This window comes from Myxocyprinus asiaticus, chromosome 36 (assembly GCF_019703515.2).
Source record: "Myxocyprinus asiaticus isolate MX2 ecotype Aquarium Trade chromosome 36, UBuf_Myxa_2, whole genome shotgun sequence".
Taxonomy (NCBI): Eukaryota; Metazoa; Chordata; class Actinopteri; order Cypriniformes; family Catostomidae; genus Myxocyprinus; species Myxocyprinus asiaticus.
Window position 1 is genome coordinate 39,142,021 of NC_059379.1, and position 72,089 is coordinate 39,214,109.

At 39.1% G+C, this 72,089-nt stretch overlaps 3 protein-coding genes across 13 annotated transcripts in view; 2 read left to right on the forward strand and 1 right to left on the reverse strand.

Moving 5' to 3' along the window:
• Positions 1–4,846: 4,846 nt before the first annotated feature.
• LOC127427113 (membrane-associated tyrosine- and threonine-specific cdc2-inhibitory kinase-like) lies at positions 4,847–32,886 on the reverse strand. 5 transcript variants are annotated; one of them, XM_051674490.1, is made up of 9 exons: positions 32,735–32,886; positions 30,379–30,873; positions 28,792–29,029; positions 24,330–24,627; positions 24,133–24,239; positions 20,095–20,267; positions 6,271–6,479; positions 6,159–6,186; positions 4,847–6,089 (listed from the first exon to the last, which is right to left on the reverse strand). In XM_051674490.1, exons 2-9 carry the CDS (start codon positions 30,748–30,750, stop codon positions 5,934–5,936), a joined length of 1,581 nt encoding a protein of 526 aa, XP_051530450.1. In that variant the 5' UTR covers positions 30,751–30,873; positions 32,735–32,886; the 3' UTR covers positions 4,847–5,933. The 5 variants fall into 5 exon arrangements, 3 of the variants coding, with proteins under 3 accessions (XP_051530450.1, XP_051530449.1, XP_051530452.1); XR_007894901.1 differs by adding an exon at positions 10,529–10,796 and having other exon boundaries at positions 6,044–6,186; XR_007894902.1 differs by lacking the exons at positions 4,847–6,089; positions 6,159–6,186 and adding exons at positions 8,014–8,467; positions 10,529–10,796 and having other exon boundaries at positions 6,345–6,479.
• Positions 32,878–45,769, forward strand: LOC127427155 (elongin-B-like). Of its 2 annotated transcripts, XM_051674589.1 has the most exons (5): positions 32,884–32,937; positions 40,792–40,832; positions 40,977–41,111; positions 41,279–41,387; positions 45,081–45,769. In XM_051674589.1, the coding sequence occupies exons 3-5, from the start codon at positions 40,989–40,991 to the stop codon at positions 45,191–45,193; spliced, it is 345 nt and encodes a 114-aa protein (XP_051530549.1). In that variant the 5' UTR covers positions 32,884–32,937; positions 40,792–40,832; positions 40,977–40,988; the 3' UTR covers positions 45,194–45,769. The 2 variants fall into 2 exon arrangements, with proteins under 2 accessions (XP_051530548.1, XP_051530549.1); XM_051674588.1 differs by lacking the exon at positions 40,792–40,832 and having other exon boundaries at positions 32,878–32,937.
• A 4,068-nt stretch (positions 45,770–49,837) lies between these two features.
• The window catches only part of LOC127427119 (transforming growth factor beta-1-induced transcript 1 protein-like), a 54,259-nt gene continuing 32,007 nt past the window's right edge, over positions 49,838–72,089 (forward strand). For 5 of the 6 annotated variants that reach the window (XR_007894903.1, XM_051674507.1, XM_051674504.1 and 2 more), the window contains exons 1-10: positions 49,838–50,027; positions 56,978–57,028; positions 62,687–62,841; positions 62,959–63,020; positions 65,046–65,182; positions 67,657–67,729; positions 67,942–68,026; positions 68,404–68,586; positions 69,446–69,619; positions 69,998–70,079. Coding sequence is in view for 5 of the 6 variants with exons in the window: in XM_051674507.1 (XP_051530467.1) it covers positions 50,015–50,027; positions 56,978–57,028; positions 62,687–62,841; positions 62,959–63,020; positions 65,046–65,182; positions 67,657–67,729; positions 67,942–68,026; positions 68,404–68,586; positions 69,446–69,619; positions 69,998–70,079 (1,015 nt within the window). In the remaining variant the exon portion in view is untranslated. The remainder of the gene's footprint in view (positions 50,028–56,977; positions 57,029–62,686; positions 62,842–62,958; positions 63,021–65,045; positions 65,183–67,656; positions 67,730–67,941; positions 68,027–68,403; positions 68,587–69,445; positions 69,620–69,997; positions 70,080–72,089) is intronic. The other variant, XM_051674505.1, reaches the window with a different exon arrangement.

A 72,089-nucleotide genomic window follows, 5' to 3' on the forward strand; every position in this document is an offset into this window, starting at 1 on the left:
ACACGAGTAAGAGTAAGAAAATATCCAATAAAAAGAATACTCAAGTAGTGAGTAACTAGTTACTTTCATGTTTAACATAATGGATGTTTACTCTCCTATATTCCAGTACATGATACACATTTATCATGCATTACAGAATGATTAATAATTCTATTAATATTATTGTTAAGAATTTAAATTGTCATCATTCACCACCATGTTGTTCCAAACCCATATGACTTCTTTCTTCCATGCATCAAATTAAAGGGATAGATCACCAAAAAATCATCCCAGATGTGTATGACTTACTTTCTTCTGCAGAACACAAATGAAGATTTTTAGAAAAATATCTCAGCTCTGCTGGTCCATACAATGCAAGTGAATGGTGACCAGAACTTTGAAGCTCCAAAAAGCACATAGAGGCAGCATATAAGTAATTCATACAACTCCAGTAATTTTCAGAAGCAATATGATAGGTGTGGGTGAGAAACAGATAATATCTATAACTTTATAATATATAAAGTCCATTTTATTACTATTAAATATCCTCTCTGCCCAGTATGTGGCGATATGCACAAAAAATTGAATCACTAAAAACACAAGAAGAATGTGAAAGTGGAGAATTATTAGTAAAAAAGGATTTAAATATTGATCTGTTTCTCTCGCACATTTATCATATCCCTTCTGAAGACATAGATTGAACCAGTGTCATTTGAATTCCCTTAATGCTGCCTTATGTGCTTTCTGAGCTTCAAACTTTTGGTCACCATTCAATTGCATTCAAAATCTTTGTGTTCAGCAGAAGAAGAAAAAAATACACATCTGGGATGGCATGAGGGTGAGTAAATGATGAGAGAATTTTAAATTTTGGAACAATTATTTCTGTAAGATGCTAACCTTAATCATCATTTACTTTCACTGCATGTTTTCTTTCCCCTCCATATTTTGAAAGGGAATGGTGACTGAGACTGTCACTCCCTAACATTCTGTCTAACATCTTTTGGGTTCCACAGAATACAGAAAGTTTCACGGGGTTGGAAGAACATGAGGGTGGGGGAATGATGATATTGATTAAAGACTGAACTATCACTTTAAGGATGCTTCACGAATTTGGAAGAATCTGTCAGTTAGAAGAGAAGTTTGGAAACCTTTTTCTAGTAATTATTATGGTGAAAAACGTGAATAATGTCACACAGTCCCAAGTTATATATAATGTTTAATTATACACTGAAGCAAGATCATGATTTATTCATGTCTTCTGTCGGTATCTCACAGCTTTTTACATCCTGCATGAATTTAGTTTAGTGACGGTCCAGCATTGTCAGCGTCGAAATAATTTAGATAATTAGTTCTGTACACTAAGGGTAAATTACACTTTATCTCTGTGTTTGAAAGCTTGTTGTCCATAAGACAAAGCCGCCGGCATCTGTCAAATGCTGTTCACGTGCCAACTTTGCACGTGCAGAAATGCTCACAATCGTGATAGGCAAGGCAAAACATCTGCACTTAACATGGATGTTTACAAGGATTTATACAGTAGGCACTGATATGTTGCAGTGCTGATATAAAATATAAACTTGGAAACTGAGGTCGTAAGAGCCCACAGTTACAGATTCACGCTGAAAATAAATGAGTATCACCATGATACAGACAAGCCCACATTGTCACAATCTCTAAAACTTACCTCACCGTGTTTTCTTACGTTGGAGCTGCAATTTTAATCTTGAAATATATCCTTGCCTTTGTGAAAATTAAGGCATTGAATGGAGTGAAGAAATTTTGTCTTGCACGCTTGCTGCTGTCGTGTTGAATGTGACTCGAGTGAACTTCCACTGTGGTAAGAGTCCCATTCAAAAATCTAAATAAATTATGCATTAATTAACACTTACAGTATTAAATTAAAATCAGTAATGTAACGACAGGAACGCTATCCATTGTAATGAAGTAAAAGTTAACAAATTTCATCAGAAATTTACTTAAGTATGAGTGAAAAGTACCCACCATAAAACATACTCATAAAAGTACCTTTTCCCCAAAAAGTGACTCAAGTAAATGTAACGGAGTAAATGTAGCACGTTACTACCCACCTCTGTGAGACAGTCTCAGTGGTATGTTGCTGTGGGTATGGAACTGGAGATGCTGTGCTAGAGGAGGTGGGAGAATACAGTAAGCATGTAGACTTTGAATGGCTTGGATGGATTGGAGAGAAGCCAGGGTTGCAAAACCCTACCTCTGTGTTATAGACAGTGTCTCTGATATCTGGCTTGTTGACATGTCTCACTAATGTGTATTCAGCAGCCTGTCTTTCACCATGTTGCTCTGTGTCATGTAACTGTAGCAAAGTGGGAGAACTGCTGGGAGAGCTAGTAGGTGTATGGGCAGAGTGCAGTGGAGTTACAGGTGGTGCAGCACTCTTTATACTCTCATTGTCCTCATCTCCCTCTTCTTCCATCAGAAATGATTTAATATGTTCTATGAGCTCCTGGTGGTGACGCTTGTGTTTCTCAAACTGATTTAATTTGCTATGGAGTTTGACCATTTCAGCGGGTTCTCCCTCTCAGACATAGACTGATTAATCTTTGTATCAGAAGACAGTGTGAATCTGTGAACTCGCATGAATAAAGTTAACTGCGTTACTCATAAGTTCTGTTGCGTAACTTACATTGTGAATACGGCATTAACGTTGCAGCGCGTTGTGCGCTATTCACAAACGGGCAACATCTCCAGACGGAGAACTGTTATAATAAGTCCACAATGTAAAGAATGCACAACAGGCATCACAAACATGGATCAAATTCATTTAGCAATGACACAGTCTTCTGGGCTTTCTTTTTCCTTTAAACTTTAATAGACTCAAAATAACTAATAAGGGCTGTTTGTTCTTAATATTCTTTTTTGGGGGATATTACACAAACACAGAACATAGCACTGCATTGGGGAAAATACAGAGCAGGATGGAAAAAAAAAAAATGACGTTTTTCTTTCATCTTAAATAAAACACATACATTGGATTTATAAACAAAAGTACCAATTAAAGGAATATTCTGGGTTCAATACAAGTTTAATTCAATTAACAGCATTTGTGGCATAATGTTGATTACCATAAAATTAATTTGGACTCATTCATAATTTTGTTAACATTACATCGTCATGGTAACAAAGTTGTAAAATTGGCTATAATTTTACCCAGAAAAGATTAGTGAGCGATTTTATCATACTAAAATCATGTTAATATTCATATTATGTCTTGTGACTACTTTTACTAAGTTTTTAATGTTCAAAAATTGGCCCATTCACTTCCATTGTAAGTGCCTCACTGTAACCCAGATTTTTGCTTTTTATTTAAGAAAAGGAGGGGTAAGTCAAAATGAATTTTATGGTAATCAACATTGTCACAAATGCTGTCGATTTGCTTAACTTCAATTGAACCTTCTGTATGGAACATTCTTTTAAGGCATCTTTACACTGCAGAGTAAAACCCATGGTGCGAATTACGGTGGGTCTCAGACCCCCTGAAAAGCTCATTTGCGCATTCTAGGGGGGTTTCATTTAAAATCATGTGATTTACCTGATCAAGATTTGCACCCTAGTTAAGCCGGCTTTATGCCTGCTCAGATATCAGTGTAAAGACGCAAAAGCCAGACTACATTTTGCCTGCTCTGACCCACCTCTGCAGCCCTTGGTATAAACGGCAGTTCTGATGCTGCTTTAGTTCTGTATAAATGAAATGCAGCATCAGTGCAGCCTTAAACTATTTTGTTGTCATGATAGAGAATGTATTTCATAATTTAGTTTCATATTTAAAAGTATAACTTCATATTTCCATTCGTTTTATATTTCTATTTTCATATTTAAAACATATAACTCATAACATTATTTGTGCAATTGTAATTGCTGTGTAAAAAATACACCTAAATGCCACTTTAGATGCAGCTTCTGTGCCAACTTTGCAGTGTAAAGATGGCTTTAGACAATTTGTTGGATAGATATCGTAAAATGTACAGTACTTCTCTTATCTTGTTGGAAATGCAATATTGTTCAGATAGTTACCATTTCAGTGAACATTTTCAAAAAAAAAATAATTCCAATAAAATTTGCATTTAGAGGATGTATAGAGCATGTTATGCATTAATGGCCTTGTTTATTATAGTACACAAACTAAATCCAGTAAAAGTTTGGGTATAATTCTTTCACCAAAACAAAGGTGTGCATTGAATGTAAAGATAAAAGAGGTTGACAACACATTAAAGGGATAGTTCTCCCAAAAATGAAAATTCTCTCATCATTTACTCACCCTCATGCCATCCCACATGTGTATGACTTTCTTTCTTCTGCAGAACACAAAGACTTTCAGAAGAATTTCTCAGCTCTTTTGGTCCATACAATGCAAGTGAATGGGTGCCAAAAATGTTAAGTTCCAAAAATGACATAAAGGTAGCATAAAAGTAATCCATTAGACTCCAGTGATTAAATCCATGTCTTCAGAAGTTAGGTGATAGGTGTGGGTGAGAAACAGATCAATATTTTAGTCCTTTTTTTTTTTTTTTAACTATAAATTGTCCTCCCTGCTCAGTCAATCTCTACTTTAACTTTCATTTTCACATTCTTCTTGTGTTTTTGGTGATTCACATTCTTCATGCATACACCCCCTACTGGGCAGGGAGAAGAATTTCTAGCAAAAAAGGACTTAAATATGTATCTGTTTCTCACCCTCACATATCATATCACATCAGAAGACATGGATTAAACCACTGGAGTTTTATGGATTACTTTTATGCTGCCTTTGTGATTTTTGGAGTGAAAAAATGTTGGCACTCATTCACTTGTATTGTACGGACCTACAGAGTTGAAATATTCTTTAAAAAATTTAATTTCTGTTCTACAGAAGAGAGAGTCATACACATCTGGGATAGCATGAGGGTGAGTAAATAATGTATAATAATAATAATTTAGAATTACGAATTATACATGTAATAATTTTTATTTCTGAACATTTATTCATGCTTAAAACTTGAACTGTAATGAAATTGCACCGTTAAAACAGAAAATTTGGCATCATCTTATTAATTACATACAGTATTTGTATATTATATCAAAGTAGGTATCTACTTTTTATGAGAACCCGGTGGTTGATCAAAAGGTTGTTTATCAAAATATCTAAAACACATGCCCCACCCAACCTTTGCCCTTTATTTGTTAAGTTAAAATGGCTCATAAAATGCCAAGTAAAGATTAGCAAAACCAGCTCAATCATTTAAGAAGCATTATTAGACATCACTCTATTATGAAACATTACATTTACTGTATGAGCAAAACATAATTTTAATAAAATAACTATTGAAAGTCAAAATGGGCAAGAATGATATTAAATAAATGTTTATAAATTCTGATGTTTATTTTTATTTTTTTGGTTTTAGAAAATTTGGTAGTTGCTTAATCCTTGCAAAGTCATTGGAGTTCTTTCCCTTAATGTAGTGCACTGTTCAAAATATGTCTAGATCATGCATGCTTAAAATGCGACCATAAAATAACATTTTCAAATATGTAATAATTAATTATGAACAGAAAGTCTGGAAAATCTCATTTTCCACATATCCTTTTAATTGAAGATCAAGTGACTGAAGCACTTGGTTCATTGCAGATAAAAGTACCAACATGCCGCTAAATACTTGAACAATTTACAGAGTATCGGGATATATTTTTACCTTAATAATATACATCAATCTCAAGTCTTCCGAGTAATTTTGTAAAAGCAGGCTGTGACATTCCAGAGGCAAACACTGCATCACTCTAGTGATACATTAAAAAAAGAAACCCAAAATAAGGTGTAAATACATTCAATGTCTTTAAATGTTTCCCCACATAAATGGTAAATATCCACAAAACAGGCACCAAATCAAAGCAAACTAAAACTGATATTAGATTTTTACTCTATATACAGCTAACAGCGTGCACTAGGGCTCACCGTCAAGTGTGGTCTCATCAAAAAGACTAAGCAAGTTCTTCGGCTCAAATGTGCTTCTATTGGCTACTTCGGTGCGGATCCAGCCGGAGCTTCGGCTGTGTGGCGAATCTGTGATGAGACTGTGATGAGAGCTGTGGTTTATGGGGCTCAGGCTGTTGCTAGAGTGGATGCTGGAGGGAGTGTGTGTGGGTGTGTGTGGCAGTGGAGTAGAGGTGCTGCTCACAGATAACCTTGCTTGGACTCTAGACAGATTGAGAAAAACATAAATCAAAAACATCAAATGCATCTAGATCTGTACAATCTCTGAAGAAAATGTGGTGTTGTACCTGTGTGAGAAAGTGGGAGAGTGTTGGTGGTCTTCTGTTATGAACACACACTGATGAGTGGGACTGTCAGAGTCAGAGTGAATGTTGCTCACGTCAACGTCTCTCTCCCATCTCTCTCTGGGAGGAGTGCGAGGAGGAGAGGAGGAGCAGAGAGGAGTAAACGGCACATTGAGGGAGGACAGAAATCTCCAACCGGCCGTCAGGAGGGACTGTGTGAGGAGAAACAGAACAGAAAACAATAGCAGACTGTTCGAAGATAGCAGAAAGGAACAGAACAATCCTCAAAGCACTGTTTACATGTAGCAAATGCCAACACCCACACGAATGACATCAGTAACACAACCAAAAGTTCAAAAGTAGTCCTACTTCAAAAGGATGATTCTGTAAATTTTTTGTACAGAATTAAAACAAGCACTTACTCAAAAATATAAGCATCCCATTTCTGACTTCCATTGTAAGTGCATTAGCCAAAACATTTTTTGTTTGGTTAATGATATTTTATTAGCCGTCGACTCCGGTCTCTCTGCTATTTTAATTATGTTAGACCTTAGTGCTGCCTTCGACACTATTGACCATGCTATCCTTTTGGATCGGTTGAAGTGTGAGGTTGGCATTCAGGGGACTGCGCTAAAATGGTTTATGTATTATTTAGCAGATAGAACATTTTCTGTCAAAATTGGAAATTCAGCATCATCTTCAGCTCCATTAAAATATGATCTTCCTCAAGGCTCTGTACTGGGCCCCATATTATTCTCATTATATGTGCACCCTCTAGGATCTATCTGCCGCCAACATGGAATTTCTTATCACTTGTATGCCAACGACACACAGCTTTACTTCCCACTAAAAACGGGAGACAGGCAATCGCTAACGTTGCTCATGAATTGTTTGAAGGATGTTAAGTGTTGGACATCTAATAAGTTTCTTCGGTTAAATGACAATAAATCAATAAATCTAAAGAGGCATTAGCCCATACACTTGCACAACTAGCGATTAGTGTAAAGGACAATGTGAGCAATCTTGGTGTAATACTAGATTCAGCTCTTACTTTAAATAAGCAGATAAATTCTATAGTTAAAAGCAGCTACTATCATCTTAGTTATTTCAAAAATAAAGCCTTTTCTTGGATTTAAAGATCTTGAGGTGATAATTCATGCTTTTATGTTATCCCGCCTTGACTACTGTAATTCCCTCTACTCGGAAATTGGTCATAAGCAGTTATCCCGTCTACAACTTGTGCAGAATGCGGCAGCCAGGTTACTGAATGGCACCAGGAAAAGGGAACATATTACTCCCATCTCGTCTTCCCTTCACTGGTTGCCAGTTAAGTACAGAGTCGACTTTAAAATGTTATTGTTTGTTTTTAAAGCACTACATGGCCAGTCTCCACAGTAAATCAATGACCTTCTTAGGCCCTATAAATCATCTAGGCTTGTAAGGACAGTCAATAAGGAGGACACGGGAGGCAGGTTGCTCCACTCACAGGAAAGGCTTTTAATGACCACACTGATCTCTTCAGCTTCACAATAATAATCTCTTCAGCTTCACAATAATAAATTCTTAGCTTCACAATAATAGTTTCTTCAGCGTCACAATAATAATCAGCTTCACAATAATAACTTTCGGGACCCAGGCTCTCTCTCGTCTGCTGGCAGTGTGGCTCTTTTATGCCGCTCTCCCCGTGCTCACTGTAATTAGAGACAGGTGTTAGACATAATTTAGCTCAGGTGCAAGCACCCTTACCGCTTTCTCTCTCTCCGGACGGACGCTTGACCACGCCCCCGCTGCCACATATCCCCACCACCCGACTCAGGCCAGGGGAGGCACCCGGCCTACCTACCACCCCCCCGTTTCTGGAAAGGAAATCGGCGGCAGCCATCTGCGCCCCCGGTCTGTGGACCACCTTGAATTTAAATGGCTGAAGAGCCAGATACCAACGGGTGATCCGCACGTTGGTGTCTTTCATGCGGTGGAGCAATTGGAGTGGGGCGTGTTCCGAACAGAGGGTGAAAGCCCGCCCCAACAGTAAGTATCGGAGAGTGAGGATCGCCCACTTGATGGCAAGACATTCTTTTTCTACGGTGCTGTACTTAGTTTCCCTCAATGAGAGCTTATGGCTAATGTACAGCACCGGGCGCTCCTCCCCCTCCACCACCTGCGAGAGTATGGCCCCCAGCCCTCTGTTTGAAGCGTCCGTCTGTAAAACAAAAGGGAGAGAGAAATCGGGTGAATGTAAAAGCGGCCCCCCGCAAAGTGCGGCTTTAACTTGCGTGAACGCCTGCTGCACTGCTCCGTCCACTGGACCGGGTCTGGAGCTCCCTTTTTAGTGAGATCAGTCAGCGGGCTGGTGACGTCCGAATAGTTAGGTCCGAATCTTCTATAATAGCCAGCCAGCCCCTTTTTGGTCTTGGGCCTCGGGCAGGTCGCAATCACTGCTGTCTTATCAATTTGGGGACGCACCTGCCCGTGGCCCAAGTGGAACCCCAGATACCATACCTCCACCCGCCCAATCGCGCACTTCTTTGGGTTTGCTGTGAGTCCTGCTCGGCGCAGCGACCTCAGAACCACCCTCAGATTCTGCATGTGCCGCTGCCAGTCATTGCTGTAAATGATGATGTCATCTAAATAGGCAGCGGCGTAAGCTGAATGCGGTCTGAGGATTCGGTCCATGAGATGCTGAAACGTAGCCGGGACCGAACGGAAGTGTCACAAACTGGTGTAATCCAAACGGTGTGGAGAAGGCGTTTTTTTCAAGGGAAATTGGTTGCAAATTCCCTTAGCTGAGTTCCTGTCATACAGTCGGCGCTGTCGTTCTTGAGCTTGGAGCAAATTCTCCTGTGTTAGTTGTCCCAAAGTGTGGAGTTTTGCTCTAAGATCAAGAACGTATTGAATTTCATTCTTACTATTTGAAGGTCCCTCCTCCCAGGTTTCTCTCAATACATCAAGCACACCGCGTGGGCATCGCCCATACAGCAGCTCAAATGGGGAGAAGCCAGTGGAGGCTTGCGGGACCGCTCGTACTGCGAATAACAGGGGGTCGAGCCATTTATCCCAATTTCTAGCATCGTCGTGCACGAACTTACGAATCATGTTTTTAAGGGTTTTATTAAATCGTTCCACCAGGCCATCTGTTTGTGGATGGTACACGCTGGTGCGAATCGATTTAATGCCCAATAATTTGTACAGCTCGCGTAGTGTCCGTGACATAAACATTGTGCCTTGATCGGTGAGGATTTCTTTTGGAATCCCCACCCAGGAGATTATTTTGAAGAGTGCCTCCGCAACACTGCATGCTGAGATGTTGCGAAGAGGCACTGCTTCCGGATATCGCGTTGCATAGTCCACTAGGACCAATACAAAGCGATGTCCGTGTGCTGACCACTCTAACGGCCCTGCGAGGTCCATTCCAATTCTTTAAAAGGGGACCTCGATCAACGAAAGGGGGCGCAATGGCGCTTTTGGGGTGGCCGGTGGTTAACCAGCTGACATTCGCGGCATGCCGCACACCACCTGCGGACATCGCCGCCAATGCCCGGCCAATAGAAACAGGCTATTAGACAGTTCAGTGTTTTCTTTTCTTCTAAGTGACCCGCCATGGGATTATAATGAGCCGCTTGGAATACCATTTCCTGACAGCTCCGTGGTATCAAAAGCTGGGTTGTATCTTCTTTTGTCTGAGCGTCCTGCGTCACTCTATGCAACCGCTCATTTCTAATTGCAAAATAGGGATATGAAAGGGCGATGTCTGGTTGGAGTCGATGACTCTCACTTGGTCGAAGGCGTGTTTGAGGGTTTCGTCTCGCGACTGCTCCAAAGGGAAATCTCCCTCAGGGAATTCCCTGAGAAGGGGAGGGGCTACAGCCTCTCCCCCTCTCTCATCATTATGACGTGGAACTGTCGAAGACGGCCCCGGCTCCGCCTACTCTGCCAGAGTATCGCACATTTCATCTCCTAATTTAGTGCAGGACCCATCCGCAAAAATTCCCTTCAATAAATTTCTAAAATCAGGCCAAACTGTCCCCAAAATCAGCGGATGGGTGAGGCGGGAACTAACCACGACCTCCACTCTATGCTTTTTCCCCCGGACTTTAATCGTAAGAGTCACCACAGGATTCTTGTGAATATCCCCGTGCACACACTTCACCCTCACCGTTTTAGCTGTGCCCAAAGCCTTGGGTTGAACCAAGCGTTGGTGGATAGTGGTTTGATTACAACCGGTGTCCACCAATGCTTGGTGAGTACCCCCGTTGACACTTACCGATATCCGGTACGCTCCGGCCCGGTCGGGGGCAGCCTGCGGGATGTCGGAGACCCGTACCACCGTCCCCAGCTCCATCAGAGGGCACTGATCCTGGAAGTGGCCCGGGTCTCTGCACCTCCAGCATGCTGGCCCAGGCGCTACGCCCACACTTGCGTCGGCGGGCGCCCCCACCTGAGAGGGAGAGCGGCGGGGCATCGGGGCAGGTGTCGCCTCCCACACCCGGGGAGCGGAAGTCCTCCTCGCCTGCGTGGGGCAGGAACAGGCCCTGGGGAGAGAGCAGAACGAGAGGAGAGAGGGATGAGACAGGGGAAAACACAGGGGGAGGGGAGAGAGAGTAGGAGGGCTCTTCCGCCCTCGGGATCGCCGCCATGTGGTCCTCCGCAAGCCAGACGGCTTCCTCCAGCGACGCTGGGCGGTGGCACTGGAACCACTCCGCCGTCCCTTTTGGCAGTCGATGTATTAACTGTTCCAGTACCACCTGGTCGATGATCCCGTCGACGCCGCAGTCCCTCACTAGCAGCCATCTCCGGCAGGCGTCGCGGAGCCGTTGGGCGAAGGCAAACGGGCGGTCGGACTTCTCCAGCTTCAGGCTCCGGAAGAGTTGATGATTCTCTTCCAGACTCCGACCAACCCGTTGCATGATGGCTTTTTTCAGGTCACCATAAGCCAGGAGGCTCGTCGCCAGCAGTTGTTGAGCCGCGAGCTGGGCTTCCCCGGACAACAGCGGAATAAATCGGGCCGCCCACTGGCCGAGCAGGCCAGCCCCAGATCTCGGCGGTGCGCTCAAACAGATCCAGGAACGCTTCGGGGTCGTCCGCCATCCCCATCTTCTGTAACGCAGGTGGGGGCAATGGCGTGTGGGTGTCCGGGTTCGCGGCTGGGGACGCCTCTTGGCTGAGGAGGCTCCGGATCGCATGCCGGTCCTCTGCTTGAGCCCGTAGGAGCTCCACAAACCGGCGATCTTGGTCTTGCCGGAGCTCAAGCAGGGTTTGCTGGTGGTTCTGATGTAGGCCAGCGAGGGATTGGAGGATCTCTGCCAACTGGGAGGACTCTACGGGGCGACTTCTGTCCATCTTCAACCAAGAATTTTCCTGGGTTTTGGCACCAGTGTAAGGACAGTCGATAAGGAGGACATGGGAGGCAGGTTGCTCCACTCACAGGTAAGGCTTTTAATGACCACACTGATCTCTTCAGCTTCACAATAATAAATTCTTAGCTTCACAATAATAGTCTCTTCAGCATCACAATAATAATCAGCTTTACACTAATAACTTTCGGGACCCAGGCTCTCATCTGCTGGCGGTGTGGCTCTTTTATGCCGCTCTCCACGTGCTCACTGTAATTAGAGACAGGTGTTAGACATAATTTAGCTCAGGTGCAAGCACCCTTACCGCTTTCTCTCTCTCTGGACGGATGCTTGACCATGCCCCCACTGCCACAAGGCTATTGAGATCGTGCAACCAAATGCTGTTAGCAGTTCCAAGATCTAGACAGAAATCTAAAGGTGATCGAGCCTTTTCTGTGGTTGCCCCCAAGTCCTTATTCACATCCCGTCATCCCCTTTAACTGAGATTTTTAAAACAAAGTTGAAGTTTTTTATTTTTTTTTACTAGCTTTTAAGTCTGAGTAATTTTTAAGTAAGTGAAGACATTTTCAAGTGTGTTGTAAAGGTATGTCTCTGATGTTCTGTTGTTTTCTTCCTTTTTATTGTTTGTTCCACAAAAATTGTGAAGCACTTTGGATAACTTAAACATTTAGAAAGTGCTATGTAAATAAAGATGAGTTGAGCTGGTTTTAATAAACTGAGGGACTGTAGCAAGACGAATTGACTTTTAATCATATGCAGGATATTCGAGCTAATTTAACACAATTCTTGAATTTGTTTTGTCACAACTTAATATGTAAAATGGAAGATCACTTGACGTTGCCCATTACCAGATGTGCATGTGATGTCAGGTTCCCAATATTACCACAACACATGTTAAAACTGTAAATTAATGTCTTAATATTTGCTTTTTATTGCAGTATTTGCACTGGTGGTGTTGTGTTTTGTTGGCCCTTTGGGATTTATGTCATGTGTCACCGTCATTGTGGTTTGGACTGGTTGGAAAGATTTAAAACTCTTTGGCAAGATGTCGTACTCTATTGCTGAGACTACAAGTTCATATCTTGTTACACTTACAACCAATGTTTGAAGAAGAAAAAAAAAACACGGTAGTAGTATAAATTTCCTAAAAGTTGCCTCAACGTAATTAAAATGACTTTGACAATTTTTTCTCTAGCGAAGCCACATAAGGGGATTTACTAGTACAACTACGGATAAATGTGTCCATTTGTGGTAAAGATAATTATACTGTTTTTTCCTGTCATTGTTTGTTTGCCCTAATATGGTGTTTGGTTCTTGTGTTACCGTGAGACTTCAGTCACGTGCAATCACGTGATGGACTAAGCCCCGTATGCGGAAGTAAACAAGGTTATAAAAGAAGCCAGTAAAGCGGCGAGAAGCAAGTGGTGTTTTACGTTCACGAGTGATATTGATTCTACGTACATTCGAAGGATTATTGTTTGGCGCATTCGAGTTGAAGGATAAAGGACTCTATTCATCTCTTTGTGGAGTTTTCTTTCGTATTGGATTACTTTACCTGAGAGGAACATTCAACACCGCGCTTGTTGGATTTCGCACTCCTGGGACATAAACTGTCATTTCGGTGAGACCGAAACCAACTCACCTTGTATATATTGTGCACTGGGACTTTGGAAAGCTTCACACACACACACACCCTCGCACTTTGTGTACGGTATTGGTAATTGTTGTGATCACTGTTTGTTTGATGGTATTTACATGTTTAATACACCTTGGATTTTTCATACTGCTTGTGTCTGGTCTTCTTTGTACGTTTTAACATTCATTCACAGTAGGAAATATAAGTCCCTTATTTCTCGTGTAGCTACGCTAGTGAAGCGGATCGTTACATAGTGGTGGCCCGTACGGAGACAAACCTTTCCGTTGCTGTGTTTGAATGTATTTGTTTATTTTTGTTTTGGAAGCATGGAGTTTGTAGGCACAAGACTCAGGGTGATGTTGTAAATACTGATTACTGTGTTCCTGTTACCAATAACACAGGTTGTACTAATCTGGAATTTACTGCAGGCCCGTTTGTTACAAGACGGAATTCTGCTGAAGAGATAACATCTATGATTAGTACATTGTATAACTGATGATGACACGTCTGATGATGATGAGAGTTGTATTATGAATGTGGGTGTGTTACAATCTATGCAAACTGAGGTTGAGCAAATGAAGGTGAATTTATTGGCCCTAAGTGAAAAAGTAAACTCTTTAGATGAGGGATTTAAACATTTCATGGCCAGTATAATAAACCGCGAAACTGGTTTCAGGGAGGCTGTGGATGCTAGCTTAGCGGGGTTAGAGGAGTACTTCCAAGGGTCGCTTGAGAAGTTGGAGAAGGCCGTCATTGACTGTTTTCTGCTAAGTGTGAAGGTCAAATGAGGAAACTCAGGCTCACTTGCACACCTACGTTCTCTAGACTACAGGCCTATGCCCCAGTAACATCCAACAGTCCATTAGGCCCGGGTTATAATACACTTACGCCCATATCTAGAGGAAGGATACCACCACCCATCACCCTCAGTGATACATATGACATTCCTTCCCCTGCTGGTGCCATCCCCCCACCAAATGTGATCAACTCTGCTGTTACAGCTGGAGCCTCATCATTCTGTGTTCGCCCTCCCATCCAACTAGAATTTCCCACCTTTGGCGACTCCTGTGAGACGGCTGAGGTGTTTAACTTCATCGAACAGGCTGAAAACTTCCTTGAGATCACTCCCCAGCGTAGAGCTCATCGGAACCCTGAGCACGGTGCTAAAGGGACCTGCTCTTAGCTGGTGGAAGGCAGAAAAGGCGAAGGTAAAAAACTGGGAATCTTTCAAGGAGGTGTTTATGGCTGCTTTCCTTCAGGAGGATTATCTCACTGAAGTGGAGTATAAGCTGAGGTAGCTGGTGCAGCGCCCTGGACAACGCCTGAGAGATTTAGCATATGACTACCGAGTGCTATGCCTGAAGTGGAACCCCGATATCTCCGAGGAAGGACTCTTAAGCCGCATCCTCAATAACATCAACCCAAGGGTCGCTGGCTGTCTGAGAGGGACAGTGAACACTGTGGAACAACTGGTGAAAGTTGGATCAATGGTGGAGAAAGACTGTCTGGGAGCCCAAGACTATTGGCAGAAAGTCGATGGGCAAAACAGCAAGGGGAAATCCAATAAACAACCTGCTGACCATAGTTACTCCAGGAATCTGGTGGGAGCATCTGTAGCCCAATCACACAGCGTGGCGTTGCTGCTCCTGGTGCCTGTTAAGGTGAAAGAGAAAGAGGTGAAGGCTGTCCTGGACACCGGAAGTACCTTCACCCTCATGCAGGAGAACCTGTGGAGACAGCTGGAGGAAAACCACTCACCACTCACTCACCACAATGTTTTATTATGGCCGATGGCAAGATACACCAAGCAAAAGCCGAGAAATCTATCAGCTACCGATGTCAGGGTAAAGAATGTAAGGTGGACACGTACATAATGAATGATACTCACCTGGCATTCCCCCTTATAGTGGGTTTGGACTTTCTGGTTGCTACCAGAGCCATAGCAGATGTAGGCCAGGGAAGATATAGCCTGAAAGCAGAGACAAGGTACACATACTACCCATTCCTGCAGTCTTCTATCACCCCGGGATCCACTACAATGGATACAGGTGATCACTCTCGCCAGCCGGCTACACTGAGTCTCTATTATGCCTTACCTCTGACAGGTGAACACTCACTACACCCTGCCATGACCACAGAAGCCGTACTCGTCTGGGACTCAGACAATCAAGAGGAGTTGCAGAGGCTGATTTCCGCCTGGCCACGCGCTACCTCGAATATTCAGGAGAAAACTTCTATGGAACGACATAAGATCTTATTGGTAGAGGACATGCCTTTTAAATCAATGGCCTAAAGATTGTCACCCTTGAAGAAAAGGATAATTGAAGACCAGGTAGATCGGATGATACAGGACCACATCACAGAGCTCTCGTTTTGGCCTTGGTCCACACCTGTAGTTCTTGTCCCTAAACAAGATGGCTCCTATAGGTTCTGTGTGGACTATAGGAAGCTCAACAGCAAGACCATACCAGATGCTTTCCCCATGCCCCTAATACATAACATCCTGGAATCCATGGAGGGTGCCTGCTGGTTCAGCACCCTGGATTTGCAGTCTGGTTACTGGCAGGTGGAGATGGACAAGGTGAGCCGAGAGAAAACGGCTTTTATTACCACGAAGGGCCTATACCAATTTCTGTCTATGCCGTATGGCATGCGAAATGCTGCAGCCACGTTCCAGCGGCTCATGGAGAAGGTCCTGGTGGAACAGAGAGGGAATATCTGTTTTGTGTATATTGATGATATCATCATTTATTCACCATCCCTTGAACTACACATCCAATATTTGAACAAAATAATGCAAAGACATACCCAGGCCAACCTCTCACTGAACATGAAGAAGTGTCACTTCTTCAAAAGGCAGTTGAAGTTCTAGAGCACATAGTATCCGACAGGGGGGTGCAAATAGATCCCGAGAAGACCTGTGCGGTTGCAGAGTATCCTCCACCCCAGGATCTGAAAGCACTGCAATGTTTCCTGGGGTTGACCAGCTGGTACCATAAGTTCAGACCCCATTTCGCTGACATAACTACCCCGTTAAACCAACTGAAGAAGAAAGGGGTGAAGTGGGAATGGACTACCAAGTGCCAGTCAAGTATGGATGCCATCAAAAGAGCCCTGCAAGACCCACCTGTCCTAGTAGAGCCGGATCTCAACCAGCCTTTTCAGGTGCACACCGATGCCAGTGATGTGGGCCTGGGAGCCATCATTACACAACAGTCAGCGGAAGGCGAGAGAGTTGTGGCCTATGCTTCTTGGACCCTAAGAGGAGCTGAACTCAACTATTCGACTTCTGCAAAGGAGTGTTTAGCGGTAGTCTGGGCAGTTGAAAAATGGAGACATTACCTGGAAGGAAGACAGTTTGAGGTGTTCACAGACCATGCGGGTCTGTCTTGGGCATTTAATTGCCCTATAACCTCTTCTCGTCTCACATGGTAGACTCTGAGGTTGCAGCAGTTAAACTTTCAGGTCCATCACCGGAAGGGATGTCTCAACTTGGGTCCAGATGCAGTGTCCCGGGCATACGTGCCCCCTAATACTAAGGATGAACCATGCTTAGCCGTCACACCCTCTACGCTTACAACTGACTTACCACATACCCTATATGAAGTTTCCCAAGCCCAACACAAGGACAGCACCTTCTCTGACCTGTTGGGCGGAAACAAAGTTAGGGAAGCACAAGACCAGAAGATCTCCTTTGAAGAACATCAAGGGGATATATATCACTCAGTCCCCTTGAGGGACACTGGAGAGAAGTTCCAGGTAATAGTCCCACAATCCCTAATACCTGGATTTCTAAACTATTTCCATGACAACCAGCTTGGAGGACATCTTGGGAGGCTGAAGACTTTGCTAAGGCTTTTGGAAGTCGCCTGGTGGCCCACTGTCCGGAAGGATATCTGGGCGTATGTGAAAGGCTGCGATATCTGTCAAAAATACAAACCTGATAACACTAAACTCAGTGGACAGATGCAAAGCACCCAGGTGACAGAACCAGGACATACACTGGGGATTAACCTGATGGGTCCATTCCCCCTAAGCAAGAAACAGAATGCCTACCTACTCGTCATTGTGGACTATTTCACCAAATGGGTGGAGATGTTCCCCTTGAGAGATAGTAAAACACCAAAGATCGTTAAAGTCCTCAGGGAGGAGATCTTTACCCGATGGGGCGTTCCCAAGTACCTCATATCAGATCGAGGACCACAGTTTACCTCCAGAATACTTTATGAACTCTGCAAGTCATGGGGAGCAATTCAGAAACTCACAACCTATTACCACCCACAAACTAATCTGACCGAAAGGATAAACAGGACATTTAAGACAATGGTAGCATCATATGTCGGTCAGCAACACAACACCTGGGATTTTTGGATACCGGTATGCCATCAACACAGCCCAAAAGGAGACAACTGGGAAGACACCTGCAGAGCTCATGATAGGCAGGCAGCTTCAGGGGCCACTGGAAAGGCTGATCTACAGAACACCTACTCAGACCAGTCGTTGTACAACCTGCTGGAAAGACAAACCAACTTGAAGGAGGAGGTTAAGCGTAGAGTGGATGTACAGCAGGCCAGACAGGCTAGATACTACAATTCCCAGAGGAAAGATGCGCACTTTCAACAGGGTGATCTAGTCTGGCTCAGAACTCATCCGCTCTCCTCAGCCACAAACAAATTCTCCGCTAAGCTAGCGCCCAAATGGGAGGGTCCAGCTGAAATTAAAAAGAAAACTGGGCCAACAAATTACACCGTTTGTTGGGGCAACCCAGCTAAAACTGAAATATACAATGTGGTGAACTTAAAAAGCTGGTATGGACAGTCTCCTCCTATGCCGATGGCTGGGGCGGGGGGGTGTCTATGCAGCAAAGCCACATAAGGTAATTTACTAGTATAACCACAGATAAATTTCTCCATTTGTGGTAAAAATAATTATACTGTTTTTTCCTGTCATTGTCTGTTTGCCCTAATATGGTGTTTGGTTCCTGTGTTACTTACCGCGAGACTTCAGTAACGTGCAATCACGTGACGGACTAAGCCCCGTATGCGGAAGTAAACAAGGTTATAAAAGAAGCCTGTAAAGCGGCAAGAAGCAAGTGGTGTTTACATTCACGAGTGATATTGATTCTACGTACGTTCAAAGGATTATTGTTGATTGTTATATACAGCTTCAACCGCTAGAGGGCCAAAAGTAACAGTGTTGCTTTAATCAGATATCAGTTTTGTAATGTCGGATCGCCAATAAATGGTGCCATCTGGTGGGTGTTTCAGAAATTGCATGCAAAACAGGCATTACAGCAGTGCGTGAGAGGGAACAATCCTGGTGTTCACAGGTAAAGTAACTTGTTTTGCAATGTGTTGCTTGGATTGCTAAACTTTATTCAACATAACAGCCACTGATGCTCAAGCGAGATGTGTAACATAAATGCTTGATGTGTAGTTTAAGGTTAACACTAAGAAATGGAGACGAACTCACGTAGTGAAAGACAAAGACTGCAAACTCCCAAAGACGTAACATTACTTTACATTAATCAATTCAAAGGGCCTTGGGTGAATGCGTGTTGGAAATAAAATGGTTTAATTTAATTCTCTGTTGGCTATGCCCATTAGTCTCGTAAAGTTGACGTTCACCAGGTTGATGCCTATATGGCATGTTCCGACAGAATGCCCACTGTATGTTGCCGGCTGCTTTAAACAAGATCAACTTGTTTAAAATTCCCTTAATTATTTTAACATTTTCTATTGAACTTAATTTCGCTATGAATCATCATCTTCATGATTACAGTTTTCTGGAAATGAATTTATTATCTCCACAACACCGTTCGAGTATAAGTTTTGCATAAACGCATAGAAATGAATGGGGCAAAATACTCGCATCAAAATATACGTGTCTAAAATAGCTTTGTGTTGGGTGACGATGAGCGTTGATGAGATCTGCATGTCATTTGCTGCCAGATAAGCTACAGATGCCCTACTCACGGTAAAACACAAAAAATAGTGCTCTTTCAGCAGGTATTTCATTAGGCAGCTGCTATTATCTAGACCAACAAAGACATTTTTAATAATTCTGATGCCATTAAAGATCTCGGGACACTTTCCTGAGAATATTTACTTATTCCAACAATCCATTTGCCTTTAGCCTATTAAATAACACCTAAACCTTTTAAAGTTGTAATTTAAAACGGAAGATTACATCAATGCAAAGTTGGTAGACTCCCTTGACATTTATTTATATTCTCCGTTTGAAAACATCAGATGTTTTCAATTAATTTAGCCTGTTATTATTATTGATGTTCCTGTTTATTAAAACATGGTGTTATTATAGTTGTAATAAATTTTTTTTTAAAAATTAAAAAAATTCTCTGTTGTGTCCTCTTAAATAAATTCATGTGAGAGTTTTCCTACTTGAGTGCAAGCTCTATTTTTAAGTTTTATAATATAAAGATGAAATAAAAAAAATAAAAAAATCAATTAAATTAATTAAAAATCGGTTATGCATATCAGTTATTGTACATGAAAACATAAAAATAATCTGTATCATATTGGCTATAAAAAAAATCTATATCGGTCGACCTCTAGCAAATATAATTACTGCTATCAAAACTTAGCACTTTCTCCAGTAGTAATTCCATTGCCGATATCAAGAACTAGCATTTTAAAAAGTGAAAACTGAATTACTGTTATGCTGTAAATAATTCATATCCTGCACATGATTATAAGTCAGTTCGGCTGGCTAAAGAGGGACACGTCTAAATTATTTTCAGTGGTAATTGACAGTGTTTCACAGATGAGTTCTCTCTTGGTGTGAACAGGCCTTTAGCCACAGATATAATGTCATGCTTACTTGACAGAAGCTGAATAGCGACAGGAAGGTCTCGATGATGCAGAGAGACAGCTGTCGTCTCCACTTGTGTTTGCACACTGAGGGCAGTGAGAGCAGCTGCTGTGCCGTTACTCTGTTGCACGGATCTGGGATCAGCATGAGCCGTAGTACATACTGCAACTCTGCTGACAGTGCTGAAACACACACACACACACACACACACACACACACACACACACACACACACACACACAGTGCTTGACTTTCACATAAATCAGCCAACTTTAAAGGTGACCAAAAAGTTTGTGGGTCAACAATAAATTAGACTGTCTAACATGATAAAAAGTAGAAATCTTTTAACAATTTAGTTTAACCCTTAAATGCATACCTGGGTCTTTAGTGACCCCTGACCTCATTCCACCCCGTCTACCTCATCCATCTTTGAAGTTGTGCCCACACCTCTTTAGTATTCCTCAACCTTTCTCTTATGAATTGTGAAACTAAAAAACTAAAAAAAAACTTAAAAAAAAAAAAATATATATATATATATATATATATATATATATATATATATATATATATATATATATATATATATATACACACACATACATACACACACACAGTACTGTGCAAAAGTCTTAGGCACATAAGATGTTTCACAAAAGCATTTGTCTTAAGATGGTTATTTATATCATCAGCTTTAGTGTGTCAATAGGAAATATAAATGTTAGACTCCCAAACATTACTTTTGCAAATAGAAAAGATTAGAATAGAAGAACAGGGAGCCCTGTAACAGATGTCATGGCCCCCACAAAACCCCCCACTGAACATCATGTCAGTCTGAGATTACATAAAGAGCAACTGAGACAGCCTAAATAGATAGAAGAACAGTGGTGAATTCTCCAAGAAGCTTGGAACATCCTATCTGCCAACAACCAAGAAAAACTGTGTCCAGGTGTACTTTGGAGAACTGGTGCTATTTTAAAGTCAAAGGTGGTCACACCAAATATTGATTTAGCTTTATGTTTACTGGTCTTTGAATGATGTTAACTGAAAAATGAGAACTATTTATGTCTTTATTAATATTGATTTAGCCTTTTTATGTAGAAGCCAAAATTGCAAAAAATAAAATGTTCCTAATTTTTTATTTACCAAAGGTGCATAGGGTCGTTAGTGACTCCCGATATGTAATAGTGTTGCAATATATATTTGCATTTCCATAAATCATATTTTTATGATTCTTTCATATTTATACAAGTTTACTATCACATGACATCTATTTCTTTATTACAAGACGAATGAGTACTATATTCATACAAATAACTATAATATGTCGATTTTTCTGTGTGATAATCGTGAATTATCAATATCCCATATGTGTGTAAACAAATATTACTCAAGGTGGCGCTGATGTTTCTGTGACTGACTTAATTTACATTTGACATTGCTATATGATGAAGAAGCAACATGGAAGTAAACTATAGCAAGTGTAACACGAACAGTATATGATATAATAATCAATTTTCAAGTATCATACATTTTTGAGTCATGAATATGGGAAGTTTTCTTAGGGTTTGACTTAGGGCTGGGCGATAAAACAATCCATTTTTAATGGATTCATCGATTAAAAATCCATGATATCGATGATAAGCTGAGTAATTTTCAATATTTAGCCTATGTGGGCCTGGGTAGCTCAGTGAGTATTGACGCTGACTATCACCCCTGGAGTCACGAGTGCGAATCCAGGGTGTGCTGAGTGACTCCAGCCAGGTCTCCTAAGCAACCAAATTGGCCTGGTTGCTAGGGAGGGTAGAATCACATGGGGTAACCTCCTAATGGTCGCGATTAATGGTTCTCGCTCTCAATGGAGCGTGTGGTAAGTTGTGGGTGGATCTCGGAGAGTAGCATGAGTCTCCACATGCTGTGAGTCTCCGCGGTGTCATGCACAATGAGCCACGTGATAAGATGCGCGACTTGTAATAAGACTTGTCCTCCGCCACCCGGATTGAGGTGAGTAACCGCGCCACCACGAGGACCTAGTAAGTAGTGGGAATTGGGCATTCCAGTTGGGAGAAAAGGGGATCAAAATAATAAAAATAAATACATCAATAAATTTAGCCTATGTTCTACATCTAGACGATCAGGTGAATGTCTCTAAAAACACAAGCTGTTCGGCTTTCTCTGACTGTATGAAGTTACTACCGTTAGCTGCCTTGCTAACGATTAGGCTAGCCGGTCACCGCGGTCCAGTTCCAGACCCCTGGTTGATTCCCTCCGGACCGCAACACATGATGATGGTTGCGCCCTCTCATCGTCTCCATTGAGCAGTGCGACGAAACAACAGTGCTGTGTAAACCAACTCTGATCTTTCTGCGCTGTATTCTTAAATATTTTTCTGTAGCACCGAACACACTTCATTTATGCCCTGTCCCGCTCCGTACGCGTTGCCCCTGCATGTGAGTAGACATGAGGCACCACATAAGTTAACGTGGTTCCAGAGTACCTTTAGACCATAACATTCTTTCCTTCTAAATTTAGCTTTATTAATAAGCATTTATATTAATAAGTTATGACCCTTTAATAATAAACAAATAGATTTATGTTCTAATTTTGTGAAAATTAATCAGATATCATCATCTCTGGCATGGATGACAAGGAAAGACAATAAAATAGTTGGTAGCCTAGTCTCTCACTTCAATGAAAATATAAATATGGTCCATTAACACTTACATTTTCTAAATTTTCTCTCAGGGAACACCCCTGAACTCCCATACAGTATCATTCCTCAGTCACAAGGGCTTCTATGCCCCCATACTTGGCTATCTGAATGTAAAGAAATATAAAAATATATCATCTGAATGTAAAAATATTAGAACAAATACTGGACAGCTGTCATTATGCTTCGAACGATCAGATGATCTTTTAACATTTATATTCAACTGCACTCTATTTATATTTTGATTCCTCAGACCCTACAGCTTTGGCTGTCTCTGGACCCCCGATGCAGTTTTGTAGAGACTATTTTAACTGTTTAAGATTTAATACTGTATGATTTCTTCTTTTCTTCTCTCAACTTGGAAATTCAAAAAAATGTGCATTGTGCAAATGTAAATGTATATTGTAATAAATATCGATCTTGAACGATATAAAAAAGAATATCATGATATTATTTTTGGCCATATCGCCCAGCCATAGTTTGACATGTCAATCAGATTTCACATTTTTTTTATTTTTATGTATTTGTCAAAGTTTCCTAAAGGCTGCGCTCCATGGGTCACGAGTCACGAGTGTGAGATCGCTGAAACTATGATATTTTAATAATGTCATAAACATTTAAATCTCAATAGCAAACATTCTGATAGAGTTGAAGTTCAATTAATTTCTTTCTGTGAATCAATTCTTTTCAACTATCTATTTAATTGAATTGGTTAAAAACTCAACGATTTCTTTGCATCATTACTCAAAAATGGTCAAGGAAGCCACTGTGTGGCATTTTATATGCTTTAAATGTTTTCGTAAAAATATACATCGTATAAGAATTAATTATGGTTTATTACTACTGATTACATAGCTCTCTGGTATGCTCAATTGTGATTGGTCAATTACAGCATTCTACAGTCATATGTTATTGTATAATGCTTTTAAACTGTAAAACTGGTTTCTTACAAAGCTGTGCTAGTTTCACCTCTCGTATCATTTCACGCACTCTCTTCACGCATAATAAAACAATTTCAACTCAGATCGATATTTTATGTTTACTTATTTATTAAGCAGCTGTGTAATAGGGATAATGTCGGGTCCTGATCAGCTTGTCTGGGTTTATTTTGCCATAATGATTGTATATAATAATGACTGTATATTATCTCTTACATCTTACTATGTAATAACGCATAGATGTAGTGAGAAAATAAAAGCAAGATTTTAAGTGTCATTTACTTGCTTTATAAATTTGGAATATACTTGGGAGCAGTGGTTGTTTGACTGAAATGCTGGTTCCTCTGTCCTCTTTTGAGCCTTTTTTATTAAATAACATACGCAGATGTGATAGTACTGTACCATTGGTGAATTCAGCTGGTAAGTGTCCCTGTCTGAGCTGCTGCCATCCGTCTCCTCCTTTAGGAACCTCAATGTTACAGGCCATCTCCAGAATAGACACTCCCAAACTAACAGACAACAGAACAAAGACATCTATTCGTCCGATTCAGTGTCATAACGTACATTTGACATGACAATCAAGTCTAGAATTGACTAACCTGAAGATGTCAGCGGCGGTCCCATACTGTCCTCTGAGCAGCTCCGGGGCCATGTATCTGGGGTCTCCCTCCTGTAAATCCTCCTGCTCTCTGTCCATTCCTCTCTCTATCTCTGTCCCTCGTGTTTGGGCATCTGTGGAAAGCTTAAGCAACAAGCCAAAGTCTCCAAGTTTGAGGCGTCCAGACTTGGTGAGGAAAACGTTTGCTGGTTTGATGTCCAAGTGGGCAAACCCTTGAGCGTGCAGGTGCTCGAGCGCTGCGAGCATGTCACACAGGTATGTCCAGGCACACGCCTCACCTAACACAAAACAAAACACACACTCACCTTCAGTAATGTACACCTTCAAGCTGGGATGGCATGTCTTGAGCAGATCAAAAAAGCCCACTTCTTGAACAGTGACCAATTGTAAATGTTATGATGAGATTATAATATACTCTTATTTTACACAATATTAAGTCAGTTAAATTTGTATAGAACTTTTCACTATACATAGTGCACATTCGGACACGATAAAGGCCCAGTAGGTTCTACTGGACCTATCTGATACAGCCTTTGATACAGTCAATCATCAGATCCTCCTGTCCACACTCTCTACTCTGGGCATCACAGAAACTGTGTTTGGCTGGTTCAAGTCCTATCGCTCAGGTAGGTCTTTCAAGGTAGCCTGGAGAAGTGAGGTGTCCAAGTCAGATCAGCTATATACTGGGGTACCTCAGGGCTCAGTGCTTGGATCACTTCTCTTCTCATTATAAACATCACTGGGACCCTTCATTCAAGCACATGGGTTCTCTTACCACCGCTACACTGATGACACACAGCTTTACTTGTCTTTCCAGCCTAACAACTCCATGGTGACTGCTTGAATCTCAGACTGTTTGGCAGATATCTCAGCCTGGATGAAGGATCACCACCTGCAACTCAACCTAGTGAAAACTGAGCTCCTCGTCTTTCCAGCCAATACTACTGTTGAGCACAACATCACCGTTCAGCTGGGTTTATCAACAATAACACCTTCCAAAACGGACAGAAATCACAACCATCGACAACAAACTCAATTTCACCGACCACATCTCAAAGACAGCACGATCATGTAGATTTACACTCTATAACAACAGGAAAATAAGACCCTTCCTCTCACAACTCATTGTTCAGTCTCTTGTCATATCTAGACTGGACTACAGTAATGCTCTTTTAGCCGGCCTTCCTGCATACGCAATCAGGCCTCTGCAAATGATCCAGAATGCATTAGCAGGTCTGGTCTTCAACAAACCAGAGAGCACGTTACAGCATTCCTTGTCTCTCTACATTGGCTGCCGGTTGCTGCACATATCGAGTTCAAGGCCATGATGCTGGCACACAGAACAGTCCCTGGATCCGCTCCATTTTAACTAAAATCATTTTCACCAAATCACTTTCCTGGACTTTCAGCTTAATTGTACCTCGGTGGTGGAAAGACCTTCCCAACTCCATCCGTGAAGCAGATTCCCTCTCTGTCTTCAAAATGGCTAAAGACACTTGACCATACACTTATAAAAAATTATATATATTCATTCACTTTGGATAAAAGCATCTGCCAAATGAATAAATGTAAATGTAGGTATACTTAGTTTTTGCGTGTTCCGGATCGGCTCGTGCCTGGTCAATCGCGTTGCCTCTGTGAGTATACTCTTTCGACTGTGAGCGAATACACACATGTTTGACGTATGCCCAAAACAATTTCTTTGTGATACTGTTTTAGTACAGTCAATAGCAGGTGCATACATCAGCAACGAGGACAGCAGAGTAATGCGTATGCGGGTCAGCCGCGTGGCTGAGCCGATGATGCAATTTGCATCACACATACTGTGAGTGGAGCGATACGCTACGCGGACACCCGAATTATACTTTGGCATTTAACCTTAATAAACAGATAACATTTAACACAAAATAAATCCATACGAATCCAGGGGTTTAATGAATGTCTTCTGAAGTTATATGATAGGTGTGAGTGGGTGAGAAACAGATTATTTAAGTCCTTCTTTACTATAAATCTCCACTTTCAAACAGCCCAAACACATTCTTCCTCTTTTGTTTTTGGCTAATGCATTATTTTTGCATATCGACACCTACTGGTCAGGGCTGGTTAAAGATCGAGATTCATAGTAAAAAATGACTGAAATATTGATCTTTTTCTCACCCACACCTCTCATCGCTTCAGAAGACATGGATTAAACCACTGGAGTTTTATGGATTACATGTATGCTGCCTTTATGTGCTTTTTGTAGCTTCAAAGGTCTGATCACCATTCACTTGCATTGTATGGACCTAAACAGCTGAAATATTCTTCTAAAAATCTTAATTTGTGTTCTGCAGAAGAAAGTCATACACATCTGGTATGGATGAGGGCTGAGTAAATGATGAGAGAATTTTCATTTTTGGGTGAGCTATCCCGTTAAGAATAAACTGATCGACACAGGTAGATTGCTGGCTATTACCCGATTTCCTCTGCACATTAACACCTTCACTGGCGTACTTACCAACTTATCCAGTGTGTGCACTGTTTATGTTTTGAAGTCAAATAAGCAGAGAGTAACCCGATGATTTCAAGTCTCATGAAAACACGTTTTTCTTGTATTATCAGCTTTTTTGAATAAGCTTATTTTTGGTCGTTTTCAGCATATTGGTGTGCATGTAAACACAGTTTCATGCCTTAAAGCCCCCAGTGAGCGAGCCAAAGCTGACAGTGGCGAGGACAAAAAAAACGTAAAGGTGGGAGCCATCCCCTTATAAGCATATCTATAGAAATGTACATGTCAAATATTAAGTTAGATAATATGTGTAACAGCCTACTAGTTGTATGATTTTAGAATACTGTATATATACATTATTTAACATGTTTTAATCATAAGGATATTGATTCAATTCTCTTATAACTCACATAAAAACTGAGTACATAAAGTACATATAAACTGAAAATATGCATTATACATTGACAAGGCTGTCAGTAGATTTTCAACATCACAACTTTTGTCAACTGACCCTTCGCTAAGCTCCGCCCCCCTCGGTTACGGTTGCTTGCTCTGACAAGCTCTGCAGAACTCCCCATTGGAATGAATGGGAGATTGCCATGAACGACACGTTTTTGGCTAAATATTCTCATAAACAGAATGGATAATATTTTTCCGTTGGCTGGTTTGAAGAGTGACATTGTAATGCATATTTATCTGATGTTTTTTGTAAAAGAAATTGTTAAATTACACAGTAATTTGATTAAAAACTGTGGAGACAGTGAATCATAAAGCAAACAATTATTAGTCACTTGAAAAGAGAAAAACTTCATTTAATAGCGATTACACATCTAATAACATTAGCATAAGTGAACAGAGCTGTTTATAATGTCTCACAACACACTCTCTATGATGATGTGAACTATTTACTATCGCTTTTACTATGACTTGAATCAATACATTAATGAATTAACGTTCAGTTATCAGCTTTAATTTACTCTGGAGCAAATGTAGGTGTCGTTGCAGATGTTATTTGTTCATTTGGGAACGAGGGCTGATACAGTTTAATCCATAACATGCTCTTCTCCAGATCTATTTAAAGATTATTTTAAAAAAAAGAAAGAAAAACACTGCGGGTATCCTCTCTGGGTAACTCGTGTCACTATTACAAATGACCCAACAACAACGTGTTTTAACATTTTTTTGATTATTTTGATAAAATCCTGCTTAAAAGTACTCAAACACACATTACTCCCATAGGCTGTCAAGAGAAAATAGCAAACGCATGTCAGAGTAATTGCGGTAGGCCAACAATTGCTAAGACAGAATTGGACAGAAGCACTTTTAAGGCGGGGCTTAGCGAAGGGTCAATTGACCACGCGGTTATAAGGTGGTGCTGTAAATCTTAAAATGGCCAAATAGCGGCCGATTAATCTGTTTTGCCGATGTAGAACATAGAACAGAAATTACTGAACCCCACCAGACTCAGAGCACACCTGTTCTGTGTATAACACACATAATCAGAACAACTCTGAGAGAACTGATACACCATATCATTAGCCTCATGTGCGTTTCCAGTATATGAAACACACTGCAGATCAGAGCGGCGCACACACGAGACATACAATACTCATAAACTTCTGCGGCTCTGCATTTCAGTGCGCACTCAAAAGCGAAACAGTGATTGGTCAGTGGTGAACTTTTGAAGACAGCGTGACGGGTCAGTTTAGTTGAAAATAGACTTCAAAAGAGCATGTGATTTGGTGTTTCATCCGTAGACACAGCCTATGATGAATATAAACAAGTTGCAACTTTACCAGGCTTATGTTTTCTGCTTGCTAGGTCACTAATATCGATTAATAGCTACTGTTTTGAGAATGCATTATCAAAAACAGAAATGTTCCAATCATATATTCCTGTGTTTGTGTTGCTGTGACTGACGAGAGGGTTGCTCCATGTGTAGTCTACTGTGTACCAGTGTGTGAAGGCTGTTCCTCGGCATGTAGCAGCAGACTGGTGTAGCAGAGTTCAGTCTGGATGTACAGGTGACCAGCCTCCTCCCAGGCAGCAATGAAGCCCAGCACGTGAGGGTGAGGACACAATCCTTCATGATTACGAGCTTCTTTAATGCTCCTAACTCGCTCACCTTCACCACGGAAACGCTGCACTGAACGCTTGACAGCGTACTGACAGCCGTCCACAAGACTCTCCACCTGACAGACATTTAAAAAATGATACAGAATTATTTTCATCTTAATTTGACAGAATTATAAGGGCTGTTCAGAAAATTGCTTGAACAAATGGAACATAATGCAGGTGTCTCAAGACACATTTTTAGAAGTTTTATAACCTCCTATGGTCTTGACGATCAAGTCCAATGCGGCACTTACTGGGTCAAATTGACCCGGACCATTAAATCACATTTCAACAGTCACAATTTTGCACATTTTCCCCTCCAACAATTGTTCTATAAGCACTAATATCACAAACACATTTGTTCCTGTCATGATGGAGGAATTCCACTGACTTCCTATTGTGCTACTAATATTGGTTTCGATTATTTTCAAACTGTTCTGGGCCCTGGTGTCATTTTGGTAATATTTTGACACTGCATTACAATTTGAAGATACAATTTTAAAGTTTTCTGACATATTACAGCGTTAAGTCTTTATGTGAATCGGGTCAATTTGACCCACAATCCGTGTTTGGGACTTTGTTTTTGAAGTACATGAAATTACTCATTTTTACATTATCAGGTTCAAATCACCTCTATGGAGGATGACAAACCATTTCAGGCCGAAACACTTAAGTCAATTTGATGTAAATCTGTGTTAAAGTCTAAAACGGGTCAAATTGACCCAGGGGTCCATGAAGGGGTTCACTTGACACACCGTCTTTAAAACATGGCTTAAATACATGGCTCAACGGTCAAAGATATTTGTATAGGGCATGTTTACAATGAAAAACACTAGACAAACAGTGTAGATAGATGATTACTGTATGAACGCCCCTTAGTGGATTCATTCAGGAACTTAAAATGCAGCTTAATTCTATAAGTTTAAGGGAATAGTTCACCCAAAAATAAAAATTCAAGTGATTCAAAAAGTTTTTTCCTTCAGTGTTCCACAGAAGAAAGCCAGTCTGACAAGAGGTTGAGTTTGGATGAACTATTGTTTTACCTTTTTTATTTTTTTTAATTGAAATAATACTAATTAATTTAATCATTTTTACAAATACTTGTATTTATAATAATATATTGTGTATCAGTTTGAGTTACAATGGAACACCAGCGCAGTACTGCACAGTATTCTTTATTTAATTTTAGTCAAATATAATAAGTAAACAAAAAATAAAAACTGAGTTTTGTCACAATGGAAACAGAACGTCAAGTTGAGTGCATTACACTATGGGATGCAAAATTCCAAGCAATGTGCTCTGGTTGTACACTGCGCATTTTGGCAATTTATGTAGTAGGTCATTTGGGTATATACTGTATACACACACACACATTATGTTAGCATGCTGTTTCAAACACAACCTTCTGGCATCTGCCGTGTCTCACCTTGAACACTTCACCAAAGGAGCCTCGTCCAATCAGGCCCAGGTTGGTGAAGCACTGGCTAAAAAATGACTGCGGCTGACATGGGTCATACACAAAGCGGGGAGGGGGTGACTCTATAAGAGAGCGTGACAGGGGCGTCCAAGGGGTGGGGCGGTGGGCAAACACCCGACTGACTGGGGGGCATCCTTTAGATGGGGGCCGCGGCGGTAAAGAGCAAGAGAGCGGCCGTGGTGGGGACAGGGAGGATGATGATGTGGCGGAAGAGAAGGGCAGTCTGCGTTTCTTCAGGGAGAAGGACTGCTGGGCATCATAGAAGTGGGTGGGAAGGGGAAGGGGGGTGCTGACCACTGACGTCTGATGAGAAACCGACATAGGAAAGACAGTCGGTTCTTCTAACGGAAATGTTGATTCCACACACCTCCAGGCGATATTTTAGATTAATCAGTTGTGCGTGTTGGCTGAACATCCAGAGGCTCCACATCAATATCCACAAATCTAAAAAAATAACATGAGATATGTTACACTTATCCACAGTTTTCCTGAGCAACCACTGGGCGGCACCATGATGACCCAAATTGCCCGTTTTGTTTATTGTCTCGTGATGCAATGTAAAACTAACTAAAACGAATGATCCAGATGGAGAACAACTACCATTTAAGTGTTATTTGGAATAAAAATTAATTTCGGGCTCAACTTGTGCAGTTGTTAGCTGTCTAAACAACTCAAAGTAGTAAATGATATCAATGTAACCAGCCTCAGACCATCGCTTCATGTCATCTACTCACTCAGATGAGGCACTGTCAAAAAAGTGAAGTATCGGCACTATACAGTCACATGTTTTTGAAAATCCTTACAAATGTAATACTTTAAACATCACATTACCCACTAAGAATATACATCATGGAACACTTCCGGGTTCAGGAAAAAGGTGGATAATATAAAATATATAAAACACAGATATAACAACCTTAAAGGAATAGTTCACCCAAAACTGAAATTTCTCTCATCATTTACTCACCTTCATGCCTTTTTTTCTTCAGCAGAACACAAACAAAGATTTTTAGAAGAATATCTCACCTCTGTAGGTCCATACAATGCAAGTGAATGGTGATCAGACCTTTGAAGCTCCAAAGAAGCACATAAAGGCAGCATAAAACAATCCATACGACTCCAGTGGTTAAATCCATGTCTTCAGAAGTAATATTATAAGTGTGGGTGAGAAACAAATCGATATTTAAGCCCTATTTTATTATACATTCTCCTACCTGCACAGTAGGTGGCGATATGTATGAAGAGTGATGGTAAAAAAAAAAAAAGGACTTAAATATTGATCTGTTTCTCACCCACACCTATCATATCGCTTCTGAATATACAGATTTTTAAGATAAAGGAGTCGTCGTATGGATTACTTTTATACTACATTTATGTGCTTTTTGAGCTTCAAAGCTTCAGTCAACATTCACTTGCATTGTATGGACCTACAGAGATTAAATATTCTTCTAAAATAATGTATCTGTGTTCTCCAGAAGAAAGTCATACACATCTGGGATGTCATGAGGGTGAGTAAATGATGAGAGAATTTTCATTTTTGGGTGAACTACCCCTTTAAGACAAAGCAATTACTGTGTGCATTTTGACTATGCATATCTATCCATATACAGAGTGTGGAAGTACCATTGTACATGCCATCAGTGATTACACTCTGATATATAACATGATACTCAATGGTACCGAAACATACTTTGGGTACATGTTCAGAAATATGGGATTACTGTGTTAACTTCTCTAAAATATTGTATTATAACTGACCATTCCACACACACGTACACACTCACACAAACACCTCACACACACACACACACTCACAAACTAATCTACATACACACACACTCTCTCTCTTTCAAACACACTCACAAACACAACACATATACTACCATGGTACTTGACAAAAGATTTCGACCATGATGGTATTTTCAAGGTAAACGTAAAAAAACATGGTAAAACATGCTTGTATTAATTCGTGTAGCGCTACTCCTGTAGAAGTTTTGGTAAACTATAAAACATAGATTGCCAGTTCATTCAGGAGAATATTTCACATTTTCAAAATCTGAACATTTATACATTGTGGACAATCTTTATTTCTTCACTGACAAATAATAACTCACTTGACAGCAGCCCTATATGTGCTCTCAGATAATAAATATTCATTTGTCAAGATGTTATGAGGAAAAATGAGGAAATGCTGTTAATTTAGCACGAGAAAACATGAACAAATCTGACACTTCTTCAACGAGCTCTTCCGCCACAAACATTCAAATAACTCACACTGCGGTCAATTATATTGTTTTATACCTACATTATATTCCGCTCCTGGTCGTTGAGATATCGCTGTATATTCATCATTCATTATTTTATTTTGTTTATTCACGATATCTCGCGCCTCATCCTTTCAAATGTTTCCCACACGCGCCAGAAACACATGATGACGTAGCACACCGCGCTGTGGATTGTGGGACAGTGGAGCGGTGAATGGTGGATGACCACACAACCGCTGAAATGGTGAGAAAAGCGATTCCTTACTTTTAAGTAAGCCGTATATCCGTTACATATATGTGGGTAACGGTCCTACTTCATTTAAAATTTGTTTATCATTTATCGTTATTTATGTGCTTCTGGAATAAGTGTGTAGTTTACGCTAAACGCTTATTTCAGGAGTTCATGAGTGTCGTTGCGACTGATTCAGTGTCGCGTCGATCTTTAGTCTGTGTTTGAATGACGAGTGTCCCGCATCACTATTGACCACTTCTACATACAGTATAACTCCATGAACACTACTAGCCAACACTAGCAAGCTCCTCTAAAAGTAGCATTTTAATTTCTTTGCAAGTACTATGGTACATTAATATGGTAATTGTGCAGTGCCATGGTAGATATTAAATAACTATACCATCAATGTACTTACTAGTGTTGACGTAGTACTTGTAACTGTAAGAGGCGGTAGTCTTGACACAACTGTCGAAGACATTAGTTATCAAATAATCTTTTTTGTCACTGCACATTATATAGCGAGGTAAAGTTAGCTGGAAGTTCGATATTCGTTGAATATTCGCTGATGGTGTGTAAGGGACTGTCTGAAAACTCCACCCACTGCGCTAAAACGTCACAGGCGTCTGAGAATTCATTCAATTGACTATAGTTCTGTCGTGAAAAACACTGCTATTGGAGCTTACTGACTTACTACAGGTGAAATTATTACAGTATGTCCTATCATATGAGTACAATAATCAATTATTTTAGAAAAAAATAATAATATAATAATTGATTGCTGTATTCATTGATCAGGCATACAGTAATAATTTCACCTGTAGTAAGTCAGTCTGTCCAGTAGCAGCTTACTACAACCTTTTGAACGTGAAAATAACATTTTGTAGAAATTATATGAATTTTTACTTAAAATAATTAATTACTGTACTCCTATGATCAGGCATACTCGAATAATTTCCAGTGGTCGACCGATATATCACAGAGACGATAAATCGGCCGAAATTTTAACTTCTTTTTAAATTATCGGCATCGGCCGATAAATTTTCCCGTTTGGCCAATTTGTTTCTTGAGGGCTCTGAGAATCGCCTGCTTGCATGTGAAGCATCTGAGACTTGTAAACGACTACTCACGGTTCATTTTGTTGTTACGTGCCATCGTGTTACTACAATAATAGACCGGTGTGCAACACAGTGTCATTTAAACGGTCTGCATATCAGAGCCGCAGCAGACGCGTTTGAGCTCATAATGTAAAAGTGCTCACCTGTTTCATTCTCCCTCTCTCCTAAACAGTTCCCCGTAAATTTTAACTGTCTTGTCTAATGATACAAAGGCAAATATCAATAAAACTACATATCATATACCATCGGAAAATGTGCACATATCTCGTTTAAACAGATGTAATTCACGAACCTCATGAAAAACCAGCGTTTTCTTCCCATACAACGCTCATCTAATATCTTCCTCTGAAGCGTGTATTCTATCAGCCAGAATCAAAAACGTAAGGATCAGAAGTTCCTCTCACTCACAAATCATGATAGTCAGTCTGTGACAATCCAAGCAGGCGATCCGGGCTGTTTAAACTGTCTCGAGGCTCACTCTGGATCCGCACGAGCGTGTGAGTGCAACTTCAAGGCTGCGTCCGAAATCAGGAAAATGCTACCTCCAGAGGCTGTATACAGAGGTTGGATGAAAATAAGGTGCTTTTCAAACTGTTCAGAGATCAGTTTCCTTAAGAGTTTAATTCATTCAAAATAGCTGTCAGTAAGCCATTAACTGATTAGGCAGCAAGGTAGCAAGTTAGCTGCCTACGTTTTTGGATGCAGCCCAAGGTAAAAGCGCTTCACATGTGCTATAAGCAGGGTTGGGGAGAGTAACAGAATACATATAATGGGACTACGTATTTAAAATACAAAATATAAGTAACTGTATTCCACTACAGTTACAATTGAAATCATTGATAATTAGAATACAGATACATTCAAAAAGTATTTTGATTACTGAAGAGATTACTTTGCATTTTATTGTCATTTGTTTCATTTAATATTTAGTCCTTTCAGATGTAAAACATTTATACATATAAATGATGTGATCCAAAGTGCATTTGAACAGCGGTGAAACACTTTCTTATGATGTGTTACATTCATACGAGCAGACAGAGAAGCAAATTTGAAGTAAGTTTGGAGCACAAGAAATAGAAATAAACCTTGTGTAAATTGTCAGCTTTACGCTAAGCTAAAATGCTATTTCTAGACATTTTACATGCACATGTTACCAGGCACGATTATATTTTTTTTTTATCAAGAAAATTCACGTTGGATCATAATTTCTTTTTTTCTAGTAAGACCTTTGATATTAGGGCAAAAATCATATTCTTGATGATAATTATTTTTTATTGTTTTCCTGTAAAAATATCTAAAAATCCTTAAAACAAGATCAATTAGATTTATCTTGTTTTAGAAACAACACTGCATAAGATATTTAGGTTTTTCAGATAATGTATTTTTAACATGTGTATTTTGTCTTACTATACTGGCAGAGTTTTTATAATCAAAACAAGTGAAAAAATCTACCAGTACTGAAGAAGTAATCCAAAGTATTTAGAATACGTTACTGACCTTGAGTAATCTAACGGAATACGTTACAAATGACATTTTACAGCATGTATTCTGTCATCTGTAGTGGAATACATTTCAAAAGTAACCCTCCCAACCCTGGCTATAAGTAAATGTCTTATTCACTGTGCACTGTATGTACAATTGATTTGATTCAGTATTTTTTGAGTAAATGCGATTGCTAATGTGGACATGTCATCCATGCTTGCTGGACTACTGTGTGTACTGTTATTTCCTTCTTCCTATTACAATTTCTTCATGTGCTAATAAATTACAAAAATTTGATGACTAAACAGAAATCTGAAGAAACTGCTATCTACCATTTAAAATACAATATTACTTTTTAGTTTTGTGTGAAATTGAGTAAATATAGTGCTAAATAAGAGTTTTAGCAATTTTATGTTTGTTATTTACTATATTAATTTGTGTGATATATCGGCATTGTATCGGCCACCCTGCTCTCTGGATATAGGCATCAGCCATTAAAAAACGCATATCGGTCGACCACTGTAATAATTTCACCTGTAGTAAGTCAGTCTGTCCAATTGCAGCTTAATACAGCTTTTAAAATAATAATTAAAAAAAAAAACATTTTGTTGAATTTGTATAATTCTTTTCTAAAATAATTGATTACTGTACTCTTATCATAATGCATACTGTAATAATCTCCCCTGTAGTAACTCAGTCTGTCCAATAGTAGCATTTAGTTGACTTTTTATGTATAACTTGCACATCAATGGAATGAATGATTGGACACCGCCTATGTTTAAGCAGAGCTGGTGGAATTTGCAAACGGTCCCTTACTTACGCTATGCGTTTTCAAGCATAATTCTCCAGCCACACCAAGCATTGACTGTTCTGAGTGCAATGATTTATGCACGGATAGTATTGTTATATACCCTTTAACCCAAGTGTGATAGTGATATCTTTGTAAGATTGTCACCTGCAGAGAGTGCTGGTAAGAAAAACTGAATATCCAATGAATATCAAACCTAAAACTAACTTTACCCCGCTACATTATATACATACAAGTGTAACATTAAGTGAAAATCTTAGGTGTATGATCCAATAACATTGCAATCTTGCTGCAGTATACAAGGTACAGAATACACGATATAAATCCACTATGCACAGTGTACACATTATACAGAGTAATCCACAATGTCCGCATTATACACATAATATTTACATTATACACATATTACAGAGCATATTACTGGTTGTCTGATGTGATCAAAATGAGCATGTTTAAAAAAAAAAATCTGGTTTGAAACATGTGTCAAGTTCGTTGTGATGTACTCAAGATGGCACAGAGTATGACTGCTGCATTGCGAGCTCCGACACAACATTGTAGTTTTTTTGTTTGTTTTGTTTACGATTCTTATGTTTTTTATCTTGGATGTTGTCTGCCTTATTGTCTACGACTGACAAACACTTTAGGACATTGGTTCTGCAATTGCACACCGTAAACCGGACTTCAAATTCCTCAATGCCGACCCGCTGTTTACAAACACGGCAGCGGAGCCCTTTGTCTGGGCAGCCCGGCCGCGGAAACGCAGAAAGAAAAGGGGAAATAGAGCTGCCGTTCACATCAGAGTAAGACGTCACGCAAATCGACCCCTGCTACCCAGTATTCTACTGGCAAATGTTCAGTCTCTGGACAACAAGCTCTGAGAGCATGGATCTCTTTCCAATGAGAGACGAGGGACTGCTGCATTATCTGCCTTACAGAAACTTGGATGTCTGCGGAGATTCCTGACTCAGCCATCGAACCTGCGGGGTTCTCCATGCACCGAGTGGACAGCGCAAAAGACCTCTCAGGTAAAAGCAGAGGTGGTGGTGTATGTTTTATGATCAACAAATCCTGGTGTGATCAGAGGAACGTACATTCTATCAAGTCTTTCTGCTCTCCTGATCTGGAATTTCTCATGCTTCTGTGTCAAACATTCTGGCTACCGAGGGAATTTACAGCGGTCATTAACACTGCTGTGTACATCCCGCCATAAGCCGACACAGACCAGGCACTCAAGGAACTGTATGGGAGTATAAGTGAGCAGGAAACCGCGCACCCTGAGGCTGCGTTCATTGTGACCGGGGACTTTAACAAAGCCAACTTCAAGTCAGTAGCACCGAAATACAACACATGAGGGGACCGAGTTTTGGACCATTGCTACTCTCCCTTCCGGGATGGCTACATATCCCTCCCTCGCCCACCATTTGGCAGACCGGACCACTCTTCCATTCTGCTTCTGCCGCTTACAGGCAGAAACTGAAACAGGAAGCAACTACCCTCAGAACGATCCAGTGCTGGTCGGATCAAAGTAGATTCCACGCTACAAGACTGTTTTGATCACGTGGACTGGGAGATGTTCCAGTCCGCCTCTGATGACGACATCGAACGTGTTTCATCAGAAAGTGCGTAGAGGATGTTGTTCCGATCAAAACAATATGGATCTACCCCAACCAGTAAAGTCCGCCGTGAACTCCGCTGCCTCTCTCCCGGATGAGCTAAATACTTTTTATGCTCGTTTTGAGGGAAATAACACTGCCCTCGCAGAGCTTTCAGAGCTTTCATGGCCGAAGCTACAGAGGTTAGTTCACTCTCCGTCTCTGTAGCGGATGTAACCCGATCCTTCCGACGGGTGAATATCCGTAAAGCCGCGGGTCCAGACGGCATTCTGGGCCGCGTCATCAGAGCGTGCGCAAACCAACTGGCTGGTGTTTTTACGGACATTTTCAACCTTTCCCTCTCCTTGTCTGTGGTCCCCACATGCTTTAAAACGTCCACCATTGTGCCTGTACCAAAGCAATCCAAAATCACTTGCTTAAATGACTGTTGCTCTGACCCCCATCAGCAGCAAATGTTTTGAGAGACTAATCAGAGATTACATCTGCTCTGTGCTGCCTCCCTCACTAGACCCATTGCAGTTTGCTTGCCGCAACAACCGCTCCACTGATGATGCCATTGCATCTACAATACACACTGCTCTCTCCCACCTGGAAAAAAAGAACACTTATGTGAGAATGCTGTTTGTAGACTACAGCTCAGCATTCAACACCATAGTGCCCTCCAAGCTTAGATCCTGGACTTCCTGTCAAGCAGACGCCAGGTGGTTAGAATGGGCAGTAACATCTCCTCATCACTGACCCTCAACACTGGAGCCCCACAGGGCTGTGTTCTCAGCCCACTACTGTATTCCTTGTACACACGACTGTGTGGCAACACATAGCTCCAATGCCATCAAGTTCGCTGATGATATGACGGTGGTAGTTCTGATCACTGACAATGTTGAAACAGCCTACAGAGAGGAGGTGCACACTCTGACATGCTGGTGTCAGGAGCACAACCTCTCCCTTAACATCAGCAATACAAAGGAGCTTGTGGTGGACTTCAGGAGAAGAGAAAGAGAACACAGCCCCATCACCATCAATGGAGCACCAGTGGAGAGAGTCAGCAGCTTCAAGTTCCTCGGTGTCCACATCACTGAGAAACTCACATGGTCTGTCCACACTAAATTGTGTTGTGTTAATCTGATGTTTATTGTAAATTGGTATATGTCTCATCACTGTAATGACTACTATGTTGCTCGGAACTGCACCCAAGAATTTCGCACACTATTGCACTTGTGTATATGGTTGTGTGACAATAAAAGTGATTTGATTTTGAGTTGGAGATGTAATCTTTGTGTCCATGTTGGTTTCACAGATGTTTGAAAAGCATTTATAGCATTTTCATCAAAAAATAAAAGAATGACATAAATATGACAAAAAATGTCATGCAGTGTAACCAAAAAAGGTATTAAAATGTATTTCTTGCCCCTTGAATACCTGAGTGTACGCAACTTAATCATTAATTTCAAAACTTTACAACGAATTTTCAAGGTAAAAATATTTTTTACAAATATCGTATCATCTTTGTGTCAAGAATATCAAGAAATTTTCTCAGCGTTACACCAAACGACTTGAATAAAATGTATTTTCATAAAAATGTCAAAATATTGAAATTTAATGACATGACAAAGTAATGATTCTTTTGTTATTTCAGGGTCCCTCTCTGTTTGATGTTTTTTTTTTTTTGACAGATGAATACAAAAAGGCGACCTACACAACATGACTTTAATTTGGTGGATTTTGTTTATTTTTTTATATAATATTTTAATATTTTTAACATTTTTTTTTTCATATTAATCCTGCTTTTTTTTTTTTTTTTTTTTTTTAAGAAATAATAATAAGGACAATTCTGCCCTACTCATACCAGTTATTAATATTAGTTTTTTTAATTCAGCTTTCAATGAGACTGATTTTATTTTTATTTTTTAAAAACTTCTCTGGATGGTTACACCACATGACATTTTCGACAGAAAAATATCAAAATGACTGAACTCAGAAATTGAAAATATGTTCATCATAGAAGCAGTGTATTCAAGTAATTGTGTTGTGTGAATTACATTTTTTTATGTTTAAAAAAAATAATAATTTAATAGATCTGGACAAAAATATGAGCGTCATGGGTCCTTTTAAAGGAATAGTTCACCTAAAAATGCTAACTCTCTCACCCTTATGTCATCTCTCCCCAATTTGGAATGCCCAATTCCCAATGTGCTCCAAGTCCTCGTGGTGGCGTAGTGCCTCAATCCGGGTGACAGAGGACGAATCTCAGTTGCATCTGAGACTGTCAATCCACGCATCTTATCACGTAGCTTGTTGAGCGCGTTACCACGGAGACATAGCGCGTGTGGAGGCTTCGCGCTATTCTCCGGGGCATCCACACACAACTCACCTTCGCCCCCCCGAGAGCGAACCACATTATAGCAACCACGAGGAGGTTACCCCATATGACTCTAACCTCCCTAGTAACCAGGCCAATTTGGTTGCTTAGGAGACCTGGCTGGAGTCACTCAGCACGCCCTGGATTCGAACTGGCGAACTCCAGGGGTGGTAGTCAGTGTCTTTACTCACTGAGCTATGATATGTATATATCTGCACAATGCAAGTCAATGGGGTCTATCGATGCAGTCGGTTTTGGGTGAGAAGCAGACCAAAATATAACTCTTTTTACTGTAAATCTTGACATTGGCAGCATCTAATTTTACTGATGTTTTAAACAGAATTTTTGAAATGGACTAGCCCTCAGTAAAGAAGTTTATTTACTCACCCTCATGATATCCCAGGTGTGTACGACCCCATTGACTGGCATTGTATGGATGTCCTATTCCCATCATATCTCCATCAAAACATCTTTGTTTGTGTTCCACAGAAGAAAGAAAGTCATTTGAGTTTGAGACGACATCAGTGTGAGTAAGTGATGAGAGAATTGTTTTTGTGTGAACTGTCCCTTTAACAGTTCCTGGGAATCTGTAGGCTAAAACATTGATTGGGCACAGGATGTCCCTGCTTTACATGTTGAAAACACAACTAACTAAAGCCCCTTCTGTTTTCCAGGATGTCTTCTTAATGATCAGGCGTCAAAAGACCACAATCTTCACAGATGCCAAAGAATCCACAACCGTTTATGAGTTGAAACGCATTGTGGAGGGCATACTGAAGAGATCACCGGAGGAACAGAGACTCTACAAGGTTTGAGCTGATATGATTCAAAACTTTGCCCTCCGGTTTTTGTCCAGATGTTCATTTGATTTTGTTTTCAGTAGGTTGTTTATACTACATGTTGCACTGCAAGTGTTCTGCGGGATGCATGAGTGAAGTGAAAGTTGTTTCAGTTATTGAGTCATGATGTGTTTCAGGATGACCAGCCGCTAGAAGAGAGTAAGACACTGGGAGACTGTGGCTTCACAAATCAGACAGCAAGACCACAGGCCCCTGCGACTGTAGGACTGGCCTTCCGTATCACCGGTACGTGTCATGAACTACAGAACTGCCAGACAGACTCATCCTGATCTTCAGTTAGCATGCTGTTGAAAACAATTTATATATTTCCACAGACAGCTTTGCTTGTCTTGCGAGAGGACATTTTCTTGACTGGTTTCATGAGAATCGCCCATTTAGTTGACCCAAATAGATGAATACAAATATTGATTCAGGGATCTAAATGTATTGCAGTATATCAATATATTAGCTGCTGTATCAGCACATTTCTATTCAGAACACACTGAAATCGCACCCTGTTCCCAGTATACTGCACAGTGCAGGTGCAGGGTTGGTTATACTTGGCAACCACCTCCCATGTGTACGGAAAAGCCAAGCTTGCAGATGATCACGTACCGTGTTAAATGCCCTTCAGTCATCAGAAAGCTACCTAACTGTTAAATATGTTGGGTAAGTTTTGCTTTGTGAATTCTGTTTAAAACGGGTTATCAGGTTTGCTCTTATTGGACTTCTGCGTGAATGTTTTCCATAAATATTTTGTTTGATGTGTAATGGTCATAATGCAAAGCAAGAATTTTGCAAATATGCTCTTTTTTTTAAAGGGTTAGTTCACCCAAAATGAAAATTCTCTCATTATTTACTCGTCCTCATGATATTGTGTGTGTATGACTTTCTTGCTTCAGCAGAACACATTTGAAGAAAAATATCTCAGCTCAGTAGGTCCTTAAAATGCAAGTGAATGGAAATTTCTCTTTTGAAGCTCCAAATATCATAGACAGTCAGCATAAACGTCATCCATACGACTCCAGCGGTTAAATTAATGTCTTCTAAAGCAATAAGATCACTTCTGGTGGGAAAAAAAGAAAGTCATACACACCTGGGATATCATGAGGTTGAGTAAATGATGAGAGAATTTTCATTTTGGGTGAACTATCCCTTTAGGTGGCATTTAGTATTGGATTTGGCTGCTGGAATAATAGATTGTATTTCAAATGGATCGCATATACACACAGTTTTTTGTTTTACTGTTTTCTGAGAGCTAGTCCATTTCAAAAATTCTGTTAAAAAAATCAGTAAAATTTGTTGCTGCACACATCCCTAGTTGATTAAAGTCACCACTGATTGGTCCATGACACGTGGCAGCAGCGAAAACATAAAATATTTTTATCTTGCACAGTGTGCTACAAGCAGTTGTGCACGACAGTAACCTTGTCTTACCTCATACCAGGTAATAATAATATAATATGTTTTATTTATATAGTGCCTTTCTTCAGAAGCAATATGATAGGTGTGGGTGAAAAATAATCTTTTTATATGTTTACTATAAATCTCCACTTTCAAACAGCCCTCCTAAGGGTTCTTCTTTTGTTTTTGGCGATTTGTGTTCTTCATACATATCGCCACCTAATGGGCAGGAGGAGAATTTATAGTAAAAAAGGATTTAAATATTGATCCTTATCGATTCTTTAGAATTTTACTTCAAGGTAAAGGAATATTCTTGGATCAGTACCAGTTAATCTAAGTCAATAGCATTTTTACAGAATGTTTATTGCCACAAAAATGTATTTCCACTCGTCCCTCCTTTTAAAAAAAAAAAAAAAAATCTGGATTAAGGGGGTTGCACACTGGATGTGACTGGCAGACAACATGGTGCATTGTAAAATTAGAAACAAATGTTTTCAACGAAGGTACGCACACCGCCGCTTGGTGTCTGTCAGCGACGCCCATCTACGACTCCGGTGCTGCTCAAATTTCTGCCATGCCATGGAGTGCAACTCGCATATTTTCCATTAAATTCGACCTAAATCACTATCAAAGGACAAAGATTATTTACTCTAGCGTTGTTCATTCTTAAAAGGAAAAACCTTGGTAACTTTTGTGTATACTGTCTGCCACCTGAACCGCATTGACGTGCCCCGTGTTTGATACCTGTGCCGTGACGCAGCATGGCACTTCTTGTCCGGTGTGCGACCACCTTTACAGTAAGGCACTTACAATGAAAGTCAGTGGGGCCAAATGTTTTACATTAAAATACTCACTGTTTCAAAAGTATAGCCACAAGACGTAAACATGATTTTAGTGTGATAAAATCACTCACTAACTTTTTCTGTGTAAAGTTATAGCCAATTTTACAACTTCATTGCCATGACGATGTAATGTAAACACACCCTCAAATGACTGTAAAAGTTACAATTTAAACAACTTTACAGCTGAAATAATACACAAGTTTTAACAGATTAATGTAAGTGCTTTTATAAAATTATAATCTTCACATTTCTGCATTTAAACCCTCCAAAAATTGGCCCCATTGACTTCCATTGTAAGTGCCTCTTTGTAACCAAAATATTTGCTTTTTTTAAAGGTGCAGTATGTGAGATTCAGAAACCCTTGTTATTAATGACACCTGTGGCCATTAAGTGAACTGCAGCCAGCTACCTGTTGATCGTGCTCATGCACACAATCCATAGGGACGCGAGCGAGCATCCAAAACAATGACGTAACGTACAAAGAGGCTGAACGTGATTCACTGACATCATGCTGACAGATGAGGTAGCATACTTAAAATTACACAGTTATGATTGTTTTACTTCAAACTTTGAGACTAAACTAAAACTACTTATCAGCTAACATAGCATACTGATACACACATACAGCTACATACTACTGACTATACCAGACAGTTTACTGTTGAACTGCACTGTTATGTTGCACTATTGTATGTTTTGTATGTCATATGTTGTACTACGAATAAGAAACCAGCGTATTTGCTTAAATATATCCTGTATACATGACTTTTAGTATAAAGAGAAGATCGTTGAATTTATTTGAAAGTTACGAAGCAAGGTAGCTTGCAATTCATCAGTATTAGCAGGCGAGATCAAGTTAGCTAAAATGACACAGATCAATGCTTATGGCACTATATTTCACATGCTTTGCAGTTATGTAAGCTTACCTGTCCAATAAGAAGAATGCCAAATTAGGGTCGGTTTTGATCCCCAAAACCAAACGAAGTTCCCTCTAGGAATCAAATGCCCTGCCGATGTTCAATCTAGTTTTCACTCTACCACGATCACGTTCCCGCTTAGCCAGATGGGATTCATTAGATACATTTTTTTTGTTTTTTGGCTAACTCTGAGTTTGTGTAGGAGTCAGTGTTGTGCTGGAAGCCGGAAGTTTGCTGGATTCCATCTCTAAGATAACGTTACCTAGTGTTGCAGTTTATTGTCGCTGTTGAATAGTGGAAGCACTGAGGCAAGGCTCTCAGGATCGCGCATAAACGTCACATCCTATTGTCTACAGGCTTTAATAGGCAACCTAGGAAGTCCGGGAAGGGCTCAGTTTTTAAGCTGCATTACAAGCCGTTCACACATTGGGAAAAAAAAGGGCAAATATTACATGAAAAATGTTACATACTGTACATTTAAAGAAAAGGACGGATGAGTCAAAATACATTTTTGTGGTAATCAACATCATGCCACAAATGCTGTCGATTGAGCTTAACTTGTATTGAACCCGGAATATTCCTTTAAGTACAACCTGTAATATGTACAGCGCAATAAGAGTAAAGTTATTGAAGGGCATTTCATACAAATAAACATTTGAATGTTTGAACAGTTGTTTCCTTGCCAACAGAGCTTGCGTGTTTATGTAAAACTCTTTATTATAGGTATCAAAATGTATAAATGCTAAACAAAATCCCAAAATCTTTTGTCTCTACAGATGATGCGTTTGAGCCCCTGCAGGTGGAGCCGTTCTCCAGCCCTCCTGAACTTCCTGATGTCATGAAGCCTCAGGACTCTGGCAGCACAGCCAATGAGCAGTTAGTACAGTGAGCGTGACCACAGAATGACTAGAGTAGCATGAGCATACTGAAATAACACATCAGGATGAGTAAAGATTTCGGGGATATAAGAAACCAAAAAGTTCACACCAGTCGCCACCCACCGCTGAACTAAAGCCAATTACAAAATGTCCTGAGAAGCACCAAGAAATAAGATTACTGTTGTTGTTGATATGTATGTTTACTTTATTATCTGGACTGACATGCTATTTTCCGTCTCAAGTGACTGACCTCATTTTGAATGTCAAACCCGTTTTCTTTGCCTGAGTGATATTTGATGCACTGGAGAGAAACTGTTCCTTTAAGAGGCTGTTTACATCATTTATTAGAAAAAACAAAAAGAACTGAGGTTTAGCAGCGCAAATGGCACACAGGGAAGCTCTTTAAATGCAGATGTGCATGTATCAGTTTTAACATGTTACACTTGGACTCATGCAGGAAACCTGTGTTATCTTTTGATGAGGAAAGCTTTTCAGTTTGATCTCTGTTCACCTCTGTATGCCCTGCAGCTGATCTCTAGTGTAATTTATGTTTTTTATTATGATTAAAACCTTTAGATAACAAGCTACCCCTTAGTCAGAGAGATTATTAAATCACAATTTTGCATAATCTGTGTTTACGTTCTTTTTTTTTTTTTCTTGATTTCTGATGGTGCTCTCAAACCAAAGGCTTTGCAAGTAGAGTTGCAGTTCATTGTAACTAGTAATCACTGTATGTGATTTTCATTAGTTTGTATGAATGACTACTCAAAATGGAAATGCTATACTGAGACCAACAAGAGAGGTCATTGAGGGTTTGGACACTTAAACAGTTTGTAAATCTTGGTATCTCTGTTCAGCCCCATCATTGGGTGAGTAAAACCATGTTTAATGCAGCAACATGTACTTGTCAAATTAATATACTAACCAACTGTGAAATAAATAATTAAAAGTATTTTCCAATTTGCTAGTTCTAACTTTTCCTCTCCAAACAGTAATGTGGCAGTACTGTCTCCCCCCCCCCACAAAAAAAGTCCAAAACCATGGTAGTATTTTATTTTATGTGTAGCTTATAAGAAACCAATAAACAAAGCCAATTAGGCCAAAGCCAACTATTATAAGTTAAATTACACTTACAATAATGTATTATATTACTATTTTTTTAATTATGTTTTACATTATATATTATCAGTATAATCCATTCCTTGAAAGTAAACAGTTCTCAGCTCTCAGATTTCATGTAGCCTACACATAACATTATTATTATTATTATTATTATTATTGGTATTTTACAGCATTCAAATTACTGTGTAATAACATAGGTGATTACTGAGTAATACAAATTAACTACATGTCATTATTTTATAAAGCTGCTTGTACTTGTATATTGTTATAATAATAGTATAGTAATACTGTATTATGTTACTAATATTACTATATACAGTTGAAGTCAGAAGTTTACATACAACTTAGCAAAATATATTTAAACTCAGTTTTTCACAAGTCCTGACATTTAATCGTAGAAAATATTTCCTGTCTTAGGTCAGTTAGGATCACTATTTTAAGAATGTGAAATGTCAGAATAATAGTAGAGAGAATGATTTATTTCAGCTTTTATTTCTTTCATCACATTCCCAGTGGGTCAGAAGTCTACATGCACTTTGTTAGTAGTTGGTAGCATTGCCTTTAAATTGTTTCGGGTATCCTTCCACAAGCTTCTCACAATAAGTTGCTGGAATTTTGGCCCATTCCTCCAGACAGAACTGGTGTAGCTGAGTCAGGTTTGTAGGCCTCCTTGCTCGCACATGCTTTTTTCAGTTCATCAAGGTTCATCAGATTGAGGTCAGGGCTTTGTGATGGCCACTCCAATACCTTGACTTTGTTGTCCTTAAGCCATTTTGCCACAACTTTGGAGGTATGCTTGGGGTCATTGTCCATTTGGAAGGCCCATTTGCAACCAAGCTTTAACTTTCTGGCTGATGTCTTGAGATGTTGCTTCAATAAATCCACATAATTTTCCTGCCTTGTGATGCCATCTATTTTGTGAAGTGCACCAGTCCCTCCTGCAGCAAAACACCCCACAACATGATGCTGCCACCCCTATGCTTCACGGTTGGGATGGTGTTCTTCAGCTTGCAAGCCTCCCCCTTTTTCCTCCAAACATAATGATGGCCATTATGGCCAAAAAGTTAAATTTTTTTTCAACAGACCAGAGGAAAATTCTCCAAAAAGTAAGATCTTTGTCCCCATGTGCACTTGCAAACTGTAGTCTGGCTTTTTTATGGCGGTTTTGGAGCAGTGGTTTCTTCCTTGTTGAGCAGCCTTTCAGGTTATGTCGATATAGGACTTGTTTTACTGTGGATATAGATACTTGTTTACCTGTTTCCTCCAGCATCTTCACAAGGTCCTTTGCTGTTGTTCTGGGATTGATTTGCACTTTTCGCACAAAACTACGTTCATCTCTAGGAGACAGAATGCGTCTCCTTCCTGAGTGGTATGATGGCTGCGTGGTTCCATGGTGTTTATACTTGCGTACTATTGTTTGTACAGATGAACGTGGTACCTTCAGGTGTTTGGAAATTACTCCCAAGGATGAACTAGACTTGTGGAGTTCCACAATTTTTTTTTCTGAGGTCTTGGCTGATTTTATTTGATTTTCCCATGATGTCAAGCAAAAAGGCACTGAGTTTGAAGGTAGGCCTTAAAATACATCCACAGGTACACCTCTGATGCAGTGAGACCCAGCAGATGGAAATGACTTCAATAAATCAGATGATTTGTAGAAGGAATAACAACTTTAATTTGTAAAGATTCATAAATAAATAAAAATGAAATGATGAATGGGATAATACAGAAAATAAATGTTTGATTATAAATGTTAAATAGATATATCTTAAGGATATATCCAAGGACTAAGTCCTGGAATAAACCTAATAACACAAAGTCTTGTCTTTGTCTAATGAACTAAGTAAATGGAAAAAAGTTAAAGTGTCGAGATGAGGCCTCAAAGTTGGAGATCAGATGTGAAGAGCTAGAGAGCTGAGGTATTAGTCCGACACCCAGATTTTCATTAAGGTCTTTATACCCTCTTGGGACTGTGCCAGCAGGCATTTCCTTTTTAGGAATGATGTAATAACCCTAAGTGTCAGGTCAGGCGGTTATGACTTTTAGAAGTGTGAAAATTGTGGTTTGAGTGGAAAGACAGACTATAGCTCCACTTGTACATTTATTTATGCAAACGATAGAATTTATCTATCTCAGCGAGATACAAGGACAGGTGTCCCAAACATATCCTGTTGTGTACTAGGTCTCTGTCTGCTCTATGTCTGCACATTTCTTAGAAGAATAGCAGACAAACTATGCTCTCTCGTTCCAGCTCTGAAACCTCATCAGGTCAAAAGGGTAATCAACAGGTCAAAAGGGTAACAAACTCGTATACTAGAAGACCAAATGTATACATTTGGTCTCACGCATGCATTTAGTTCTCACGGGAACATTGGACACATAAGGCATCAAGCATGGATATAATGATAGTAATAGAGTGATGATATAAATGAATATAAAACTGAGTACATAAGTGTGAATATATGAATATGATTGCATAGCTTCTGATTATAGTTGATTTCAAGCATAATATCAATAAGCAAAAAGTATAAAATATGGGAAAGACTCTAGCCACTTGCATCAACCTCCAATTTAGTACACCTCCTATCAGAAGCTAATTGTCTAAATGCTTGACAACATTTTCTGGAATTTTCCAAGCTGCTTAAAGGCACTGTTAACTTAGTGAATGTAAACTTCTGACCCACTGGAATTGTGATATAGTCAATTAAAAGTGAAACAATCTGTCTGTAAACAACTGTTGGAAACATTACTCATGTCATGCAGAAAGTAGAAGTCCTAAACGACTTGCCAAAACTGTAGTTTGCAAATATGAAATCTGTGGAGTGGTTAAAAAATGAGTTTTAATGACTTCAACCTAAGTGTATGAAAACTGACTTCAACTGTAAAAATAGTAACATTTATTATGTGGTACACGGACACTGTAAAATAAAGTGTTACCTTTTTTCTTTTTCTTTTTTAAGGAGGATGCAGCCTGTTGTTTCTGACCTTTAATTTACCACCGACACAATATTTGTGTTTTGTTATTGTGATTTCTGTCAATGAACCTCTCGTTATTACCGGTATGACTCGATGTTTAATCATGAACAAACGCGGGCGCCACGATTCCGCAATTTTCAATCCCAAATATGGGCCGGGAAAGTAAGGGGGCGTTCACACAGGACGCGTCCTTGCGTTCCGTCTGCACTGTCTCTTTACACATGCGTCAAACAGACGTTGCGTCGCGTCATACACATAGAAATGGGAAATAAAATGGTCTTGCGCCATGAGCGTTGCGTTTTGGTTGGCGTGTCAAAGAAATATTTCACCCAAAATGAAAGTCTTATCATCGTTTACTCCCCCTCATGTCACTCCAAACCCGTCTGATTTTCTTTCTTGGCTTGCGAGTTAAAGATGATAGAATTGTCATTTTTAGGTGAACAATCCTTTGACAACAGCTGAACTCGAAAAGCGCGTCTCGTGACTTTTTGAACGCCTGTGTGAACGCCCCTTCACTCGACCCGCCTCTTCAGGCCCGTTACATCCACGGGAATAAAGGGAAACGGGACAGTCTGAGGAAAACTCTCAGCCTGGAAGCGTATTTGGCACGAACGAGGACATTTTCGCCTTCAGAAGTATTTTGCGACCAAGAAGAAGAATTTACCAATCAGATTTCGACAATATAACCTCTTTTCTCCTTTCATCGGGAATACTATTTCGATTTTTTTTTACAGATGGACGACTTAGGTATGTATTATCTAATTCTTAATGACGCGTTTTTATTATAGATGTTTCTTTCACTACTTCATCTCTAAACGCAATTGAAAGAGGAATAAGGAATGGATGGAGAGCGGCGTCCAGGTTGAATTTCTTTAAAAACTGTATTCATAAACAATATAATTATACGAAATGAACATTAAAAGCATCATGGTAAACTAGACAAAGACACGTTTGAAGGAAACGGATCCATTCCGTTCTGCATTCAGTCAGAACCATGAGGGGTTTTACAGTCATGTCATTGGCGAACATTTTAAGAACTTTTCATTTTCTAGTTGTTCTTTAGAAAAGCATCTGTGTACTTCTGCTCTAAAGAACCCCGAAAGGAATACACTGATCTGAAGAAGCTTTCATACAACATCAAGATTTTTTCTAATCTCCAAAGAATCACATATTCAGATCAAGAGTCCTGTAATGGGAAAAATGGTTCTTGATAAGAAGAGGGTTGGTTCTCAGCAGAAGCTAAGAACCATTGAAGCATCTCTATATATTATAGTTTCTAAAAAGGAAAGGTCCCATATTAATAGATTTAAGCATTTAGAGACATACAGACAGTATCTACCTGAAGAAGCCTTTAATACAGAGGGGTTTGAGGTTCTCAACTATAGCTTCTGTTCTATGTTTGGTGCTATTCAGAACCATAGTTCTTAAGATTGTCCAATCAGAATTCTATAAACTGAATGCCCACGTTGATAAATAATGTCTTCTGGAGATGGTTTAGGATGGTCACTTATATTCGTAAAGGTTCATATAGTAGTAAACATTGTCTTCAGAGTGGACGATCTACAGTATTCTTGCCTCAGAGTACATCTGCTCACATCTGGGAACGTTTGAGGGGTAAAAAGAAAGCAGTTCATGGACAAACTGGGTGTAAAATGGCCACCACAGTAATTTTATTAGGATTGTTCATTTTCTTTTGAATTTTTAGCCTATTCATTTCTCTTTTAGTAACGAACCAAATTGGACATTTTGATATAACTATGCATTAACAAAAAACAAACAAACATGGTTACGTTACACCGTGGCAAGACCATATTTTTTGGTCTTGTACCATATAGTACCATGTGTTCTGGACAATGCCATGGTATTTATACGGTTCTCTTTATCAGAGAAGTTTCTGCCAAATTAGCAAATAGTTAGGCCTAAAACGGTTGGTTAAAAACTATTAAAATGATTCTGCAAGCCCTCTAATACACTGTTTGAAGTAAATACCAATCACATTCATTTATAATGATTCTACAGTGCACTGTAAACCCTAATGTTGCCTTTTCTGGGAAAATCTTGTTGTCTAAATGATGCATTACTTGAAATGTCAAGTTTTGGGCTCATAATTCAAGTATAAGTTTTTTTTAACTTATCTTAAAAATCCATGGACTTAAGATTTTAAGTATTAATAACTCAGACGATTGAGTACAAAATTGATACTATGGGGAATACCCACGATGCCTTGCACTTTAATTATTTAATTGTGTCCTTGGTCAAAGGCAAAATATGGGGGTATTTCAATAGTTGTTATAAAGAATTCATAGATGTTTTAGCTCTTTCGTCATATTATTTATGTTGTTTTGTTGCAAATAGTTGTTTCGTGTAATGTGTTAGAGTGATCTGTATCGCCTTTGGTTAAGTTAGACGGTTTTAACTATCTCTGCATATCTGTGGAGAAATACGTTTATTTAATGATTGACCTAGAGTCAGTTATAATCTTCTTTATTTAAGCTCTATTATTGTATGACTGAAATTTGAGTCCATTCAATTAAAATGATTAAGTTGAAACAACAACATTTAAATAGCAAATCTGCGTTGTCTTCGTGCATCTAGTTACCTTAAATACTTAAGCTCATTCTATACAAACACCAAGTTAAGTGAACTTAACTACACAAGTGTAACAAGTTTACTCAATAAATCGAGTAGAATCAACTTATTAGGGTTTTTAGTGTGGTAACCAGGGTTGTGCAAAATTCATAATTCGGAACACAGTCACAACAGAGGAATTTCAGTAGACAAAACATAATTGCAGTATTAACTTTGACTAATTATGTCTATCCTGGTATAGCCTACCCTGATAGGTACACTAAAAAAAAAAAAAAAAAACTATTTGCTGGCTCAGCAACCGTAAAACACGAAAATAAATCGCTTCTACATACATATTAATAACATTTTTAGCTTTACTTAATTTACATTAATGTGTACAACAAAAAAAATATCAATTATAAGGTGAACTTAGAGTGATAAAGTAAACAAATATTTGTGAGTTCTTTGAACTTTTTTGGCTTTAAAAAACCCATAAAATTTAAGATTTTAAGTACTACTAATTCAAACAATCAAGTAAGGAACTGAGGTTGTGGGGAATACCCAAAAGCCCTTGCGCTTGAATAATTTAGGCATGTTTGTTTGGTCAAACGGAACTTATGTGGGCATTTGATTAGTTGTTATTAGGAATTCATAGAAATATTAGCTCTTTTTAGTATCATTGATGTTGTTTTACTGTAATTAGTTTTTTTTTTTTTTTTGTAAAGTCACCATTAGGGTGATTAGTGTTCTCACATGTGAATATGCATAGCTGAATTTGGGAAATCAAGTTTAATGCCTGACCTCATTATTTTCTTTTGAGCCAATTAAATTAAGTAAAAACTATAATATAAATGTTAATTTAAAGCAACATGCTATTAGTTGTTAAATCTTATTCGTGTTACATACTTTTTTAAGTAAAGTTGAATGAACTGATAAATTTGTGTACATCTAATAGAGGTTTTCTAGTTATTCTGACAGAAAATTACCATAAATTGAATGTATTAAAAAGCATGATGCAAAAATGCTACATATACATTTTCAGTTAATCCAAAACCTCTTTTTCCCCCCCCATCTAATTAGACAGTATTTCTCAAAACTAAGTTCAGTATTGTCAAAACAATTAACAAAGCTATCAAAACTATTATTATCAGTTTTAGAAAATGTCACAAAAAGAAATAAAGACATTAAAATTTAATCTGTCGATTAATGTTGAGTAAATCAGAGCATTCCGGCAAATGAAGTGTTCTTCCACCAAGGGCGTAGCAGCCGTGGGGGACACATCCCCCGCACTCTTTAAAAAGGTGATCCCCCCCCCCCCAAACTAACTAAACACATACCGAGTCCAAATGGTGGATTTGTATACAGTATTCTTTGCGTTTTGTTACTTTGGGCTGATTGGGCGGCCATCCAGCCAATCACAGGTGAGTTTCATGAGCTGAAACAACCCTTACATAATAGGCCATCAGTCAGACAGTCTAATCAGCGTGGCTCTATTCATTTCTACAAAGTTGCTTTCAACTATGGTCATTTATCCATGTTCTTTATCAGCATTGATGTTGATCTAAATTAATAATCTAGAGATGAGGAACACACAAATGAGAGTTATTTATCGGCATATTGTTCTTGATTGGCAGCATTACGTGAAATGCACTGCAGAAAAACAAAAACAAAGGACAATCCTTTAAAGCACACATTGTAAGTGGAGTTTATATCAGCTAATGAGTCTTCGTTAAGTTATGCTTTTTACGTTATGCTTGTGAGGTAATAGTTTGATCGGTTCTTTTTGCCAATTTAAGCAGATTACTAGATCTGTGTTAAATATGTAAAGCTATATTTAATATCAGCTCCTGTTTTTTACCTCTATGTTGGTGTGCAGTCGACAAACTGGAGGAAAAAAGATAGATCTGCTGTGTTCTTAGAACACATTTTACTGAAGTGAATCAATATGTAGACACGCTTTTTTATCCATGAAACTCATGATAATTATTAGAAGACTATTATTGTTGTCTTTTGATAAAAGTCATGCTCAGCAGCTCACAAACTGTAGGGAAATGATAGATTTGCTTTGTTCTTATAATGCTTAAAACCTCTACTAAAGTCTCTTTGTAGGTCTGAAGACATACAAATGTTTAAGGATTAAAATAACTATTTCACACAAGACACTCATTTGTCACCACCTTCTGGCATCACCAGAAATGGTCACTGAACAAATCATTAAATGGATCTGAACAAATGTTGGTGAACGTCGTCAAAACACTCGAGCCACTTGGATACATTTAAATCCCACAATGCACAAGCACAGAGTATTACATGCACATGTAACACATGCACAATTGCACAATTGTCATTATTGTAATTGATTAAATAATTTATTCAGGACCAACTTGTACTCAGCCTTTTATTGTCATGTGTGAAACAGAAGTGCTCCACAAGATGCCCTTTATTTTTGCAGTGAATTTTGCAATTAATTTGCAATACTTTAATCTTTAAAATACTACAAATATTAAAAGTAAATAATGCATATATATTAATATAATACTTATATTTATATATTAATATATACTGTAATATATTAATACTGCACTGTAAGTGTTGGGTCTGTGCGAGCCACCTACTGACAGCTGTGTCCCCCCAATTTTAAAATGACTGCTACGCCCCTGTCTTCCACCAAAACTAACATATGAAATACTGTATAGTGAAATAAATGCAATATAAAATAGGTGTCATAGTATCAACTATTGTGTGTATGATAACATATTTCATGTTGTATTATTTTTCCAAATTCGTTGTAGTACACTGGAGTACCATGTAAGTATTATGATGTAAATACTCAGTACCATGGTATTACCATCTGATACCATCACTGCACCATAATATATTTTGTGTGATGGTGCTACAGTTAAATGACACATACAATAATTTTACTGATTTGAAAAATGGCCATCAATCATGAATTATTATTAAATCAACAGTACAGATTGATTTATGGCTTAATTAAATTCCTCTTCTGCTCTTCATGTATGTTTGTCATGATTTTGGAGGTGATTTGTCAGCTGAATGTAGAGTGGGTTGCTTTACGGCAGAATTAAGCCAAGCCAAACAGACATACAGCTCTAAATATGGTTAGAATTCTCAGCGAGGACAATTTCAGCTCCTTATATGAGCACGCCACTCTGTGAACGTGAACGTGTGTGTGTGTATTCCAGAGTGTCTCTGAGAGTCTGTTTAGATTATGCAGCATGAATCGCTTTTAAACTGGATGATAAAATAACTTCTAAAAATGGACTAACACAAACTTCTTCCAGGATGATCTGCTAACATGCATTGTTCTTTCAAACATGCTTTAATGACACACAAACACATTAGCTGTTTGTGTCAATTTATTGAGTCATCTCTGTGAAATGTGTTGATCATCACATCCTAAACTAATGGAAGGAATTACAATGTTTCTGTATTGATTCGCACAGATATTTACACACATCAGCAGGGTGTGACTGCCAACATCATGCTCATATTCTTTCAGAATTCTCAGTGCTTAGAAACAGTATTGTATATGTTTGCATTCGTTTGTTATATGCAAAAATTTACTTTATTGGATGATACACATTGGGGATCTAACCAGTTTACATGACTTTAAAGGAACAGTTCTGCTAAAAGTGACATTCTGTCATCATTTACTCACCTTCATGTCATTCTGAACCAGTATGACTTTCTTCAGTTGAACACAAAAGGAGGTATTTAGCAGAATTTTCATGCTGCTCTTTTCAATATGATGAAAGTGAATGGTAACCACAGCTGTCAAACCTTGTCAAATATGACAAAAAAGCACCTTAGAAATATTATAAAATTAGTTCATTGGGCTGTATGTGCTATATTCCAAGTCTTATGAAGACACACAATAGCTTTTTGTGAGGAGCAGACTAAATTTAAGTCATTTTTCACTCAAAATTTTGACCCTCCTCTAGTGTTAATTGTCACGCTTTTTTTAGTGATAATTTTTGTCTTTTAATGAAAATGTTCATTAAATGTAATTAATATTTCATCATATCATATTCGTTCATTACAGTCAATTTTACTCTGACTAAAATGCCATATATTTTAAGTTGACAAAAATAACTGTAGTTTATGATAATGTACAAAATGACAAAAGCGTGTATCAAACTATAACAGACCAAACATTAACTAAATATTCAACTATTTTTAAAGATGTATAAACTACTTTCCATTATATTGCGTTACATGTAGCGTGTTTTTAAAGGAAAAGGTGTATTCAAAATGCAAGTTACACTTTCTGACTATGTTTTCCTGTCCATTGGCTTCATTGTTTGTAAGGTAATATTATGTTTTATTGTGGATATGGCTGATTAATGTCACAGGATGTATTTGAGTGAGGTAATTAACCCGTTAGTAAAGTTTACTGTTCAGATGTTCAGTGGGGAAATACACAACATACTATGACTGGATCATTTACAGCAATTATTGCGGGGGGGTTGTGCTGTAGTAGAGACACCTCCGCTTAAATCTCCGTGCTCTTAAAGGCACCTTTAGATTTATGAACAAAAGGGGCAGCCCTGCACCCCTGTAGCCCCCGTTCTGTGCATGTCAGTGCTCTCAAGTCTCATGCACACATTCAAACTTAGCACCTCAAGACATTGGTTTTTGTGTATCTTGTCAGCAATTTACAATGCATTTTATGTTTTGAATGTTTGGTCACCATTGGTATGGTCACCATTCACTTTGTGTTCCACGGAAGAAAATCATACGGGTTTAGACCGACATTAGAGTTTTCATTTTTGGGTGGAATGTTCCTTTAAGAACTACAGTTTATGCTGCATTGTGATAGCTCAGTTACATTGCTGCTTATAATTAGAAAAACAGAGAGATAATGAGTAAACCAGCAGTGACATGCTATCAACAGACCAACACTCTTCCTCATAAGTGTTAGTCCTACTGTCCACTGTTTCCCTTTTGTGGTGTAGACATTGTTGGAGTAAAAACTAATATGGCATCTTTTGAGCGTTGCTCTGTATCTGTGTAATGTCCTAGCGGCTGATTGGTTGCAGTTTTTGCGGTGCTGGCTGACGCTGTCTGTCTGTGTGTGTTCGGTGTCTCTGTCTTTCTCTCTTCAGGAGTTCCTGATCCGTCTAACTACCCTCTCAGTCCTCGTATTGTTATGTTTGGTACGTAATCTTCTGTCTGTCTGTACTTCTTGTTAATGTGCCTGTTGTGTTTTTTCTATAAATGACATACAATCCACTGAATCTATTCTACCTTGTGTTAACCCTGAAATGCATGTGTGTTTCACCAAAAAATATTACATACCTAGGGTCTTCAAGCAACTCGGCACGTGTATCTGTCACAAACGGATCTACAGAATGCCCAGATAGGTCAAATGTTCAAAGCATTTTCAAGACAATAAGTAAATAATAGAATAAAATATATTTTGGTGTTTTTTTATTTGTAAATTTATCATAGAGATGATCAACAAGTGATAGAATGGAATTACGTCCACGCTGAAATTTTATGATACGCAACTCGCTGTCAAACACATATTGAGCTACACATAGCACATAAGTGACACAGAAGCTACACATCAGTACTTTCTCAGACATTTAGTGAGTCTAAATAGACCTTTAACTTAAAGAATTTCAGTAGTACCACCAAATGGCAATAGCCAAATCTTACTGTTCATCTGTTGAACTTGCTATAGTTTACTACCATGCTGCTTTTTTCACCAAATAGCAATGTCAGATGTAAATTAAGTCAGTCACTGCTCCACCTTGAGTAACACATAACATGTGTAATATGTATGTGTACTCATACTAATAATTCACAATCATTGCTCAGATAATTGACATTGTCATTTGTGTGAATATAGTACTCATTTGTCTTGTAATAAACAAAGAAATAGTTATCCTGTGATGGTTAACTTATATAGATATGAAATAATCATAAAACATAATGTATGGAAGCAGGTTACAACAACCTATTCACTTTTGGTAATTAATCAATTAGAAATATATATATATATATATATTATATATATTTGGCAATTTTGGCATTTTATATTTGAATTGTTTTATTACACTTTTAATAAGAGGAAGGTTGAGGAATACTAAAAAGGTGGAGTCATAACTCCAAAACATGGATGAGGTAAAGGGGGTCGAATAAAGTCCCGGGTCACTAAAGACCAGAGGTATGAGTTTAAGGGTTAAAGGAATATTCCGGGTTCAATACAAGTTAAGATCAATGGACAGCATTTGTGGCATAATGTTGATCACCACAAAAATTAATTTTAACTTGTCCCTCCTTTTCTCTAAAAAAAGCAAAAATAGAGATTACAGTGAGCCATTTACAATGGAAGTCAATGGGGCCAATTTTTGGAGGGTTTAAAAACAGAAATGTGAAGCTTATAATTTTATAAAAGCACTTGCATTATTTATTTATTTTTATTAAAAATTGTGCATTATTTGAGCTGTAAAGTTGTTAAAATTTTAATTTTTACAGTCGTTTTAGGGTTTGTTGACATTACATCGTCATGGCAGTGAAGTTGTAAAATTGGCCATAACTTTACACAGATGCCGTTAGTAAGTGATTTATAACAGTAAAATCATGTTAACACTCATATCCTTTATGTCTTGTGTCTATACTTTTGAAACAGTGAGTATTTTAACATTTACGGATTGACCCCCATTCACTTCCATTGTAAGTGCCTGTAACCTCCATTTTTGCTTTTAATTAAAGAAAAGGGGGAATGAGTCAAAATAAAAAAAAAGTTGGTAATCAAGATTATGTCACAATTGCTGCCAATTGAGCTTAACTTGTATTGAACCCGGAATATTCCTTTAACATTAAAGGGGCAATCAGTAATTTTTCTGTTGATGTCTTCTTGGACTTACATTGACACCTAGAGGCTTGGATGCATCCATCATTCACCTTTCATTATTTTATTTATTAAATTAGTGTCTCAAGTTTGGCTTAAAAAAGTTGTCATTTTAAACCATGGCATAAATGTACAACATACAGTACATAGCACATTCTTTACTGCAACAATATAGTGCACTGAAGCAAGCCTGATGGAACATTTTGCAAGCAGGCTATATGGCTATGTTCGGAGTAGTATACTACCACTGTTCATACTATTTCTGCAGTATGTATACTGTGTGCAGTAGTACCCTGATGATGTGCTACATTTGCCAAAATGTGCAGTATACAACAGAGCATCATTGATTTGTCTGGTCTGTGAAAAGTTCAGATATTTTTTCATAAAATTGGATTCAAAAATAGATTCTTTTTTTTTTCTGAGATGAGATTATTAACACTGAATTAAACATGCAAATAATGAAAATGCTAAAATAATGTGACACCAATGTGACATTCTACTGTTTGAATAGTTAGCCGTTTCATATGGCACACTGTTTTATATAAATAATAAGCAGAATACAGGATAAACTGCGCAGCATGCAAGTATTCCATTCTGAACGGAGCCAAAGTGTGCCTGCAAAAGTCATTCCTCATGACATTCTGTTGTAAATGTTGCTCTAATTATCTTTACACTCTCTGTCCTTCGTATGCATCTTCTTGCTTTCATTCTGCTTAACGTTTGAGTCTGACGCTACATCAAACTTCCTTTAAACAATTATGCTTACTTTCTTGTCATAGATACTCTATGGTTCCATTAACATCAGTGTCATTACATGCCACATCTGAAATTAATTAGAGCATAGGACTGTATTGTATCAGGTTTTAAACTATTTTGCGTTTTCTGCATTGGAGTCTATTGCATCCTATAGAACCATATGGTAAAAGTTGTAAAATTGCCACTTTTGACTGAGGACTACAAATAGCACATGCATGTGAGTGGACGTGCCTACAGTAGCTGTGTTAACCACCACGCAAACCACGCAATTGTGTGGGGGCCCAGGACATCGGAGGGCCCCGGTCGGAAAGCTGCACAAAACGCTCAAGGGGTGACGGGTGACGCATTGTTCTGTGTTCACGTCTCGTAGTGGTTCACGTGCATTGCTGCAGACGCACCCATTTGCGCAATGCCAAACATTTAATGCCGCTTAAAGTTATACAAATCTAAAAACGCGACACAGTATCACAGAAATAGAGGCGGTGACAGCGTTATTCACCAGATTTTGTAATGAGGAATATGATGAACAATTTGCATGGCATCAGCAGTCAAAATAAAAGCTCCAGGTGAAGGTGAAGTACGACAGAAATATATTACTATTGTATAAAACAAATTAATAATAATAATAATAATAATTCAGTATTATATTATAATAATAAACTGGGCTGGACAACAATAAATGATTGTTGGGTTATAAAAATAACAATTTGTTCATCAAAAAAAAAAAAAGTTTAAAAAAATAGATTTAGTTAAATATTGCTTTTTTATTACTGTATTGGGGCAAATCAATTATATTTATTATAGTATAAATTAAATATCATCCTTCCTTGCATTCAATTAGTGGAAACACTGTGGAAAACATGCACTCATTATCCTTAAGTATATTTTTTATTCATTAAACATTTTGAATGTACAGTACTTGGCTATGGCAGTTAGGATGAATTTAAAATTATGATTTAAAATAACTTATGTCATTTCTGAGCAAATAACACAAAGAAAACACATTTCTTATCTAGCACCTTGTTAGCAACACCTTATTTTACTCATAAATCCAAAACCGCCATTATAAAAACCCATAGGAAAACCCTTAAAGAACCCATGGCTCAGAAATGCTAAATCTCTTCTGGGTTTTTAGACTATAACTTGAACAGCTCTAGAGCACAGACCTTTTGCCATTTACTCAAAGGTCTGCTTGCGTGAAACTAACTTACAACATTCGTGCAGTTATTGTTCTGGCATGGCCGCATAATCGATGTGTTATTCTGTTTGAACACACAATTTCTTAAAAATAAAACATAAAATAATTATCCTTCCCTCTCACACCTCTTTTGTCTCAAAGGTAAATATTCACTCTGTTTTGTACATTTAAATAAGTAATGTTACTATCTAAAAGTAGTTCATAAACCATAAAAAATAGTTTTTCTTTTAAGCATAAACCCACCAATTTATGTTCAGTTTCTCTAAAAAGGGTTTAACATCAGTCATTCTGCTTCTTGAGTAATTTCTTATTATTATTATTTAAAAAAAAAAAACAAGATAAAGATACTCAGTAAGAAAATTTTGCAATGTACCCAGTAAATAGATAGTGTGAGCTGTAATAACAGGTCATATTTTTAGGAACAAATATATATTTTGAGATTCATACCTATTAAGCAGGGTCAGAAATGAATGGGGGCTTGGGGCAAAAATGACACTAAAAGTGACAAAAATGTAAGGGCATTTTTCTCAAAATTGAATAACCAAATTTAGCCCATAAGTTCGTGAGGAAAGTATTCACATCCTTTAGGATTTTGCATTTAGCAAATGTTAATATATTCGTAAATATACAACCCCAATTCCGAAAAAGTTGGGACAGTATGAAAAATGCTAATAAAAACAAAAAGTAGTGATTTGTAAATTATGTTCAACCTTTGCTATATTGAAAGCACTTCAACTAAACATTATATGATGTTTAACCCTGTGAATTTCATAGTTTTTTTTTTTTTTTTAAATGTACAGTAATTTCAAATCAGATGATTGCAACACACTCCAAAATTTGGAACAGGGGCAATTTAAGACTAATAACAATTTGACGAGTTGAAATAAGGCAATGTGAAACAGGAGATGTTAAACAAACCACATACTGGCTGAATAAGCGGAGAGTGCAGGTGCTAGATTGGCCTGCCTGCAGTCCTGACCATCTCCAATTGAGAATGTGTGGTGCATTATGAAGCGCACAACATGGCAATGAAGATCCTGTACAATTGTGTAGCTGAAGACCTGCATAATGCAATGAATGGGGAAAATTCCACTTTTTAAACTTAAACTTGTGTTTTCAGTGCCTAAATGCTTATTAAGCGTTATTAGAAGAAATGGTGATGTTTCACAGTGGTAAACACTTGACTGTCCCAACTTTGGAGTGTGTTGCAATCATCTGATTTGAAATTACTGTACATTAAAAAAACAATGAAATTCACAAGGTAAAACATCATATAATGTTTAGTTGTAGTGCTTTCAATATAGCAAAGGGGGAATATAATTTACAAATCACTCCTTTTTATTTTTATTAGCATTTTTCATACTGTCCCAACTTTTTCAGAATAAGGGTTGTACATGCCATACCAAAATCCCTTTCAAGGCAAGTCAGTCCACAAGTCTGGCCATCTTTGGAACACTATAAACAAGCGGCATGACAGTGCAGCTCCTATCTACATGAATGGGGAAAGAATGAAATCTCCAAAATGGTTGGTCAAGATTACGATCAAAGAACATATTTTAAATTAGCAGTAAAATCTGACAACACTGGTATCATAAATTGTGCTTCTTTAGCTCAGATCACGCTAAAAAACACTATTTTTCAGGCTGCTTCAGCAAATGCGCATCTGCATTGATTGTGATTCAGTGATTGGCTCTTTTACCTGTAGGGCGGGACTTCATTTTCTACATCCGTTGGCCATTGGGCGTTCCAATTTCTCCTGTTCAACTTAACACCAGTGGTCTGTCTCTTCTAAACTGTCTCTGGACATTCTCTCTGGACGTAATAAGTGCTAGTTGAATATGTCACCCAATTTAAGTTATTAAACAAGGGGGGGGGGGGTGAATACTTTCTGAAGGCACTGAAACAAAAGCACCACAGCAAACAATACATGCTATAAAAATAAATAAATACAGTGCAGAGGAAAATAGATATTAAAATTTATAACTCACTTTGTGTTTGTAGATGCTCTTCTTGCTGATCTGGAGAATTCAGCATTCCCTCTGACCCGCTGTCCCGTCCTGCTGACCTCTGACCCTCCAGTGACCTCTGACCCCTCGTCCAGTGCTCAAGATCCTGCCCAGACCCGACCCCCTCCTCCTGCATACACACCACAACAAGTATGCCTTGAGATATACATAAATCACGAACTCACATCTGTGATGTTTCGGAGCAAAATCAGTTAATTCATTTAACACTTTTACAAACTGCGTATTTTCTGTTCATCTCTTTTACAGACTGTTTCTGCCGCGATGAAGTCAAACGGCTCTCAGAACTCAAACCCAGACAAACTTTACAGGTATTAGAGCTCTTGAGAACACAATGCCCTGTAGTAAAGCATTAACTCCAACTGTATAATATGTTCATCTTCACATTTAACATTCTTACTAAATTTTCTATAACTTAAAGGGATCGTTCACCCAAAAATGAAAATACTTTCATAATACTAACCCTCATGTCGTTCCAAACCCGTATGACCAGCGAATCGCACAAGCTCTGATCGCTAACGGCTGCTTTTAATTTCCAAATTGCAACTGAAGATATGAGGACAAATATGATCTAACTATAATGTCATACCATCATGAAAGATCTAGCGGGATGAACCGGACCGAAAGCAGCGCATACTGTCTGTTTGTGAATAAAAGTAATGCACTACTTCTAAAATTTGTCTTTGCATTTATTTTGAAATCAGTAAGTAACTTTTCAATCTCAAATGGCTGTTTGCATACTGAATATGTCAAATGTTATTACTACTGAATGTGAAGCAATAATTTAAGCAGTTAAGATGCATATTGCATGTCTAGTGGTAGTTTTTCATTTTACATGGAACTTTTCTCAGGCTTTATAAGCGTATTAAAATATGTGAGGACATGTATTCATCTACCTGTTACAAGTGAAACGAAATCATACAGGCCTATTGAACAAGTTTTGTCGATAGTTAAAAAAAAACCTACATATACACTGGCGGCCAAAAGTTTGGAATAATGTACAGATTTTGCTGTTTCAGAAGGAAATTGGTACTTTTATTAACCAAAGTGGCATTCAACTATCACAAAGTATAGTCAGGACATTACTGATGTAAAATACATCACCATCACTATTTGAAAAAAGTCATTTTTGATCAAATCTAGACAGGCCCCATTTCCAGCAGCCATCACTCCAACACCTTATCCTTGAGTAATCATGCTAAATTGCTAATTTGGTACTAGAAAATCACTTGCCATTATATCAAACACAGTTGAAAGCTATTTGGTTCATTAAATGAAGCTTAACATTGTCTTTGTGTTTGTTTTTGAGTTGCCACAGTATGCAATAGACTGGCATGTCTTAAGGTCAATATTAGGTCAAAAATGGCAACAAAAAAAAAAAGAAAGAGCTTTCTCTAGAAACTCATCAATCAATCATTGTTTTGAGGAATGAAGGCTATACAATGCTTGAAATTGCCAAAAAAAATGAAGATTTCATACAAAGGTGTACACTACAGTCTTCAAAGACAAAGGACAACTGGCAATAACAAGGACAGAAAGAGATGTGGCCAGATGTTCAACTAAACAATTTGGAATGCCCAATTCCCAGTACTTAGTAGGTCCTTGTGGTGGCGTGGTTACTCACCTCAATCCGGGTGGCGGAGGACAAGTCTTAGTTGCCTCTGCTTCTGAGACCGTCAATCCGCGCATCTTATCACGTGGCTCGTTGTGCATGACACCGCGGAGACTCACGGCATGTGGAGGCTCATGCTACTCTCCACGATCCACGCACAACTTACCACACGCCCCATTGAGTGCGAGAACCACTAATCGTGACCACGAGGAGGTTACACCATGTGACTCTTCTCTCCCTAGCAACCGGGCCAATTTGGATGCTTAGGAGATCGAATTCGAACTCACGACTCCAGGGGTGGTAGTCAGCGTCAACACTCACTGAGCTACGCAGGCTCCCAATTTTATTTATTTAACGTGAAAATAATAGGTAATTAAATGCTTAGAAATGGAGAAAATGTGTTCTCAAATAGTTATTAGAATTATTTATCTCGCTGCTCCCAATAACACACAGATAATGAGAAAAATGAAACAAACATATTCAGAACAGAAAAAACAATGTAGAAAAATGTAGTTAAGTTAGTAGCATCGCTACTTGCAGTTAGCTACTCCCCAACACTGGTATCACAAAAGTAGTCCATGCGACTTGCGTGCTATATTCCAAGTCTTCTGAAGACATATGATAGCTTTGCATGAAAATAGAAGAATTTTCATTTTTGGGTGCACTAACCCTCTGTTAGATTGCAAATGTGGTGTTAACCGATGGTTTTGGAACTTGTCCGCAGTACAGTATGTAAGCCGCGCTCACCGTGCACCGCAGAGCCTCCTCCTGCCTTCACTTCCTCTTCAGTTCTGGGAGGCGGTCTCAGTGAACTCGATCATTTACTGCAGGAGCTCAATGCCACACAGTTCAACATCACAGGTGTGTGTGTGTGTGTGTGTGTGTGTGTGTGTGTGTGCCGACTTCATACACTACCAGTCAAAAGTTTTGAAACACTTGACTGAAATGTTTCTCATGATCTTAAAAATCTTTTGATCTGAAGGCGTATGCTTAAATGTTTGAAATTAGTTTTGTAGACAAAAATATAATTGTGGCACCATATTAATTTATTTCATTATAAATCTAAAATGTAATAAAAAATTAAAAAAAAACATTTTTGAAATGGATGACTTGGACCAAATAATAAAGAAAAGCAGCCAATAAGTGCCCAACATAGATGGGAACTCCTTCAATACTGTTTAAAAAGCATCCCAGGGTGATACCTCAAGAAGTTGGTTGAGAAAATGTCAAGAGTACATGTCTGCAAATTCTAGGCAAAGGGTGACTACTTTGAAGATGCTAAAATATAACACAGTTTTGATTTATTTTGGATTTTGTTTAGTCACAACATAATTCCCATAGTTCCATTTATGTTATTCCATAGTTTTGATGACTTTACTATTATTCTAAAATGTGAAGAAAAAAATGTATAATAAAGAATGTGTGTTTCAAAACTTTTGACCGGTAGTGTAGTTGCTTAGAAAGTTGTGTAATGTGTGTGTGTGTGTGCAATGACTGGTTATTGCCCCTGGCAGTTATTGGCTCTGTATATAATCCATCCTTGTTTATTAAATCTGTTCACTCTGGGATATTCAGAATGAAATACTACCTAGTACCTACTCTTTTGACACGCTATAATGCTGTGCACTTACACTATACACTAAGCACTCTGCCATCTAGTGTATGAATTTTCACAATATTTACACAACAAAATGGTGTTGAATACAGAAGAAATATGTGATTTTGGTACACAGCTATTGAACATTCACATGACCTATTAGTACATTTTCCAAAATGTGCAGTAAAGTACAGAGCACACTGATTGAGAGACTGTATCTCACAATGCAATGCAATCAAAAAACTTGACTGTCCATTTTAAGTGTGACAATAAACTGATTTACTGACTTGATAACATTTTACTTTTACATTTTTACATTTTTACACATAGTTGGATTTAAATGCAACATGACGGCATTTCAGTCATGACAGCTCTTGGAATGATTGAGCATGTTAATGTGGGTATGACACGTTGATCGGACATTGGTCTTGGTGGACTAGATCTGCTACGCTGCTACTGTTGCAGAGTAAGTATTAAGACTTGCTACTGCTAAAACATACACAGACATGCTGAATTAAGCATGTGGACATGTTGCTGCACTATTAGACAAAACACAAGAAATGGTGCATCGAGCATGTATGACATGCTGCTTCACAATTACACATAAATACAATCCCCATGTAGCAGATCTAGACCTGTGGAGCTGGGGAGGAAGAGGGTTTCAGAGAAAAGTCACGCAGTGTGCTGCAGTGAAACTGGCTTACTGCAAACTGAGCAAATTTAGATGTAAGTTGATCGGCTACCCGATTACACGTCAAAGGACAGCTTACACCATGGCTGCAAGGTAAACCAAAGGTAGCTATCTTGTTGCCTCACTGCCCTATCAGTCAATGACTTGACAGACAGCGTTTGCGTACGAAGGTACCTCCAGAAACTGGTGTCGGACAGGCTACTGAGGCAGTATAATGTCACATTTTTGCTAGGATACCAGCAACTGATTATCACCATCTGGTGTCCACTGAAGGTAACACGTCTGCTTCATTATGGTTCGGTTGGACTGAATGGTCTAAAAATCAAGAGATTTTTGCCGATAACCAAGTGTATATTTAATAAATACAATACTACTTTCTCGCTAGAAATGGAATCAAAAGTTGGTAAAAGTGAATAAAAACGTACATTTATGCACAAATTGGCTATCAACCATCTCTTCAGCCACCATTTTTTTCTTCAGCCCAACCGTCGTGGATCCGCATGCACAGGATTGTGGGATTTCATTGGCAGCGAAGGATACATCTATGCTGCCTTCAAAAATCGATCAGATGAAGGTATCTCAGTAGACAGGATGTGACACGAAGATTGGATTCAGACATGCCTCGGTCCCTTCCTACCTCCGTATACAGAGGCAGCATTTTCCAGGTTTCGGACGCAGCCTATTGTGAGCCGACTGGCTTGACATATCGCATGTGAGCAAGCTGATTGGCTAACAAATAACAAGTTCAAAGAACCCATCAGCTCGCGTCATTTTGAGTTTCATACCTGAACCTAGTCATTATTATTTTCAAGATGTTAACTGGACGAAACTTACTTAATTAAACATGCAATGTAGTAGGTCATGTGACAACAATGTAGAATACAACTATTTGAAACATTCATTATTGCATAATGCATACGATTTTTTTTTTATTCTAAAATTACTGAACAGTATTCAGTGTAAACGGCACAGTGTGCATTAAGCATAATGTTAGTTTTTCATTCTTAATTCCCTTAAGAATTAAGGTCCTCTCTTTGTCTTCATTAGATGAGATTTTGGCCCAGTTCCCCACCACCAAAAAAGATGAAAAGTCTTCAAAGTCTGGGCCATCCCCTCCTGGGTTAGTATATTTCTGTGTATATTTATCTTTATAGTCATTTAAATATCTCTTTTGATAAATACTGGACAGCAGTAGCTCTAATTACAAACATACTGTACGTCTTAGTTTAAATATATTTCAGCTATATGTGGAAAGCTCAAATGTATATATTTTTTGCTGTGTATTTAATCAGTAAATGTTTATGAGTGTGAAATTTCTCTCTGCGCTTCTAGCTCAGTGAAACCTTCAGCTACATCTGCTACTCTAGAGCTGGACAAACTAATGGCGTCTCTGTCAGACTTCAGAGTCCAAAGCACAGTACGTTAGATACTTATGTTGGCACATTTAAAGCATGTAATAATCAATGTGCACAAAGAGTAACAGTTTCCAAACAGGTTTCCCAAACACTCCCCCCATCTACCACTGGTCAGATAAACAGGTAGTCCCACCCCACACTCATGCCATTAGTTGAGTCAGAAGTTGACATGTCGGACTGCTCAAAAAAACAGAACAATGTTTTGATAGCGCCACAGTGTTTTCACTCTTCACGGCTTACTTGCAGTTGACTGCATTTTAACATCCAAAATATTACACACTTCACCTTTAATGAATTAAATATACTTGTGATTCAGTATTAATATAATATTTCTTTGAGTCTGGCTGTAGTTTTTGATTGACACCCTGTTTTGTAACAGCCAGCAGCACCTGTCAGCTCTGTGAGCACTTCACCGCAGCAGACTGGAGCTCCGCCCCCTACCTCCTCTGGAGGCTCATTGGACAGCATGTTGGGTCTCCTCCAATCAGATCTGAGCAGGCAAGGAGTGCCCACCTCCTCTAAGGGGAACTGTTCTGCCTGTCAGAAACCAGTTGTAGGACAGGTGAAATGTTTTAAAAAGTTTAACTTGCGGTAGTGATTACTAACAAAAAACATATTTTGATGTTATACATGTTCTTGATTTGAAGTTCTAATTCATTCATTTTTAACCAAAGGCAAATTAATTTTTAACGATAACTTATAAACCTTTTTAAGACAGACCTACAATGAGCTCTAAGGTTGTTAATCAATGGAATATGCTTCTGTTGGAACCATCAATTAAATTTTTGGAGAAATTGTGTTTAATATCGGAATTCCTGGTGAAGAACTACACTACCCATGATCCTGAAGAGAAACATCCACCAATCAGAGAACTCGCATGATGCACTGTGAACAACGCAATCGTTTCAGAATAAAATTTTATGTATGTGTAAAAACAAAACAAAAAACAGAATATTTTGCGAAAAATTTTAAAGATATTGTTTCTATACTTACAATCAACAACTTTAAATCATGGTTTATATTTTCCCATCAGTTTCAGTTCAATTACATCATTCGCAATGCTTCACGGGATTGTAGTTCTTTCCTTAATGAGCGACGTTAAGTTCACAGTCTTGTACCTTTGTCTTTTTGTCTGATTTAAAAATACTCTTTTCTTTTTTTTTTTGCTTTTGTTTTTTTTTTTTTTTGCTTCAAATCAAAGTTTGTAATGTTGAGATTCACCTTGGGGTTGGTTGGTTTGGTTCATGGCTTACAACTCTTTTATGAAGGATTTTATGAAATCGTTATGGAAGAAATGAATGGGAAAAATACTTCCAGAGTCAAGACATTCTCTTGCACTGTACAGAAAGTATTTTCAGAATGAATCCTGATTTCAGTAAATATACGAATGTCTTTAGTTATCTGGTTCTCATTTCTCTCAGGTTGTGACGGCTCTTGGGCGAGTTTGGCATCCCGAGCATTTTGTTTGCTCCGAGTGTGAGTGTGAGCTCGGCAATCAGAATTTCTTTGAGAAAGACGGCCGACCGTACTGCGAATCAGATTATTTCACCCTGTACTCACCTCACTGTGCACAGTGCAACAAGCCCATTCTCAACGTAAGTCTACTTTTATGTCTTACTTTTATTTAATGACTGTGATGAGAGGGGCCCACAGTGGTCAGTGACACTTATTGCTTAATCCTTAAACATCTGTATAAAAATGCAATCCCAAATAAAAGCCATGCTAAAATATGCCTGCTTTGTTTCGTTTTAGATTTCTTTGTTTATACCAAATTCATAAACATTGCTCATAACTCCTAAGCTGTTTATGGCAGCACTTTAACATCTTGTTCCTTATAAACTTTAAAGAGAAAGAATGTTTATTTGCCATAACTTGCCCAATATGATTAGTTTTCTTTCTTGTTTGTAACCCAAAACCATCGTGGCTTTATTATTTGCTGTTAGAATTCCTGTCTGTGTTGTATTCCTGTGCAGAAAATGGTGACTGCACTGGACAAGAACTGGCATCCAGAATGCTTCAGTTGTGTGAAATGCAGCCGGACGTTTGGAGATGAAGGTATGAAAGGGGATGATGTCAGAGTCATATTCTTTTGATTAGCACCTGTTGAGTCAAAAATCGTGAGCATGATACCAAATCATTTCATTAACTTTATAGCATTAATACTTTAGGTGAAGAACACTGAATATAGGATGAATATGAATTTAGCCTCTCAGCATGTCAGAACTTTGAGGGCCCATGTGTACAACTGAGAAGTCAACTGAGCAATCTCAAATCAGTCAAATGAATAGTTCACCCAACAATTAAATTCTTATGTCATTCCAAACCTGAATGATTTTCTTCTTCTGTAAAACACAAAAGGAGATACTATGCAGAATGTCCAAGCTGCTCTTTTCTAAACAATGCAAGTATATTGACCCGAGGCTGTCAGGCATCAAAAATGAGAGAAAAAGCACCATCATAATGTCAGAAAAGTAGTTAATGCGACTCAAGTGCTGTATTTCAAGTCTTCTAAAGCTATTTGATAGCTTTGTGTGAGGAACAGAGCAAAATTTAAGTTGTAATTCACTGACTTATTGTCATACCATCATTGGTTTTCTACCGAGCCAACTATTTTCAATGTTCTCATAATTTCTATATTGTCGTTTGTCAATTTGAATATTCTATTTTCAATTAGTTGAGTTCCCTATCTGTCACTCACTCGACGTTGTGTCGATGTAGTGACACTAGGGGTCACTCTTGGGAGCCCGAGGCACCTCTGGTCTTTGATAAAAGGCCAATGAAATTTGGCGAGTGGTATTTGCATGCCACTCCCCCGGACATACGTGTATAAAAGGAGCTGGTATACAACCACTCATTCAGATTTTCTCTTCGGAGCTGAACGGTCATGCTCATTGAGCTGAATTCTACTGTTCATTCACCTCTGCTGGATCTGACGGCGCATTTCAGTGGCTTCTCCCCCCTCTGCACTGGTGCACTGCAGAGAACGCCCCTGGGCACTTTGGCAGGAAACAAGAGAGTATATTTTCTGAAAGAGCTTTTTTTTTTCGTAAGAAAGCAAGCCACCCCAGCGGCTCCCCGCCTCGGTCCTTCTACCTACGGGTATGAGGCAAGCGCAGCTAGCACCGGGGGCGATTTGGGGACCCCAATGGGATCGTCTCCGCCGGGTATCCCCCCGCGGACCTCCCATTCCGCAGCACGCTCGTCTGCCCCAATCGGGCTTCCAGATGAGGTCGCCGGCTCGTCTCATGGCGAGTCTGGCTTCTTGTTCAGAGCCCACGAAGATGATGAGCTCTCGAGTGCAGCATTGGAGAGCGGGCTTGTCCAGTCGGACACAGAAGCTCAGCTGGGCTTCCCCCCTTGGGGACGATTGCCCAGTCACAGGCCGATGCCGAAATGACGGACATGCTTTCCCGGGCAGCCGCGAGCGTCGGGTTAGAGTGGAACCCTCCGCTTTCCCCTGAACCCTCGTGGCTTGATGATTGGTTCCTGGGCTCGAGGCGCCGCTCAAAGCAGCCACACCCCGCTCCAGTGCCATTCTTCCCGGAAGTGCACAAGGAGCTGACGAAATCATGGGAAGAACGTTTTACTGCCCGGCCCCAATTCCGCAGTTCCCCTGCTCTCACTACCCTCGATGGTGGGGCGGCCAGGGGCTATACGGCGATTCCCCCGGTGGATAAGGCGCTCGCGGTGCACCTATGCCCGCAGAGCGCCGCCACCTGGCGCAGAGGCCCAAAGCTCCCGTCCAAGCCCTGTAGGCTCATGTCGTCCCTGACGGCTAAAGCCTACAGCGCTGCTGGACAAGCCACCTCTGCCCTGCACGCCATGGCTCTCCTGCAGGTCCACCAAGCCAAGGCATTGAAAGAACTGCACGAGGGTAGTTCTGCCCCAGATTTGATGCAGGAACTGCGCTCGGCGACCGGCCTCGCTCTCCGAGTGACGAAGGTCACGGCGCGGTCTCTCGGGCGGACGATGGCCACACTAGTGGTCCAGGAACGCCACCTTTGGCTCAACCTGGTCGAGATGGGTGAGGCCGAGAAGACACGGTTTCTTGCTGCCCCCATTTCC

Excerpts from the sequence above, each read along its gene's own strand:
- LOC127427113 (XM_051674489.1), bottom strand. The coding sequence starts at position 30,750 with ATGTCGGTTTCTCATCAGACGTCAGTGGTCAGCACCCCCCTTCCCCTT. Across the intron at positions 24,628-28,791 it reads GGAACAGCCTTCACACACTG|GTGAGGCGTGTGCCTGGACA; the intron begins GTACACAGTAGA and ends GTTTTGTGTTAG. Across the intron at positions 6,187-6,270 it reads TCTCCCACTTTCTCACACAG|AGTCCAAGCAAGGTTATCTG; the intron begins GTACAACACCAC and ends CAATCTGTCTAG.
- LOC127427155 (XM_051674588.1), top strand. The coding sequence starts at position 32,908 with ATGGTGGATGACCACACAACCGCTGAAATG. Across the intron at positions 41,112-41,278 it reads AGGAACAGAGACTCTACAAG|GATGACCAGCCGCTAGAAGA; the intron begins GTTTGAGCTGAT and ends GATGTGTTTCAG. Across the intron at positions 41,388-45,080 it reads ACTGGCCTTCCGTATCACCG|ATGATGCGTTTGAGCCCCTG; the intron begins GTACGTGTCATG and ends TTGTCTCTACAG.